Source organism: Malurus melanocephalus, unplaced genomic scaffold (genome assembly GCF_030028575.1).
Source record: "Malurus melanocephalus ecotype Western Australia unplaced genomic scaffold, MMel_1.1 scaffold_311, whole genome shotgun sequence".
NCBI lineage: Eukaryota > Metazoa > Chordata > Aves > Passeriformes > Maluridae > Malurus > Malurus melanocephalus.
Window position 1 is genome coordinate 13,872 of NW_026623543.1, and position 65,908 is coordinate 79,779.

Here is a 65,908-nt window from a genome sequence, read left to right on the forward strand (position 1 = left end):
GATCCAGTTGACCAAATACAACTGCTTCAATGAGACATGTATTTTCCTTGCAAAAGTAGTTTAATTTTCTGCTAGAGGTATTATATGGAAATACATAAAAGTGAGTTTTTTTCCTGTCTGTATTAGAATGTAAACATTGAAAGAACATGCATATTCACTTGGATTTTTTTAAGAAAGGTATTTTTATAAGTGGTTGACTTTGTTTTGACTTTGCAAAAGAAGTTGGTCTCCCCACTGCTGTTTTTGCCTGTTTAGCAGACACCTGCATAGCAATTACCTGATCTGTGACCCTTGGGGCTTTTCACTGTTAATACAGCTGATATTGTTGAGAAACATTGTTACTATGTAGTGATTTTTCATTCCTGCAGAAGTTAAATCTTTTAACTGGAAAGAGGTTAGAGTTACAGTACAGCCCTCTTTCAAGAAGAACAGTATAAAAACAACATGGTATACAAGCATCGAAATCGTTGGTGGCAACTGATGATGCATATGCCAGGAAATAATGGTTACATTTTGGGATCTAGTAGTTCTTACCACTTCTTGACATAATTACAGAGATTTAGTAACAAGTATTATTTAAGTCATACATTAAAAATAGAGATATATGAGAGTATTTGATTCTGAATTATTGATTAAAGGTAACAGGTTCCAGATATCTAGGATCATGATTTTGGCAAAAGTTAAGCAGCAGTGAAGTACTTCAAAGCATTTATATTAGTATTGGGTTAGTTTTGTTATTGTCTCCTGCATAATTTGGTATTCTGTAATAGTGAAGGTAAGAAAGCACTTTTTATTTCATACACCTGCTACCAAATGGATGACTGATTCTTCAGTATATCCTGATGTCTTTTTCTCAAATATATGGAAAATATGAATTAAGTGCCTCCAACAGGAGGTATATTTGCAGTTTTATGCTTGTGGTAACTCCTGTCATTGCTCAAAGTATTGAATTTGTTATATTAGTGGAAATATTTATGGTCAAAAGGTGCAATACTGAGCTGTATTGATCAATTTTATTTGTGAAGTGTAGCTTGTCAATAACTTCCTAGGCATATAGTTTAATACGATTAAATAATGTAGTACTTTTGTGACCTATTGTTGGAATTGATCCTTTGATGTAATGAAGAATGCTACATTCTTGACTCCTGAGACAGTAATACATTAAATGAGAAAACATAGAGGGGTTTGAATGTATAAAGTACTGGGTTTTTTCTCCCCCTTGCTTCTTTCCCTACCAAAAGCTGACCTTATGAATGCTTAGAAGGAGGTGTAGTTTTGTTTTTATTAACTTTAAGAAGCTGCCTCAGAGAGCAGGAGTCATGATTCTGGCGAAGTGTAGAAACATTACAGGTCACTGAATTTGTGCGTTCTAGAAAAAGTGGCTTAATAAGAGGAGGTCATGGGAGTCAGTGGTTCCATCCCTGTTTATCTTGTCATCCATTTTGTTCTTTCAGGTATGTATTAAACGTGTCCGGAGTCTTTGTGGCAAATTGAACACCTGCAGGCTATTTGTATTAATGGGTATTAGGATGAAAAGACTTAGGGGTATCCAGAGATTGCAGATAGTCACAAAGGTTTTTACTTACACCTAATATAAATGTTTCTATTAATTGTATGAGTGCATGTGATATCCTAGTGGCTGCTGGGTTGGTTTTGGGTTGTTTTGCATCAGCTTTGCTATGTTATTTACAGGATTTTTTTCTTTGTCTGTTGGCAGGTATTTAATTAGTCAAGGAGCACATGTAGGAGCTGTAAATAGTGAAGGAGACACACCATTAGATATTGCTGAAGAAGAGGCAATGGAAGAGCTGCTTCAGAATGAAGTAAATAGACAAGGTAAATTTGAACACAGAAGGGTGGCTGTGTTTATTGAACACTAAATGTATTTTTGAAAACTTAGGCTAAATTGGCACTCAATTTATTTTCTAAGTAGAGTTGTCAATATAGAATGCACAGTGCTTAAGTTTCCATCTCTTAAGACAGATTTGCGCAATCTAACAGTAAGCTAGTAATTGTTTCAGGCTTTGCCCAGTTTTGATTTATATGCTTAAACCTATTTAATGCCCAAAGCTAGTGGTTTAAAGAAACTGGAAGACATGATCTGCAGGGAAAGAAGAGATACCTACTGATACACAGAAGTAAACAGTGGATTTGTAAAAGCTTTGATTCAAATAATTGGTAGTGTTAACAGAAATTTGATTAGCAGCTTTTACAGTTAACACACAATGAACATGATATTAGACAGTTGTGTGCATTTTTTGTCTTTATTACCATCTGTCTATTTTAATTACTTCTGTATTCTAATAGTACTGTCAGTCTTTCCCCAAGAGTTGTTTTCTGGAATGTGCCTCAGCCTAGATTTTTTTAAGGTTGTTTTTGAAATGTTTGTCTTTACTGATGTGCGATGCTAATTGACTGCAATAACTCTTTGCAATTCTTGGGGAATTGACCCCTCCAAAATTTCTCTTTTGTATGTTACTGGCTTTTTAAAAGTAAGTTATTTGTTATATCGGATTTTGCATACATTTTTACAATGCAGATGTTCAACATTACACACTAATTCTTTTGCAAGTTTAATTTACTGATTTTGAACAGCACAATTGTAAAATTGACTTCACCAACCTAAACTAAATACCACAAATTTCAGGTAGATTTACATATTTTTCACAGTTGAAGCTTACTATCAACTGTCTGTGGTCCTGTCTTGTTCCCATACTGTAGCTATTGGCTTCTAAAGGCATAATTTAGGTTGATTTAAAATAGTAAATTTCGCTTACTCTGGACAACTTACTTTCCAAGGATTCCTGTTGCATTTTTATGCCAGTTGGTTTCCTTGCTTGTTTCACGGAAGCAGGAAAGAAGAAATGCATTATCCCTCTTTCAAAATTTGTGTATGAAGACTAAGAACTAAGGTCTTTTACATGCAGAGATGAAATCAAAGGAAGTATTTTATGATTGTAGATGAGAATGGTATAGAAAGGGCATGAATGTGGATGTGAACTTGTGGTATATATCTTACTAAATCACACGATAGTTGTCTCAGCAGTAAGGTTTTAATTATGCACTTTTGATGGCCTCCTTAGCTCGAATATAGATATTATATAAAATTGTGTGTTCATGTTACATAAAAAAAAAGATTATTTAGTCATTATCAAGATCACTTAGAAAGCACCTAATTGTGTGTATGTTGTGGCTAGAGAAGTGAAGCTCTAAAATTGGAACTTAATTGTTTCTCTTAATGAGGATTTAACAGTGAGGCATTGTGACAGCTTTGTCTTTGACTATACACACACCTGAAAACAATTACCCCTCCAGCAGTGATATGATACGCTCCTTCATATCAAAAAAAGCAGTGCCACAGTTTTGGTAATTCAAGTTAACAGTGGGGTCTGTGGAATGAACAGTCCTGGCTCAATGTTATGGGTAATGGAAGACCAGACTATTTATTTTGAAAATAAATAAACCTGGGTGAGAAAATATCCTATCTCTGTGTAGGCAAAATATGCAGTGAAAATTACGTAGGCATTTTCCATAACACTTTTGCCTTGCAACCCTTTCTTGTGTTTATTCCTGCATTCATTGTAGTTTCTTTTTTGTGTTGCAGTGTTAATGCTGTAAATATGGCTTCCTACATATTGGCAGTCAGACTTATTTGGTGGCAGAAGATTGCCTGGAAAGATCAGTCAGGTTCATTGGGATTTCAGATTTAAGTGATGACATTTGATGTTCATTTCTGCTAGAAATCTGAGGAGAATCACTTGTTAAATCTCCTTTTTACCACTTTCGCTGGCCTTATGTCTTTGTAGGTAAAGTCCAAGCAGAGCCTTAGTTGTGCTACTCATTGTTCTACTGATCCTCTGTTTGTACTTATGCCCAATTTTTTGCATTTTAAGGACATGTCTTATTACAGGACAGAGTGTGTGAGGCTCTGGAGGCACTAAATTCACAAAAATAAATAATAGAAATACAGTTCAGTTTTGTGTGACATTACAGGCTTAATAAAAGGAAGGATCTGCAGTGTTTGCTCATCCTATTTTAACGTTCAGACTCCAAGGTCTGATCTGACTAGAGGGTAGATGGTCAGTGATCTAAAATAATCTTCTTGTTATACAAATTCTATTGTCAGGAGTGTTAGCCATTAAAGAAGAGGTTTTCTAGTATTATTATCCAGTGTCTCTTTTTCTTTAGTCATTCTGATCCCCATATGCAACAACTGTAAATTGCACCAAGGATCAGGTGCCTTTACATGTGTCCTTTATGTGTCCTGCTGAGCAAATAGCATGACTTGATATGATGGACTGTGCAGGAATTGTGAACTAAGGGAATTGCTATCCTGTAACTAAAGCCATACCATTCTGATAGTTAAGAAAATACTTTCTGTCCTAATCTTCGAAGGGGAATTATTGGCTTATTTATTTTTTTAAACCTAAAACTAGCTTAGTTTTGTAATTTGTGATAAGGTAAATTACATGCTCAAGTGAGGTATAAGGATTTTTTGACAGTTACGAACACTTCACAGATAGCAAAACCAGGTGTTTTATGGAAATTATTCCAAACTAATGCTGAACAAGTATTCTGTTTGCACTCCATATAGTTAACCTATTTTCTGTGTTATAAGAAAATCCTTCTTCTAGGATTTTTTTGCTTGTTTCTGCATATGACTAATATCTTTAGTATTGATCAATCCCGTGTGTATATAGGTGCCACTGCAATCCTCAAAATCATTTAGCTTTATCATAAATACTTAGTTTCTCAGTGTGATCCACTATCTTTCACTTCTTTGGTGTTTCAACATAGAGTTGTGGAAGTTGTCTTTTACCAGTAAGGTTTTCATTTGCACTGTGAAAACCAGCAGACTGGAAAGAGATGTGGCTTTAGTCCTGGCCAGTTTTAAATGTCTCTCCTCAGGGCTCGAGTGGGGTTAAGTATAATGGTTTTAAGTGATTTTTCTTTTAGCTGATCATCAGATGTCCTCTTAAAATTATTTTTAACTGCTTAAGCAGTTATTTTAAATTATAGGAAACGTTTTCAGGAGGTGAATTAGTGGGGAGAGGTGATGTGAGGTGAATCCGGAGTTCATGATACAGTGTGGTAGCTGTTTATTCAGTAACTATCAGAGTGATCACTCCTTCTGTTCCAAGGAGAAACACATGGTTCTCATTCTTAATTATAGGTAATGTAACAAGACTCTCCCAGATGTATTGCTTAACTCAGATTTGTTTATGTGGATAAAATGCGAACTATTACATTTGTATATAAACATTCACTTCATGAAGTTAAAAGTGGGTTGATCTTCCCTGCAGTATCTATAAAACATGCCTTTATATGGCTGAGTTGTCCCGAAACAATGATTCAGCAGTTAAATTTATGCTGAATTTTCATTAAATGCTCACTGAACTGCACACTGTTTTCAAACCTGTTTGGAGCAGTTGAGTAACACTTGTTCATCAAAAAAAAAAGTGGAAGCGTTTAGCAATAAATTATTTATGATTTAAGTTTTAAGGCTGCCAGAGAGGTTAAGCGTACTACTGGTGTGAGCCAGTGCTGTGGCTTAGGCTGAGCTGGGAGGCAGCGCATTGCCATCTATGGGCTGTAATGAGAAAGGATTGGAAACGGATGATGAACTTTTTCTTTTCCCCTAGTGTCTTAGTATACTGAGTCTGGAAAACAAAAGGAAGGAGAAAAGCCCATACAAGGTATAATAAAGGCTGTTTACATTCCATTTTCTGCATTTAATAATGGAAATTTTACTTAGTTTATTTCAGAGCATAGGTTTTTCTTCTATGACACAAAGTTTAATTCCCATTTTCACACCAGTTATAAATGTGGAATGTTTTTGTTAGATTGACAAGATTCTGGTAATTTCTAATGTGTAATATGACCAGAAATGTACTGTCTTGTAAAACAATGTATTGATACAGCCATTACTCCTCTACAACCATTATATCTTGTTTGGGTTTCAGAAATGCAATAGTTTGTGATATTGATGGAGGCCTATATTGAGTATTAGTAACTTTATCTGCAAAAGCATTGCTATTTTGACATAATAATCTGGGTCATTTGGCCTACGTGGAAAGAATGCTTCTGTGTGACCCATTAGAAGCTCACAAGATCAGGTTTTCTCTGTCCTTCCTAATACAAAAGTGCCTTAAAACAACCAGCCACGTTCATGAACAGTTTTACATTGATAGGAATTTTTTCAGATTCTTTAGGTGGAAAAGGTTGCTCATGCTGATAAGGATTCACAGTTGGACTTTGGGCATGCCAAAAGGGAATGGGCATAAATGTGACTAAGGGATGATGAAATATGTGCTATTTATTTGCATAGCAGTGTTTTGCAGGTAACACTGACCTGTAAATGACTGTACTCTAGAGTATTGTCCCAGGATTTGTTGATCACTGCTGTGTCTATTTGAAAGGCAGGCAGATGCTCAGGCCCACCAAGTTACAGTTTGCAGTAATTCATATACCAATATGTAGGAGCTTCCCAAGGAATTTCTGATTATCAGTGCGTTATTGATTCAGAGTTCCTGGTCTTCACTCTTCATATTTGTCATGCTTAGAAAGTTTTTCAGCTTTTTCCTCTGCTGAGTCCTTCAGCAGCCTTGTAGGTCTTCCTGTATTGTGCAACTCAGCCTCCAGATTATAGCTGTTCATAAGTTTCTTATAAAATGTAATTCTATTCATTTTTACCTAAATTATCAAAATTAAAATGGTTTTGCTGGTCAATTAATTGAATGAGTTTAGGAGTTTGGTCAACTACTCTGAACACTGAATGTTTACCCTGCTTCAATTATTTGATGGTTCTTAGTGTTTTATGTTTTGATTGTCCTTAGCATAAAGTTTTACACTATATATCTCCCAAGTCCCTGCATACTAGTGTGTAAGATTAGAGAAATCATACATATGATATGAAAAACATTTCGTTGAAGGCTGGGCCATTGATTTTGTGTTAGAGGTCAACCTAGACACAATTTGTCCTCTTGATACCACAGTTTCTAAATTGCATTTCTTTACAAGTTGTCACCATTCAACCATCATAGAGTTATGTTCATATATAGTTCTTTTCAAGACCTTTTTCCTGCTACGTTGTTAAGTTTGCTCGATGTAGTTGTAATTACAAAAATGTTTGCAAATACATGTTTGCATTGCCCTTCAGGGTCTGAAATTTATTTCCGTCCCTTTAACCTGATGCATATAGTTGTTATGATGCTAGACTGTGTTGCTTCCTTTCTATCAGTGTATAATATTTTTTGTGAGACATACTGTAGAAGGTTTTCAGTATTTTTGGTAGCTTCTTAGAGAGCTATGATGTGCCGTATCCAAAGTGTTGGCTATTTGTGTATATGGTTTGTGATTCACAGTGATAGGAGACAAACCAAGAATGCTTTAGGAAGTATAAAAGATGTAGCTCCATCCATCAGCATTGTCATCAATCATTTCCATAAAGATCTGTTTGTAAAACAACTTTAGCTGTTTCTTACTTTGTACAGATACACCAACACAGACTTGTTTTATGGTGCTTAGAAAATTACAATGGAAATTTTCTCTTTTTTTTTACCAGGTCACTTCAGTGGTTATTCCTGTGATGGTAGACATTCTTAAAAGAATAAGTTTGAAGGATTTTAGTAGATTGAGTTTTATTATTATTTATTTATAATCCTTCCTTTYCCCAAGTCCTACTTTTGTTAGAAAATGCATTATGGATGCAAACTGTCTTACAATATTGGATGTTTCCATAACCTTGGAATTCATCTTCTGAAAGATCTAACACTGAACGTTATTCAGATTGCTTAGTTTCTATTTTATCAAATAAATGTGGTGTGAGATATGTTACATGATAGAAGTATTTGAACTAAAGTATTTCGTGTCTTCTCTTTCCCCCCCCCCCACCTATCTGAATTAGGGGTTGATATAGAATCAGCTCGAAAAGAAGAAGAACGAATAATGCTAAGGGATGCAAGACAGTGGCTCAACAGCGGCCATATAAATGATGTCAGGCATGCAAAATCTGGTGGTACAGCACTTCATGTAGCTGCTGCTAAGGGCTATACAGAAGTCTTAAAGTAAGTGTGGTTTAACTTTTTCCTATTGTATTGCGTTGATGAAATTCTGCTTGGAATTGGGCATTTCTAACTTCTCGGAAGTGTATCTTGAAAATCCCAGTCTCGAAAAAGATCTATTCTCAAAGCTTGGTTTTGTTTTCCAGCACTCATAAATCATGATGTTGTTAGCTTTCAGTTATAAGTCGTTCAAAATATACGGTATGCATGTTGAACCAGAATACTTACTTAAGAGGATAAAGTTGATAAAACACTTGCCTTGATTCTAAACCCATCTATGTAAACAAGCTTAAGACCAAGCTTAATTTTGATAATGTTGRAAATCATGACTTTTGAAATCTTCACTGGAAAGGTTTAGGCTTCTGGGGTTCCCTAATTCCTAGCTTTTCATTAATAAAATATCAGAATATATCGTAACAGATTTAATTTCTTTTTCATCAAAGCTCTACTTTTATTATAGTAAAACATAATTACTAATACATTGCTTCTACATGATTGTAAATTTGTTTGACTGCTTTAGCAGTGCTAGGAGCACTTACATACTGCAACATGAGTGAAAATAAACACACATCCTGGCTGTGAGTATTGGTGCCTTTAAGTTCTGCAGAGCAATTTATTGAATGGGAGTTGTGTTTCAAAAAACCCTGATGCTTCAACATGATGAAGGCAAATTATTCTGTTAAGAGTTGAGTTATTTTTGTTTTAGAGTAGCAAGTKTCTGTAGGGGAGTTTTATATGTAACTGTTTGGGTACCTTTTTAGCTCCCTCAGTTGTTGCTGTTTTGGAAGTTCAGTCTCTATACTTTTCCTAGGAGAGCAAAACATATGTACAGGCGATYCTTGTGGTTCCTTCAAATTATCAAAATGTGTGCTCTGTACTGGATGCAAGACTGCGAGACTTTGCAGCTGAGCATGTGTGAAAGTTGACTCACKGGAGGATATTACTATATTAGCTCTGGAGAGACTGAGAGAAGTTTTAAAAATATTTGTTTGTTGTTATGTGTTTTTTAACAATCATGGACAGTGATTCAGAGAACCCTTAGCCCTTTCCATAAAAATGTTTGTTAGGTTAGGTGTGCTTTGTCACTTTGATGCTCACCTGAGATCCGTGCTGAGTGTGTTTGAATGCAGGCAAAACAGCACGCCCCCTCTTTGAAGACCTGCACCCTCTCACAGAAGAGCTGAAGCATGTAAACAGTAGATTTTTGCAAAAAGTTAATGACAAGAGATGAAAGTTTCAAGCAGCTAATTTTAGAATGGAAGGAGGTTGTAATAGTTTACTAATTAGAGCACTGTACCAACAATTTTTTACATTTTACAACTCTTTTCCTTAAAAGGACTTTTGTCTATTACTGAATGTACAGGGAAGAATATGTAACTGTATAGAAGCAATGGTCTTTGAAGAGGAATAGAGAAGAAAATGGAAAAAGCTCTTTTTCTTGAATTTTCCTTAACACATATATAGCTACTGAACAATGAAAAGGCAGGTGTTTCTGTGACAAATGAAATTAATCAATTGTCAATAGCCCAACTAAAATACCTAGGAGAAAGTTTATCATAGAACAATTTTGTGATTTTTACATTTATTTATCCCTGTCAGCACTGTCTAGACCTATTTCTTTTAATTTCTTCAGGCTTTTAATACAGGCTCGCTACGATGTAAATATTAAAGATTATGATGGGTGGACACCGCTTCATGCTGCTGCTCACTGGGGTAAAGAAGAAGCATGTCGCATTTTAGTGGAAAACCTATGTGATATGGAGGCTGTCAACAAAGTGGTAGGATTTTTATGTAATCCTTGTCAAGATACAAAGTTCTGGTCTCTAAAGTGACTTTAGAAGCCAGGGTAAGAAAAGTGATGATAAACTGCTGTTTACTGTATGTGGAGCTTTATATAATGCATGTTTTATCAAAACAGCATGGTTGTGTTCAGAACTAAATTTGATTGTTTAAATTAATTTCTAGGCTGACTTTATGCTTATATTACATGATCCATGCAATCTTTGACACAGAAATTCACAATAGAAAGAATTCGTTGACATTTCAGAGGTACAGAATTAGTGACTTGATGGATTGCATTCAGGCTTTCTTTTGATCTGTGATGATGACAGTGATGCCTTTGGGTAGTATTTTAACTCATAAAACCAGCTTGTGTTGATACACTAAAGAGTTGTTACTATATTACCTGATTTGGGTCTGGTGGAAGAAACTTGTAGGCATCTCTGGACCCCCTGGACATAACCTGAGTTCTTCCCAAGTTCTGGTTCTTTGACTTTTATGCAATGGCCTGTGTAACTTGGTGGCTTTGCAAGATCTTGCTTCAAAAAGACACAAACATTCATGAGTCACATGGCCATTGAAAGGATCCAAACCTTTTCATTCAGCTGTGTAAGTGCTGAGCTCTCATGTAAGTGCTGAGCTCTCATTCTTCTCTTTGCAGTGTGTTTTACAGATAAATTGAAAGCAGAACAGAATCTATGTCTTAGACTTTTTAGTGTATTACATCCATGTTTTCATAACCCCAGTAGAGAGCACTTTCATATAAGTATCTTCTCATGCAGTGGACAAGAATAAGGGAAAAGGAGGCATGGATAGATGTCAGCTGGTTTTTTTTTGTATCTGAGCTTGTTTCTGCAAGCTAAAAAAGATTTGTCTGTTCTTAAGTAAGCTAGTAAGCATTTTTGCTATGTGCTTAGCATCTCAGGGAACTCAGACATTATGGTTAGGCACTTGACTTCAGGTACCAACTGTTGCAAGTTTGAGTTTAAGATGAAACCTTCCAACTACAACAGTTTTTTGGAAATTAACTTCTTGTGGTCAAGTAGGTCTTAGCTACCACGTAATAGCTACTTAAAAATTGAAGGCCACATTAAAAACTGTAGTCATAATGCAAATATAAACTTGTGATAATAGTTCAAATGGCACAAGACCTCGAGCTATTTAGGCTAATGCTGGCTGAAAGGTGCACATTCTTCTGCTGTATGATCAGAAGCTTTATGGATGTGAAAATTAGTAGTTTTAAGTTTCAACCTTTCTAACAAGTTAAGAATCTTCACAGTGTTATTAGGAATAAGTTTGTCTTTAGTTAACATTTTTAGAAACTTAAGTAACAAACAGGAGCACCTTTCATTATATTTATAAGCTCCTGTGGCCTCTTTTAAATGACAAGTCTGTTTTTACTACTAGTTATTTTACAGAAGTGCTTACTAGACTGATCTTATCATGATCCTCCCAACAGCTCAGTAAGTCCACCCAGCATGTTGATGTGGCTGCATTTATGCCAGTCAATCTAGAACTTTGCCTAGATTCCAGCCTTCAAGTATATGTCCCATGGAAAACATTCCTAAATAGAAATAAGAATGAGGGGTTGAAGCAGATCTTTTGTAAAATGGAATGTAAATTGTAAAATACAGGTTTGCTGTAAAATAGGAAAGCATGACTACTTAAATTTAGTCTAAATTGCTTAAATAATTGAAACTTAAAAAATCAAGCTGTATGTGATAGTCCGAGATGGGCAGGGTACTGAACTGCTGAGGATCYATCAATTCAACTGCCATTGTGAACAGTTGTTCGTAACTAATACTGGGAGGGTGATATTCATCAGTCTACTTTTCATTCAGAGTCGGGTTTTTTTCCCTTCAAACAAAATTTTGCTGTTGTCATGTCTTTGTCACCTAAGAATGTGCTTATTCATCAGTTATAAATGTTTTTGTTTCAATTACTGCCCCCCCCAAAAAGTAATATTGCTATTGCAAAATTATTTTCAAATACTGACAGACTAACAGTTTGCAATAGAGCTTGATTTATATTTTCCAATTTCTCTCTCTAAATATACTCCTTAATGTGCATCATCATGTGATGAGAAGACATTGTAGTCCGTTACATTTAAATTCTGTTGTACAATCATGGTGTTTTACTTCTCCTTCTCCAGGGTCAGACAGCATTTGATGTGGCAGATGAAGATATTCTAGGATATTTAGAAGAGTTGCAAAAGAAGCAGAATCTGGTAGGCCTTGTGCTTACAAGTATATATATAAATATGTGTGTGTGTATATATATACGTTATAGTTTACTATACATATGATTATGGTATCAAACTCAGGGCGGCATACAGATTAAAACTGAAGTTTTAAATTCGGAGTTTCAATTCAGGTGATGCCACAGTCATCTGAGAAGGTCTTTTGTGCCCTTACTTGGTCAGCCATTTGATCCAATAACCAAAAATCCTTGGAAGAAAAAAGGTGATTTACTGCTTGCCTTGTCCTTGAGCAATTTATGATCTGAAGTATCAACAATTAGCATCTTACTTGGAATAACAGTTTCTGAGATTTTTGGAGCTTTGAATTTTTATACTTTGAAAGTTTTTATACATTGTAGTGTTTGTAGTATTTGGAGATTTCCCTCCGTTTATAATTTTGTCACAGGGATACCATTCTAGCAATTGACCTATATCATTCTATGTTTTGAAGCTTCACAGTGAAAAACGTGAAAAAAAATCTCCCCTGATTGAATCCACAGCCAACATGGATAATAATCAGACACAGAAAACATTCAAGAAGTAAGTAAAATAGGAAAAATCATTGACTATTAAAAAAAATGACTTTACAAGCTGTCACAGAGTTCTACTTAACAGGCTTTAGTAGAATTTTCAGTACTTAGTAAATACTTCTCTTTTCAAACTCAGTAAGGAGACATTGATTATGGAGCAAGAAAAGAATGCGTCTAGTATAGAGTCTCTGGAGCATGAGAAAGCAGATGAAGAAGAAGAAGGAAAGAAGGATGAATCCAGTTGTTCTAGTGAAGAGGAAGAGGATGATGATTCAGAATCTGAAGCAGAGACAGGTATGTTATTTGGAGCATTTCCTTTCATTAAATACTTACTTTATAAATTTACTTATTTAATATCAGATGATATTAAAGTAGTTAAGTATGTTGCAGTTCACTTATTCATCTGTATTTCACAAAGTTTCCAGCTGTTTTAAAGCAAGTTTATATATGCCTAAAGTCAAATCAAAGGCGATGTGTCAAATGGATGTCTTTACTGGTGGCTACTTAGGTTAAAGCTGTTAACCTGCTTACTTGATTGGCTACTTAAGAATTTATGCTTTTAATTAAATAGATAGAGTAATACAAGCTTGAAGTAGGATGTCAGAAACATTGAAAAAGTTAGAATATCAAATTAAAGATGAAAGCTTTGTAGCAGTATTTGCTTGTGAAAATGGTATAGAGATTGGATCAGCAGAAGTGCAAACATTCTCATTTGTTCTTATCATCCTGAAGTAATTACCAATTAATCAGGCTCATGTATTGATAAAGTAGTAGTGCATTTATTTTCAGAGTGTACTGAGATAAACTTTTAAAGCTGTTAATGTTAATTGTTACTACATATATAACTTCAGTTGAAGAAAAATGTTCTTTAAAATGTTTTACATYGTATGCAAAGTTGTATTCACATTACTCTCTATTTCTATCTTGAGAAATGGAATTAATGGGTTGGTTGTTTTTTCAACAATTATCAGAGTAGCAAGTACTGTTACAAGAACAGCATAGGATCTTTTTGTTTCAAACCAAAAAACAAGTGTTTGGCAATATGTGTTTAAAGATGTATGTTCAGTCCTGATAAAGAATATTAGAATTGCAATGCAGCAATACAAGACATAGACATGGATGTCATTAGAAATAGCTTGTTAATATTTTACACTTCAAATKTTAAAAATAAGTAACCCTTTTTGGTGAGCTGTCAGTTTTCATTTTAATGAATTCTTATTTCGTCACCTGAAAAGATAAGACTTAAGAAGGTATTTTAGAGGCAGCCAATCTATCATAAGCATTTAATGCAGGTCGAAGTAAAAGTAACTTGTGAAACCAAACTTTCTATTATGGCTTAATTTTTTTTTTTTTTGTATTTGAAATAATCCAGCATTTCAGTATTACGTTGAAAAAAAATGTCTGTCAGACATTGTAATTATTTTTTTTCCTTTGTGTACTTGAATCCATTATTTACTGAACTTGGCTAAACTCAAACTGCTTATAATAGATAACATGTAGTAATTTCTCTGTCACTGAGCTGACTGTAATGTCTGTTAAACTTTATGACTCTGGTAACTGTGTTCTCTTCATTGCCAGTAGTTACTGCCAGGAAAAWTTGACTGTGACACAAGAACTAATTTATGTAAACTTTGAGGGTTTTAATATCAACAAGGCTTTATCATACTTTATTTGGCAAGATAGACTTTAAGCTTTTCCCTGTGGAGCTACATCTCTTAAGTTCCAAGACTGTACTTTCCCTTTTTTACCATTATTCAGCTTAAGGTAGTGAAAGATTTTTCTAGTGAAAAATTGTATTGTTATAAGGGGCATTCTGGCTGAAATATTTTAATAATTTTCAATATTCTGAAGTACTGGAAACTGGGGATTTTAATCCCTTGAGACGTTTAAAATGTTTTCCTAGAACTTATATTTTGTTTCATTGGTTACATGAGAATGTAGTTTAAAAATAAATGCACTGCTGTCTGTAAGACCAAGAAGGGAAATGTGAATATGAAAGTAGCATATTGCAAAGGACAGGGAAACAGGATGAAAAATCAAATGTTCAGCAATTCAGGTTTTGTAACTTAATTTGTTTGACATACTTTAATTTTTTTTAATTAGTATTAGCTCAGTCATGCATACAATTATGTTCTTACTTCTATAATAATTTTTAATACAGAATAATTTTTAGTTTGTGAAATAATAATTTTTAGTTGTGAAAAATTCATTTTTCTCCTTCCATGCTTTCACTTCTGATAACTTTTTCTGTATATTTTAAAGTCGTATTACTTATTCACAAATTCCTATCAGATCTGCCTGTTCATCGTCTCAAATCATACTGTCAGTCTACTTTGCCTTGTTCAGCCTTTTATCACCTCGAACTTTTACACCGTTTTTTTCACTTGTGTCTAAAAAGAACTTTCAATTAAGTGCCATTGGTCATATAAGCTGTTTGTTTATATTTGGATTTGTTTACTGCATAACTGTTGTTCAAAATATCTATTCAGCTGTGTCCATGACTAAAACAAGTGTGCAACAGCAATGCAATTTGTTACGCAGTTTCTAATTGTAGGTTAGTACTTCATTGAATTTAAATATTAGTTGTTAGAACACTGCAGGGAAACACTGAATACTTTCTAGATTATTGCTCCTATGCTGTGTGGGTCTTGTAAAGATGTGTTTATAGTGGGACCAAAACCAGTGGGAACTGAAGCCCATGTTGCTTCATAYTTACTGTACAGATAGGAGGCAAGATCCCATCCCAAAGAATTTGCAGTTTCAATAGGAGAAATAGAAGTGAGGTGTAACATTATGAAGCTCAAGCAAAGGCATCAACAGCAAATGTTATCACAATCATGACATTTTCTGTATGTTTGTGTAAGAAGCATTAAGGTTCATAAACCATCGTCGACAGAGGAAGAAATTTGGACAAAGCATAAGAAGGTAGGTAGGTAGACAATGAAACTTAGGTAAAAAAAATAAGGGACAAAGAAGGCATGAAGCAAATGGAAAAATCAATGTTCTGGAAGGCAAGAATGAGCCTCAGCTCATTCTGGTGACCAGAATTCCTTACAGCGTTCTCACTACAGTTTATTATTTCTTCGAACGAAACATACATAAGTATCAGAGAATAAAAGTTTCACTTTGAATTGGCACCTACCTTCTGTAGTGTGAATTAACTATTACAGAATCAGAGAATCRGGGAATAGTCAGGGTAGGAAGGCAATTCTGGAAATCGTCGAGTCCAACTTCCCCTACCAAGGCAGAGTCACCTTGAGCAGGTTACACAGGGCAGCATCCAGGTGGGTTTTGAATGTCTCCAGACAGAGAGACTACACAACTTCCCTGGACAACTTCTCCCACTGCTCTGCCACTTTAGTGTTCTTCCTCATGTTGAGGTGGAACTTCTTGTATTTTAGTTTATGGCCATTACTCCTCATCCTGCCATTGGACACCATGAAAAAGAGTCTGGCACCATCCTTGACACCTTTGAAATACTTATAGGCATTAATGAGATCAGATTAAATGCTAACATAGCTCCTACTGTTAGTTTTCATGGTCATTAGTCAGCTACTAAGATACAGGTTGCCTGGGGAGGCTGTGTAATCTGTCTCCAGAGGTTTCCAAGACGCTACTCATCAAAGCATTGAGCAACCTGGCCTGTAAACAACACTGACCCTCCTCTGAGCAGAAGGTTGAATTAGGTGATGTCTTCAGGTCACTTTGAACCTGAATGATTCTATAGTTCTGTCTCTGCATCTCTGAGTGGTAACACCTTCGCTGAGTGGTATCTCTACAAAACAATCGTTACGTGCACAGCCTTTTGAAGAAAAAAGGTGGACCTTGCTAAGATATAGATTGGGAGTGAGGGAGAAAACACTCAGGAATAAATAATACAATGCTGTTATAAATAATACAATGCTGTTCATAAAGTTAACTGTCAAATTTGTTGAATAGAAATCCAGCTCTGTGTTGTAAAGGTGATGAAATTGTGAATGAAAAATGAAGATTAAAAGCTTGTAAATATTTTGCAGATAAGACCAGAATCTTGGCAGCTAATAATGCAAATACCACAAGTACACAATCAGCATCAGTAGCTGCGACGGTGCCTTCAGTAGCTTGTGGCCAAGGGGCACCTATATCACCTGTTAAGAAGGTAAGGTAAAATACCCATCTCGTGATTTTCTGTTTCTTTTTTTCTGTGTAAGCACATATTTTTTGGTTCTAGTGTAAGTAGTAGATTTGGTTAACCAATGAATTGATGAAAATATGCACAGATTTTAAAAATGCTTCCTGTTCTATCCCACAAACTGGTCACTTTTTAAAAAATTTGAATGGTTTTAATTCTGAGCAGGGATCTAAAGTACAGAACTAGGAAATAACTGAATGTAAGATCATTCTAAAAAAAAAGAAAAAATCTGTTGCACAGTCAATGGAGTTCTTATTTTTTTCTGAAGCTAAACTTCATCTTTTGAAAGTCTTTTCTATGCCAGACTCCACCAGAATTTCTAGAAGCTACAGTTCTAGGGTCTCTGCCTGTGTTTCTGATGCACTTAATCCAAGGGAAGCAGGTGTGATGAAGTGAGTTTCAGGAGTTCCTTGAAGCATTCAGCTGGTGCTTTGGAASAGAAGTTGAAAATGGTACCTGAAATAAGTAGAAAGTTCTGTAGGTCTCATCCCTGTTTCAATATGATTAGAAGCTCATGAAAGAGCTAAATAATAGGGACAGATGATATATGCAATGCACAGCTCAAAAATACACCTAGCAAAGCCATGTTGCATGCTGGAAGCTTTTTACAGCTTGTAACTTTACAAGAAAAGTTAATTTGGATGAACTTTCGTTTTATTTTGTAAAGGAACTATAGGTATGCCTKGGGAAAAAATACTGTAGATAATAATACATAATTAGAAGGCAATGTACAAGTCAAACTTTTAGAACATTAGAGCAAACTGGATAGAAAGCCAGTGTGTCTTTTGTCATTGATTACAACTTTTCTATACAACTCATAATCAAAGTGTAACCCTCTACTGAGGCTTCTGAAAAGCATATTCAGGAGAAATAGTGGCCATAATTTACTGAAGCCATGGTAGAGAGAAAAGACATACTGCTAGGAGAGAGTAGTATGTGGTGTATTTTCTCCTGGGAGCTTACTGGTTTATCCTTTCATATTCACAGTACAATCTAGTAGTGATTTATCTTATAAAGTATGTTTTAATCTAAAAAGATTTTTTATGTAATATCATTTAATTATATGGGGGGATATTTTTATATGAGAGGAAATAAGCTTGGTGTTAAGGTACATTATAACCTTTTACAAATCATCAGTATTCTTTTAACTTTATTATGCAGTAATTAATGGTTTGTATTTTGGTCTCTTAGGTAAAAGGTGCGGGCTAAAAGTGTACTCTAGTTATCTTCCTAATATTGTGTGAAAAGCTCAGGGTTTTCTGTAGCTACAAAATAAAGGCACATTATATCAAAACTGATTAACTTGTAGCATAGTAGGTACATGTGATCTAAGAGAGCAGTTACATCTTCTATCAATGAAAAAAAAAGGGTTTAAACTGTTTTTGCCAATGAAGTTAAAGCAGCACTCTGTGCTGTGATCTTGCATCTGTGCTTGCACCTGCCTTTTTGGGTCTGCACCATCTGTTCTACTGTAGCTGCATTTATTCTACATCATAGATGGCCAAACCATATGTACCCACAAAGGGGTGCAGATCCAGTGCAGTAAGCTAGAAGTCAGGTTTTCTTCAGTCTACATGGCATTCAGTAGTGCTGTTCTCTGACTGCAGTTACTGAAGGTAAGCCTAGTTTGGGAGGATAGCTGTGCTAGTGTTGGATGTGATTAAGGGTTATAAATGATATATGGTAAGAAGATAAGAGGTATGTTAATGTGAATCCTTCAGTATTYTCAACAGTGTGAGAATTTAGGCCATGGACCTTCTAAGGTCACAGGCTTTGTTGTTCTCTTCTATGCAAGCTGTAATTCTGTCTCTGAATAAGCTAAATGTGCTGTGTTACTTTTAGTTGGAATCTGTCACTAAGGTTTTACATGTCTTACTGCTTTTTGGTATTTTGTGCTGTAATGAGCTACGTAATATAACCCTAGAAACAAACTATAAGGTGTTAAAACAACCTTTTGTTTCTATTTTCCTTTCTTTCAATCTGTATCTTTGTCTTGTCTTAATTGGCTTTAGTATGATTTCATTCCTCCTATCATGCCTGTCGTGGAGTCAGTAGATCCTGCATCATGGAGGCAGGGCTTGCGCAAAACTGGCATTGTTCTTGTGCCCAATAAGGGTGAAAAATCTATGGTGAGGTTCTTGTGTGCACAGGTTTATGTACAGGTTGCAAAATAACATTTAGTCAAAATGTTAATACTAGATTTGCATGTTTCTAAGTTCACAGCGTGTATTACAAAGTGTTTTTGTAAGCTAACTTTTAGAGGAGTAGTATTCCCTGACCAGTCTTATGTTTCTTATCTCATTGACTAATTTAAGAGAAAAGCGCATAGGTTGCCTTACTACAACTTCCCTATGAATTCAGCACTTACAGTTATTAAAAACGGCTGTGTTCTCAGATCTCTGCAAGGAGCATGAAATACCACAGGTAATGTAAATTAATAATGTAAATATATTTTCATATGTTCTGTAGTTTCCAACATCTACAACCAAGGTTTCTCCCAAAGATGAAGAGAGGAAAGATGAATCTCCTGCTTCATGGAGGTTGGGTCTTAGAAAAACTGGTAGTTATGGTGCACTTGCAGAGATTACTGCTTCCAAAGAAGCTCAGAAAGAAAAGGACTCTGCAGGTGTTATGCGTTCTGCATCAAGTCCTAGACTTTCCTCTTCACTGGACAACAAGGAAAAGGTAATAATTTTCAGGGTCAAACAACATTTTGAGGAATTTATATATCTTTCTTTCTATAGATGTTAATGATGCATTTTAGAAGTAAGATTGTAGTACACATCTGTTCTTTATAAGATTTCAAAAAGTTACGTTACGGAGCTTCTTTGTAGTATCTCTCAAAGTGCAATATGCACCTTCAGAACTTTCAAAGGTAGTAGTAGTTTTTACAGTTTGGGGATATCAGAGGTTTCATAGCTTTTGCATTACTTGAGAATGATGATAAAAGAATCTTGTAAATAATAGAAGTCTCTTTTGTATTCATTTTCATTTTGTAATGATTTTTTATTTATAAAAATTGGTTCTGTAATTAAATATGGATACAATTGAACCAAGTGAACCAAGTGTTCAAGTAGCAGAACAAAATAGAACTTATGGTCCTATTTCAAATACAGGTGTGTATATGATTTAAATGTTAAGAATAATAATGTACTGTACTATATAAAAATACTGAACCAGTTGCTTTCAGGAATCACTGCTGGAATTGTACTGCAGCAAAGCACAAAAAAGAGAAATGAGAAATCAAGTTATTAGCATCACTAGAATGGAAACATTAACGGTTTCCTTTTCCTGCTTTAGTCTTTTATGATATTTAACTAAAGCTTAAAACTCATTTGTGTAATTGGGTCACAATAAATACAGCAGGAGTTGTCATAATGATGGTTTTCCAGACAGGGTAATCAGTAATAATACCACTTAATAAAAAATGCATGTTTTTCAGGAGAAAGATGGAAAAGGAACTCGACTTGCATATGTTGCACCTACAATACCAAGACGGCTGGCCAGTACCTCTGACATCGATGAAAAAGAAAACAGGTGATTCTGAAGTTGTATTTTATTTTTAAATATAAAATTTTAATAAGATTTTACAGTGGCAGGCAAACATATATTTTAAAACAGTGCTGATTTATACCTTTATTCAGCTGTGTAGATTATGCTAATCCATAGGTAATCCAATTCCTGAAGGTTTTAGATCTTGTAAATTATAATGACCCCTTCTAGAGTCTGGAAATATATATATATATAGTGTTGTCTTCTTGGCAAAGAAAAAAAATAGAATCCAAAATATGAAGTCCTAAACTTAAGTAAGCTGCTGAAGGGTGCTAAAAATATTTTACTACTTGCTCTTGAGTCACCAACTGCTACTATTGTGCTTTATTATTACTTTTGATTATGATAAAGGATGTGTTTCTTACAGACTTCACTTAAAACATTCACTTAAAAAACTTATTGTCGTAGCAATACAGAAATCATAGATTAGATAATTCCTCTACTTTTTTTTTGTTTACATGTTGACCTTTCATTATCTTTTGGAGATGTGTACTTTCTTTGCTGCTATTGTTTCTGTAGTTTTCAGAATAAAAGAAACAAGTTGTTAGGTGCATAGGCTTGCTAAGTGTTAGGGTTTGGGGTATTTTCATGGTGTATTTACACAGTCAGTACCTTCCTGTTTTTCACCTCTCCTTTATTGGGGTTCTRCTGGGATGTTGTTTGCAGTTACTGCAGTTACTTCATAGTACAAAACTCAGAAGTCTCCATAATGCCTTATTTTTGGTTGGATCATATTTAGATAGCTGAATGTTGGATGACTTGAACTGAAAAGGCTTCCATTGCTCAAAATGTGCTGTTGTAATCCTTCTCTGTAAAATTGATAATATCTTTGTGCCTGTGTTGCTGTTCTTGAGAACTGTTTTGTTTCAATACAAACACAAGATAAATATTATCTTTTCTTATGCTTGCAGAAAGTTGCTTAAGTTTAGTCTCTGGGTGACAAATTCTGTTTCAAAACAGGGATATTTCAGATCTCATGTTCCCCTAAAGTTCAGTATAATTTGTTAGCATTTCTCATTTTACTTGGCCAGATGTTTTTTAATCTGTATTTCTGTAATGGGGCAAATTGGAGTTTCTGTTGGTGCTATCATTCTCTGAACTACTATATTCTTCAAGGTGAATTTGTCAGTTTTTGGTTTGTTCGTAGAGAGATTATTATTGTTTTCGTTTTTATTCGTTTGAGATCTTCTAAAAAAACCTCTTGTTCTTGAAAAATGTCTTAGGAGATAGCTTAGGATTGGAATAAATATTTCATTCACTTTTATTCCTTAGGAACTATTATTGCTTGTAGCAAAGGAATTGAGTTTTTCTTCAGTGTTTACGTTTATTTGTGTCCTTGATGTGCCATACTTGACTTATTCACAGATGCAGTTCCAAAAGTGGTTGTCAGCAGTAGTATAGTTTTTCTCATATGCATTGGGTTAACTGCAGTCACCAGTCTTGTTAGTCTTAGTGCTCATCAGTCCAGCAGATCTTTTTGACAACTTTCTGTATGCCTTGGTGTCCCAGAGATTGAGCCTGCTTTTAGGCATCAATACTTCACCTACTGTATGATGTGGCAGACAACTCAGCCTACCTAAAGCCATAAGAGATTTTTGACATTTATTCTGACCTTGTTTACATCTGCCCTACAGGTACCTTAATAAGTTATTAACTTCTCTGCCTTTGTCAAGGTCTTTGTCCTTGTTGCTTAGCTTAATGCTGAATTCTCGTTCTACCTAACACCTGCTTGTCTTGTGAATTGGTGATGTAATGAAATCCTAGCTAACATCCTCRTGTGAGTGATGGAAATAACTTCAAGATGAGTCCCAGCTGGGACTTCTAAATTAACAATTATTAGACACTTAGCCTCACTTGAGTAGCCAGTACTGCAACAAGAGTTCTATAGTGCCTTGTGAAGTGACACCCTGAATAATTACGAAAAGTTTGTCATGCACCAGGACCTTTCCATGGYAGATGATATCTCAGAATTTGTGTTTCTCTTTGCTGATAAGACATAACATTAACTGCAGAAGTGCTAACATAATTTTTCATTGAAAAATAAGTACATTCTGRTGGTCAAAAGTGTCTGAACATAAAATACATATTTTCAAAGTTTTGTTTTGCCTTGTGCACCTGGTTGCCTTACATATATAGTTTTGTGAAAGACATGTTTTATTCTTCCTTCTGTCTGAACTTCAAATCTTGAGCTGACATTTTTATTAGACATTCAGTTTTTGTGTGTCAGTTTTTGGGATAGTTTTTCTAATTAGATTTTTGCGAGGTTATTCCTTGCTGCTATAAACTGCAACAACAGTCTGGAAATTCCTTATGACTGAAGTCATGTCAGCTAGTGATACATGTCAGGCCCCTCAGGAATGGCTGCTGCAAGCCTGTTTACACTAGTCTACAGTATGATGGGTTCTGAAGGCTTGTCAGCTTTTGAACGTCTTATAACATCAATGAATGAAAAATTCCATTAAATCAGCTATGAAAAAACCCAAGTGGATTTCCCTTATTGCATTGGATAACCTCAGGAACAAATACAAAAATGTCTTGTTCCTTTTTTGAGAAAAACAAAGCCAGCAGTGATCACAGATAAGAGCTGACGATTGATTTCATGTTGATTAAATCCTCTTTAGAAGTTTGCTTTGATGCTGTATTCTTCTATTTCTAATGGTGTTAGTATTAATGTAATATCTTTCTACAGAGGCCTGAAAGTGATTGGCCATAGAAGCAATTTTATTCGTGTTCAGTTGTGTTTATTTCAAGTGTGTTATCCAGGATTTTAATTCAAAGTTCCTGTTCAGCTCACATCAAGAACAGCCTTCTTTAATGTGAGTTTGCTAAACTAAAATCTCTTTTGCAGGGATTCGTCTGCTAGTTCAATACGTGGTGGCAGCTCCTACACCAGGAGAAAATGGGAGGAAGATGTTAAGAAAAACAGTTTGAATGAAGGTCCTGCATCATTAAATACAAGTTATCAAAGAAGGTGTGGGATTTTCTCTTATTTTTTTTTTGTCAAAATAAGCTTAAAAGCTAACAAGTAATTAATCATTTTGTAAGGACAGTTTAAAATGGAATGGTGACATATTGAAATGTTCATAATGTTTGCAAGCTATGTATTGCGATGGTTTTGCTGGTTTTAAATGTGCAGTTGTATACAGCAGTTGTGCTAATTTTAAACGACATGATTAAAGTTAGATGCTTCCTTTTTCTATGGTTTATTTCAGTTTGGGGTTCATTTGACTCATCCTAGATGAGTTCAGTAGACAAAGATAATCATTTTAAATGTTGAAATAGAAGTAATTCTTCTTGTTATCTGAAAAGGGGAAAAACACTGTCTCTGTTGAATTCTGGTTATTGTGTGACAGTCTCGGAGGTATTTGGGCTGCTGTCCTTAACTGCGAATTATAGCCATACCTATATTATCAGGAGTATCAGGATTATAGAATACATAAAAGTCATTTGAATGCACAGTAAATTATGAAAATATGAGAATAGCTCTCAGGTGGAGAGCTGGCTAGCTCAAGTTAGGAGCTGGCTCCTAACTTTCACAATTTTCTCAGGAGGAATAATATGCTGCACATATGTACATGATTAACTTTTCTGTACTGTGTAGTTTCAGTATAGTTATTTAAGTCAAATTCTTCATTTTAATTAGTGGGGCTATAAATAGCTAAAATGAATAGAGAGTCAAAGGGAAGAGTCAAGTAACTGAGCTGCATATTGGTATGTATGAGCTGCATATTGCTGCTGATATACGTGATATATACTTAGCAATTTTTTGTCTTGACATTGATAGTATCAATAACCAGGCTGTGTCATACAAGATAATACGTATCTATTTCTTGTTAACCTCATGTCTTAGAAAAAAGAAGCCTTCTCAATTTTCCTACCATTAAGTTTAGGAAAGATGTTGAACAAATTTGTTGTTCTGGATGGAAGTTATCAACCAACAGTTGGTATATGAGAACAGTCTTTCCATGTTAGTGTTTTTTTCAGTATTTACACTCTTGTCTTCCGACTAAATGTACTCATTGCTTTTAAATTGCAAGTCATGCTTTAATAGTGTATTTCCTTGTACAGTTATTTTTTATTTGTGATTCTAGAGTCGATAGTAATACAAAAAAATACCAATTGCAGAATGACAAAGAAAGCCTTTCTTAAGTCATTAGCAGTTAGTAATATGATGCTTTCTCTCTCCGGGCTGCGGATTATGAGGTTTAGTCATGGGCAAACAGCCCACCTGCTACACACAGAAGCAGTGGACAAAAACCACTGTGTCTGCTTTATGGCTTGATGAGCAAGGGAAAAACTTGAGTGGGAGGTTATTCTTCCTGGGAATGATGGAAGATTTTTCTTTAAATGAGGCAGTATATTTAATTGGTTTCAAATTATAAGAGGAGTGATGATATTGATGGCATTTTCTTTCCTGACAAGCTGTGCAGTAAGGTTCTGCATTTTCTGAGGTATTCAGTGTGGGTGAAACAGCTTAAAAATGAGACATTGGGGGCCCTATATGAATACGTTAGTAGATGTGATCAAGACAGCCTTACTTTAACAAGTGAGATTCCATTCTTTATCCACTTTGGTGAAGAAATGATCGAGACTAAGGGACACATCTACTGCCCTCCAAAGTCGTAAATTGAAAGTCTAGTCAAGGAAACAGTGAGGAAAATGCTTCTTTTACACCAGAAKTTTCCAAGACTCAACTGAAGCACAAAATACATGTGCACCAATTTAATGGATCATTCACAGCTTGGTGATATTTTAATGAGTAAATCTAAGTAATAAATGCAGCCATTGTATGTGTCTCTCCTTCAGTGGTTCCTTTGGTAGAAGACAAGATGAATTGATAAGTTCTAATGTTCCAAGTACTGCATCAACAGTTACCTCTTCTGCTGGTCTTCAGAAAACGCTGCCTGCCAGCACAAACACTACTACAAAGAGTACAACAGGTTCTACTTCAGCAGGTGTACAAAGCAGGTAATGGCATCAGGATACTTCTTCCTGTTTTTATTTGTCAGGTCTACTGTGTGCTTATGTATGTGCATGCGTTCTTGTTTAGTAGATCCTGGGGCTCTGGATTTTTTCACTTTCCTGTTAAATTTGTTTTGATTTTATGCAATTTGGCTCAAAAATTGTGATTGGCTTTCCACTGTACTGTGAAAGCCATGTTGGTGTAAAAGAATAAATTGAATGTTAGAAGGGTGTGAAGAATTAAAGTTCAAATATTGTGAACTGCTAATTCTTAATTTATTCAATTAAATAGCTCAAGCTGAGCTTTCATAGTAGAGACATTTCTCAGTTTACTTTTTTAAAAAAAAATCCATCCCTCAATTTACATGTTATTAGTTGTTTAGTAAAGTGCTTTCATTGTTTAGCTGTTTCCTTTTCTCTTTTTTTGTGTTGCTGCTTGTTATGCTGTAGTACCTCAAATCGTTTGTGGGCTGAGGATAGTGCTGAGAAAGAAAAGGACAGTGTTCCTACAGCAGTGACCGTTCCTGTTGCACCATCGGTTGTAAATGCTACAGCCACTACCACAGCCATGACTACAGCTACTTCTGGCACTGTGTCCTCAACATCAGAGGTCAGGGAGAGACGGAGGTGTGTAAAGGTCCTAAGAGTGATGTTGCTCTTACACAAAAGTTGTGATTTTTTTTCTTATTTTAAGGAATGTGTTGGTTACCACAGATTTGAACAGTACAGTATGTAAAAGCACTGTTGTTTTCTTGCTATATATTCAAACAACTGGTATCTCAGTTTAATTAAGAGCTTAGTACTAGTAGAGACCATTCATGAAATTTAAACTTTCATATTGCATGTTTTTGACTGGCCTTGGGTTATTATATGGTATATCGTGTTTTCAGATTTATATTTCTCTTAATAGATAGAATTAGTCCTCTTGAAAATACCTTTAATGGAACTCTGTAAAAACATTGAATTAAAAATAATAAAAAGAGTAATTAATTAATTACTGCAAGTACATTGCTGCTGATTGAGGTAGTGTGCCACTGGCAGTATGCTAATAAGTAACAGTGTAGTATTTTTTCAATCATTTTATATGCCTGGCATTGTTAAGAAGTGAGTATTGAACCCGACACATTCTGTTTATTTCATTGCATGATTTAGGGCCTCTTTTGCTTGCAACATAGTCATACAATTTTTTATGCAATGCTTTAAGAGATATTCAGTATGAAGAATAAGTAAGAAGCTGATGTAAACCTTATTTTAAGACTATGGTGGGTTTTTCTGTTTACAGTTATATGAAGGATTGCGATTAAGATTGGTGCATAGTTGTTTCCATAAAGAGTTGTTTCCTGCTATTTATGAAAGCAAAATAAGATTTCAAAAGATTGTTAATTCCTGTTAGCTTTCCCTCGTTCTTCTTTTTCTTGATATTTATAAATGTTATAAATGTTTATCCTTCAAATCTTCTGCTGAAAAGTTCAGAATTCTATGTTGCTCCTGTACTAGTTTTGAAATGTACTTTCTGTATCAGTGCCAGCTATCTGTATCTCTGTTTGTTCACGGAGGTAATGAAGCTGTTACTTATAACAGAAGAAAACTGCATTCTTTTGGTTCACTTAAGGCACTTAAAGATTTATTATAGCTCGAGGCCTAATTAGGGTAGATTATTTTCTGTAGTCTTCCTTTCTACCCAAAATTGAGATGAAATAACTTCTATGACATGTGGTTTATGTTTTTATTATTCTCCACCATGATTCAGGAAGTGTCCACACACTAGTGCTGACAATCCATTTCAATAACAACTGTAGTCAGAACCTGCACTTTCCACAGTGGAATTTGAACTGAATGCCACAAATGAAAAGCAAAACCAAAAACTTGCTTCTTTTTTCACAAATAGTTAAAAATAATTCAGATTTTAAAATTCAAATGCTATTCAACTTATATCAGCCAGAAAGGCAGGGAAAATTGATTAAGAATTATGCTATCTCGTTTGCTCTCACTAGTGTGTGTATAGGAATGTGCATATACTACATATGTTTTAGATACCTGCGGCTATAATTCCTGAGATTCCTGAAATTCCTTGGTTTTCTCTGACTGGGCTGATTGTGTAGCATATTTCTGCAGTTGCATTCTTGATGGCATATTAGGACATCTGAACCTTAGAAATCAAAATTGGAATAATTGCTGCGTGTATTTGAGAGTGTAGTGCTCTAAATGTGGGCATAAGCATATCTATCTGTATATTTGCAGGTAGATATATCTATGTGTGTGTATCTACATATGTTTCGATGCACATGGAAAATGGATGTTTATGAAATATTACATGCTATGTATTTTCTTAAATAATGGAAGTATGTTTGGAAGAGTATTGCAAAAATATTTGAAAAGTAAAGTTATTGTAAAGTACTTTATTGATGAAAGATGTAATGGTGCATCATTTTGGAATAGCTGAAGAAGCTATATTCTTTATTTGATTTTTAGGATTGATTCAGAGAGACAGGGAAGGAAATGGCAAACTTGAGTCTCTAAGCTAAGTCTTTGTATCAATAATACAGCATAGTTAGCTATGTGGTGCACACAAGGGATGCTAGGGAAGGGCACTTTCTACTCTTGACTGTAGCTGCGGCCTGCGTATGAAAAGTTGAGAATATTCCTTTTCTCTCAGTGTGATTTAAAGTATTTCAGATTTATTGGAAGGTGGGTACAATAGTTGCTAATAAGCAAGTTATGTGAAACAGTTTGTAGCAATTTTCAAGCCATAAAGAAACGTGCTCTGAGGTCAAGCCTTCCTAGGTAGGTATTGTTTCAGGTCAAGTCAGCTAAAGCACCCTAATGGGCAGCCTTTTCCTCATGTGGTTAGAGCCTAGAGTTCTTGGGAAATGGAAAGTCAATCAAAAATGCTATTTGCACGAGAACAAGATAAGGAAATCGAATTAACATAGCGTGGGTTTTTTAAGATATGCCGTAAGATGGGAGTTGTTTCAAACATTTTTAAGTGTAGCAGCTAATTGTAAGTATTTTAATTGGGGTAGAATACAGTTTGTAATCCATAGGTCTGTGTAAATGAAGTTTTTTAACTCTAAAGATTGTTTCAGAATGGTTTTTAGTATGTGCTATGGCTAACAAATATATTATTAGGTGAACAAAGAACTAGTCTTTTCATACATGAGTTATTTAGGTGTTAATAGATGGTGGCATAATCACAAGCCAGTTATTGAATCATAAGCCAGTGATTCTCAACTATTCTTAATTAATGATATATAAAAAGAGACAGTCAAAAATATTCTTTCAAAGGCACTTGGATTACTTTAGGCATGGATGATACATGTGAAAATATGGTAACCACCTCTTCAGGGATTCTTAATTTCTGATGAAATGGATGATATAATTAGGTCTTCTGCATTAGCAATATGTTTAGGTTTTCCCAAAAGCTTACAAGTTATGTTAAAAGTTAATACACACACATATTTGATACGTAAATGTCTAACTGGCTCAATCTCTGAGGTCTTCTACCCCTATGTTAGTAGACCTGTGAAATACCAAAAAAGCTGAAGTTATATTTATAGAAAACGGTAAAAAGAAATCTAAGTTAAGTGAGAAAACTCTGTATTTTAATGGAGTTCTGAGGCTGCTGTCTTGATGAATAAGGAGATGAGTATGATATGGGTGAAATTTTCTAAAATGCAATCTGCCTTATATAGTTTAATATCTTCTTCTGACTGCTTTGGTTTTCAGTCTGGTGGGGGGGAGGAGGGTATTTGACTATTTAATGCATTTGTACAAAAATTATCATGTATTAATTTTGTTTGTAATTAACTCTTTAGATCATACCTCACTCCAGTACGGGATGAAGAGTCAGAGTCCCAAAGAAAAGCTAGATCCAGGCAAGCAAGACAGTCTAGAAGATCCACACAGGTACAGTATCACTAAAGCTTCTACATATTTGGAAACATACCCATAACATATTTCTTGAGAAACAGGCATAGCATACTACATTTGCATCCATTTCTAATTCTTCTTTCCTGTGCATGGGCTATTGTAGATAATATGCTTGAGCTATTTTATTGGGTAGCTAATAAGATTCAGGACATAGGAAAGAAAACCATTTTCAATCTGGTTTCCATGAAGGAAAAATACAAAGAGTTTTTTATTACACGCTAGTTATCTGGTATCTGAACTGCATGCGTCCTTGCAGTACTTCTCTCTCTTAGTTTACAGAATGATATCTTTGGAGGTTTTTCCAAGTTTCTAGCAGTATCTACCAGCACAATTCTAGCACCGGGAAGGATGTGGTTGTAGCAAAATGGAGTATCACTAATGGTACTTGAACACTCCTTGGGCAGTGGAGCAACTGCCAACCACTATCTGCTGACAAACTGTTAGCCAATAATCCCTGAATAAAACAACACAAAGAAATACTCTAGCCCCTGTCCTTACCTGTTTCTAGGTTGGGTCCATAGCTACATTGTTTACTGATGTTACTTTCAAATCTTTACAGTTTTAAACCCCTCAAATATTTCCAGTTATCTTTCCCAGAGAGATCTGTGCTGCTTGATACAGCATCATCATATGGGAGTTATTTTAACTTCTTTATATTAATTTAGAGCCCTGAATCATGGTCAAACTACAGGCCAGCTATTGCCGAATCTTTGCAGTGAAGAAGCTACCAGGAATTTCTGGATTAAACTTTATCAGCAATAAAAGCTGAATTAAATAACTGATAGGATACAAAGTAGCTTTGACGAATAGATTGCAAAGTATTTTGAGCAATGTCTCAGTAGGTGCATCATAATAGAGAAAAGCTGTCTTGAAAAAGTTGTTTGCTCTCTGAGCTTATCGCAAAACTAGTTTTTAGCCTCAAAATAACAAGAGACTTTTTAGTGTTGATGACGTAAAAATCCAGTTGCAAGGAATTAATTTGTGAGGTATCAACATTTCTGAATATATGAGTATTATATTTTTAGGGTTCTTTCAGAAATATTTAGTATGCATACTATCATATTGGAAGCCTCTAGTGGATTTTTAAATTATTTCTGCAGGATCTTCTATGCAATCTGTATCTACTAGTTCAGCTAAAAATTGTCTTGCTGGAGAGTCTGTTGTGGGTTGCATTATAGGAAATACTTGCCACATATCAGAGGGATATTTGGTTCCAAGATTCAAGAGGAAAGCTTATAGGTAGAATATATAGGTAAAATTTATTTCTGAATAGATAGATATCATTTTCTTAAGTTGATTATTTTCTTTATTTATGTAATGTGATCATCTACATCATTGCTAATGTTATATTAAAATGGTGTTTGCTGACGGCTGTTTTCACAGGGCGTCACACTGACAGATCTTCAAGAAGCTGAAAAAACTATAGGAAGAAGTCGTCCCACACGAACCAGAGAACAGGAGAATGAWGAAAAAGAAAAGGAGGAGAAAGAAAAGCAAGACAAAGAAAAACAAGAAGAAAAGAAAGAATCTGAAACTAAAGATGATGACTATAGACAAAGATATTCCCGAACTGTTGAAGAGGTATTTTCATGATGAGTGTATTTAGATAGAGAAATTATATGAGTCTTTACTCCACCTATGTTATTTTACTTTTGGTAGTACTATAAGAACTATTTATATAGTAAAATGTTTTCATATCCCATGGTTTGTGTTTGTTAATCTTCATAAATTAATTCTGACATTTTTCTATTTAATAGCCATATCATCGCTATAGATCAACTTCAACTTCATCATCCACCTCGTCACTCTCCACCTCCACTAGCTCTCTATCAACTTCAAGTCAGMTAAACAGACCAAACAGCCTTATAGGTATAACTTCTGCCTATTCTCGAAGTGGAACAAAGGAAAGTGAGAGAGGTAGGAGTACTATTTGTGAAGGGTTTTTCTGTTGTTTTAGTTGTCAAAGGGCAGCTTACATTCCTAGAGCTATTTCAGAATGGGGTGAGATACATACGACCTCTGGGGATGTACCCTGCTTCTACCTTCTGTAATAAATTTCAAGATTTGCATGTAGAGATGAAAAAAGATCTTCTGTATTTGGTGGTGTTTTGTAGCCATTTAGTGTTTTTCCATTGTTGAATCATAGAAATGTCAAATATACTGCCATAAATATCCACATAATGCTTTGATTTCTGCTTTAACACCACACTATGAAAAAATACCATTTTTTAACGTCTAAACATTTGCAGGTATTAAGAGGGAATTTTACTTGATTAAATAATTGCTAAATAACCAGCGTTTTTTTCAGTCCTTCCACACTGAAGGACTGGAATGATGCTTTATATTAAGGACCTGTCAGGATTATGTGAGCATTAGGAAAAGGAAAGGAATGTTTCCCATTGTACTTCATTTGTAACCAGACTTCTGGATCCTTTAACTGGTTTATGTAATCTTAAATTGAGGATTAGATGCATGAATCAGAGATCATGAAAAGGGTCTTCTCTGCTGTCACCGAGATTTTGCCGTCATTTCAAATATGAATCATGTGCTACAATGCTAAGAGATACTGTGCCTGATTCTTAGCCTGTCAAAGGAGGAGCCTTTTAACATACAGCGTGATCTCCTGTTCTTGGATTTGCCACAGTTGACTTGAGAGAAATAATTTAATTCAGGTTATTGAGCAGTAACTTTAGTAAGGTTACTGTTTGAAATTGATAATTTTGTTCTACAGAAGGACAGATAAAATGATCCACTGATGAAGTCTTTATGTACTATATAGCAGTATTGCCATGTTCCCTAGAATGGTGTTTTCTGAGGAATTTATCGGGGCTAGGCCTCAGGGATATGCTTTGTGATTTTTTTTTCCCTTTATCCTAACATGAACTGACATTTGGATTAAGATGCTTTAATAATGCATGCTTACTCCAGGAAACTCGTTCTAGATTGTTCTATAGAAAAGATTTTCATTGGTAAATATTGGCTACTGCAGGCTCTTTTTTTTTTATAAATTATGATTGTGGAGGAACAATACTCTACCATTTGAAATCTCAGAGGTAAAATCCTAGTTTACTTAATTAGGAAAGGTATATGTTCACCACGAATGTTTGTATTTTTCTTCTTTCCAGTTTAATTTTTGCTTCACACTAAAATGTTTGTTTACCTTTGAAGACTAGTGGTGGTAGTTATTAGTGATTCTTGTATCTGAACTCAATTCTGTGGTTTCTTTGTTTAGTAAAAGAACATTAGGTTGAATAGACTGTGTGTCAATACGTAAAGAACTTTGGGCACATTTGTTTAAATTTTTTTTTTGCACAAATTACTTGTAAACATATAGGGGAGCAAGCACCATCCTGAGTTACATTTATTTTGAATTGCAGTTGTATTTTTTTTAAAGAAAAAGGACATTTGTAAAATAGTAATAATTTAACCTAGGAGGTCCCATTTTAGTCTTCCTTAGAGAAGAAATGGAGAGGACTGTGACGAAAAGAAGTGCTCTAAGGAGAACTTTGAAAAGTTGGTTTTTTTAATACTGAATCCTTGATGCATGCAAAAAAAGCTTATTTGATGAAGACTAGTGAAGAATTATCTTGTCTTATTTTGTACTTTTACACATTTGCTGACAAAGATGTTTCAATTATTGCATGACAGTTTTGAAAACTGAATTGTAAGTCCAACTTGCATTGTATTATTGTTACATGAAGACATTTTGTTTAGGTGACGGAGATGAAATTAGTATTTCCAGTATTTTAGAGCTTTGTGTTTTGGAGAGTCCAAAATTACAGCAAACCCTTTATGTGGTAAGAATCTCTTCAGCAAATTCATTTCGGGTAAAAAGAATTTATTGTGAGCATTTTAAAGACTTAGACAGTATTTCGGAAAATTTTCAGAAAATTAGATTGTGTCATAATTCAGTGAATGAGAAAATTGTTATTAACAGAAGGGAGCAAAAAAGAAGAGGAAAAGGAAGAAGATAAGTCACAGCCTAAGTCTATAAGGGAAAGACGGAGACCAAGAGAAAAACGACGATCTACAGGAGTTTCTTACTGGACTCAAGATGTAAGTTAACTTCACTTGTAGCAAAATGGAGTGTATATTGTGTACTCTTAAAGTAGAGAATTGTTTAGAGTACTATATATTATACAATATATAACTAATCATTCTAGAAAAAATGCTTTTCAAATGAAATATTCTTTGGTTTTGTTTTGATGCTTTCAGAAGCAAAGTTAAAGTTAAGACTTTTTTCAGTTGATACTCCTAACAAGAATTTTAAAACACTGTAGTAACTGTAACTTAATAAGAATTAATCATAAGCTAAGGAAAAAGAATTAATTATTGAATAAATGTTATCTATTGTATGCATACCAAAGCTGTAAAAATGAGACTTGTTATTTGGTACATTGCAAGTAACTATGTACTTAGCAACTTAAAAACTGCTGTGAGATTAGAAAGGTTATAACTGATGTTTCAGACTATTCCTGGTTTTTAGTCATGGTTTCAATATGTAATATAAAAGCAAAGATTTTCATGTGTCAAATGGAAAGTTGTTTCATCTCCTTCTGGTACTGAAAACCTGTTGGGAATTTTCTTCATATATCCTGTATATTCTCTGTGGAATATTCTCTTATATTTTCATATTAGAAGTGTAGAATGCATTAAAATCTTACTAAGCTTTCAACAGTTTAATTGTTTTTCCTCTCTCACCTGTTCTACCAGAGCGATGAAAATGATCAGGATCACCAATCCGATTCAGAAGAAGGAACAAATAAGAAAGAAACTCAGGTAATTTGAGAGAGGTGAATTCAACTGCAATAAAAATTTTACAACCAAAATATATCGCTTGAAAGCCAAGAGTGGCCATAACTAACCATTTTATCTTCCACTCTGATTGTGTAGAATTAGCATCCAGAAAATGTAGATGAAATTTTTGACACACAGGTCAAGGACATGATGCAGCAGGTTACTGTAGCAAGCATTCAGTTTCAACCCAGCAAAAATCTTTATTTCTTCAACATTGTTCTTTTCAGATAAATTATTTCCAATTACTTACGCACACTAATTAAGACTTTTGAAAATTAAACCCAGTGCTGTCATTATTATAATTAATAAATAATATTACATGTTAATTTAATGAAGCACAAAAGGTTGAAGAGCACAATGTATGTCATTCCTGCATTGAGCAAAATGGTTTTCTGAAATTCCAAATCAGTGTTACTGGTCTTGTTAAAAAGTCAGTTGAAAACAGTATAATGGGCTTGATTTGATGGGAAAAGTTCCTAAAAACAGAATGGTGTGTGACAGTCGGATGAAGAGGTGTTAAAAGGTAATTAGTAACATAAGCTGTGCTGTAAGAATAATGTATTTCTTTTAACCTAAACCCTGGATTAACACTACTGAATCAGGTTCATTACTGAGGAATGAAACTCAAGTGATACTTATTTCTTTTGTGAAAAAGCTTCCATTACATATTTCTTAAATATTTTAGTCAAGAGATTCATTCTGTGCCTGATTTGGGGCTGATTTGCTGTGTTTTTTATTTCCATGTCACATTAACACAAATGTATAGTCCTGTTTTCTTTCCTCCCAGTAATACATATCATTATCCTTAGATCTGTAATTACTTCATATTCTGTTCTGTAGAAATTAATTTTGGTACAACATGCTGCATGGTGCTTCTGATAGAATTAATAAAACTACAGTGAAATAGTGGTAAATCAGTCCCAAAGTTATGAATGTAATTAAAACGGTGAATATGTTGGGCTGGAATGGTGGAGAAGCATGGAATTGACTGACTCAGAGTTCATAGACAGGTGCACTTTTTGTTGAGTGCCCAGGCCCAGAGAGTGGTGGTGAATGAAGTTGAATGCACCTGGCAGCTGGTCATTAGTGAGATCCTCCAGGATTCAGTGTTGGAGCCAGTCCTGTGTAATACTCTCATGAATTTTCTGGCTGAGGGGATCTAGGACACCCTCAGTAAATTTGCAGATAACATCAAGTTGGATGGGAGTGTGGATCTACTGGAGGGTAGGAAGGCTTTGCAAAGAGATCTGGACAGGCTGGATCCATGGGTCAAAGCCAAATGGATGAGGTTCAGTAAGGTCAAGTGTCAGGTCACAACAATCTAGTGCAGTACTACAGGCTTGGGGAAGAGTGGCTGGAAGCTGTCCAAGGGATAAAGTACCTGGGAATACTGGTCAGCAGTGGCTGAACACGAGCCAGCTGTGCCCAGCTGGGCAATGGCAAGGGCAATGGCACCCTGGTTTGTATCAGCAATAGTGTGGTAGCAGGAGCAGGGCAGGGATCATTTCCCTGTGCTTGGTGCTGGTGAGGCCACGCCTCAAATCCTGTGTCCAGTTTGGGGTCCCTCACTACAAGAAAGACATTGAAGTGCTGGAACATGTCCAGAGAAGGGCAACAAAGCTGGGGAAGGGTCCAGAGCACAAGTCTGATGGGGAGTGGCTGAAGGAGCAGGGGATGTTTAGCCTGGAGAAAAAGAGGCTCAGKAGGGACCTCTCTCCATCTACTTGAAAGAAGGTTGTAGCCAGATGGGGGTCGGCCTGTTCTCTGAGGCTGCCAGCAACAGGACAAAAGGAAATGGTCTCAAGCCAAGCCAAGGAGATTCAGGTTGGACATCAGGAAGAATTTTCTCACTGAAAAGGTTAGATAAGCATTGGAACAGGCTTMCCAGGGATGTGGTGGAATTACCATCACTGGAAATGTTCAAGAAACAACGGGACATGGCTCTGAGTGCTATGGTTTAGTTGTCATGGTGGTTGGACTCGGTGATCCTGGAAGTCCTTTCCAACCCAAATGATTTTATGGTGAGGCACCAGAACAGGCTGCCCAGAGAAGTTGTGGATATGTTTTTTGAGTGCATGCTACAAAGGAAATAAGAGGATCTTAGGCAAAATTGATTTCTAGCCTGAAAACATTAAGGAATCAGAAAAACTATTGTCCTATTCATATCAGCAATTTTTCAAAGAACCATCTTGTAAGATTTGAGTTTGTGCTTTCTTGTTCTTCAAATCTGTCTTTTGACACCTTAGCTGATCATTTGTCCATAAAGGAAAGCAATTAAAGAGAGGTCAGACTTTGCTAAGCAGTTTGACAGTTGTAGGTTGTTCTCTAATTTTTTGGGGGGCTTTTTAATATTAAGAGCAGAGAATTTCTTGAATTAGCACAAAAATGCCTTGTTACTTAAAGGAAATGGATGTTTTTGCTAGAAGAATAGTCTTAGAACTAAGCTGAAGGATAGCCACTTAAAAATTCTATTGGTGGATGAAGTGTGTCTGTAAAGCTGATTTTTCAGTATGATGCATTGAAAAAAGAAACTTAGTAATTTGAATGAATACTACAGCTGTGGTTAGCTTATAACTAATGAACTAACTATGGCATATTCTACAAAATCTCTTAATGCTCAACATTATTCATGGTCTTGACGGAAAACAGCAATATTTTATTAGGAGTGATTAGGCTTATAGCATGTAAGCTATATGCTTTACGTGCTCTTCAAGGTGTCAAAGGGGAAATAGAGTGTATTGTGGAGAATGTGGCTGTTTTCCTCTGAACATTGAAAACATACAGTTTCCTTCTATAAAAGGAAACCAAACAGGCCACATCACCCCCCTTCCCACCCTTGCCAGAAAACAATCTTCAGCCACTGCTAGGTGAAATAATATTGGAGAATGCCCAGGTAATGGTACACCAGTAGAGTTCCTTGACTGAAATGTCTTCACTTAAGATTGGAATAATTGGTAGACATGATGAATCTGTGTTGACCACTCAGAGGGGAAGAAGGCTTGTGTGAACTGATGTAACGCTTACAAGGTGCTCCTTCACTCTTAAGTCATCACTTTTAATGAAGTTTTGTTTGTCAAATAAAGAGAGTTTCATTTTTTTCATTTTTTACTTTCATTCATTCATTCATTCCAGGTCAATCCACAGGGACAAAATTTACTCTGTCATTTAGATTAAGTCTAATAAGTACTTCCTTATGTTGTTGTGTAGTAACTTGTTTCCAGTCAAGCTGTTTAGAAACAGTGATCGTGTATCTTAATTTATTATTTTGAGCTGAAGTCATTWATTATGTTCCAAACATTATACCTAGTGTTAGAGAAGTGGGAGAAGGAGCAGTGACTTTGGAAAACACTGTTCTGATGCCTTTGATAACAGGGAAGCAAACCCAGAATGCACTAACTGCTGAAATTACTCTAGTGTTTAGGGCACTCTAGATTTTTTGAGTGTAATGTTAACATCCTTGTGAATAATATTTTGGCAAGCATATTCAAGCACGTATTTCTTTTCTTTTCTGAATACAACAAAATTGAAGCTTGACAAGGTTCAGGTAATACATACTGGTGGATAGCATACGCATTTGACATAACTCTTTAGTTGTATTTGTTCATAGATGGCTGTATTTTTTATTTAGATTATTGACTGATCCATTCTTTTTCTCTTTTTTTACCTCTCCCCACCTCAGAGTGAGAGCCTTTCAAGGTATGTGCAGTTTAAACAAGTTAATGTAGAATTGTTATACTTTCTGCCTGCATGTTGTCATTTGAAGCTGTTTATGTACAAATTCAGCTTGACTCTGGTAGTTGGGTTGGTAGCTTTAAAAGGCAGTAGTGATACTTATGTTTTGTATGAAGTATGATTGTAAAGTGCAGTACTGCCATGTGTGGGTGGAATATGCCATTCTGGGCAATATATTGAACTCTATATTTGTAGTGCACTGAAGGCAGGCTGGCCATTTTGCAGAACATGGTGGATACAGTACTATTTTCTACAGATTTTTCACCATGTTTTCTTTCACCTTTATAAAGAAAAGAGGTTTTTGTTGCCCCTCTTTTAGAATATCCTATTGAAAATTTTCTACATAACCTCAAGAAAAATTCTACAGCCTCTGAAAATTGTATTTCCTTAAGATTTGTTAAAAAGTAAATGCTGAAGTATTGCAATTTTTTTAAAGGATTTAATTTCTTTTTGGGCCGTTTAATTATTGAATTTTATTATGTTCTGATTGGTGAAAATCCGTTAAATAAAACTGCTATAGCACATGATTAGTGAAGAGTAAACTGTGAAAATACTCTTAGCTGTATTAATACTGGTTGTAATTTAGTTATTAGGATAAAGACTACTGAAGATTTGTTTCGTCAACTGCTTCTGTTCAAATACTTGAATTCATAACAAATAGTTTTGCAATGTTGTTTTCTATAACAAAGCTTTGAGAATTCATCTAGGCCATTCATCTAGTGTTTTTTTAAAACACTTCAATTAAACTAATAATGTTTTCCAAAAAACTTACGTTCCTTAATAAATTAAGAGGGATTAAACTATCAAAAGTAGTAAAAAGTATTTTAAGACATGTAAATATTTGCTTGCATTAAGTAAATTTAATTACATTTAAAATATTTCTCTGCATGCATTGCTCAGCAGACTGAGCAATTTGTAAAAATTTTCACCCAGAATCTTGAAGTATGCAGAATGTGAAAATGAAATCTGCACCAAATTAAAAGACTAACTGAAATACATAATTGCATTTGGTTTTCAGTTGGGTTAGCAACAAAGAAAAGCTGTTTGATACAGTCAGTGGTCTCAGTTTGGCTGCAAAGGCAAGGAAAAATCAGAACTTTTCTTTTACAGATATGATACAGGATCACTCAGCACGTCTGCAGGTGATCGTTACGATTCAGCACAGGGGAGATCGGGGTCACAGAGTTACCTTGAAGATCGAAAACCATACAGTAGACTAGAAAAAGAAGATAGCCCAGATTTTAAGAAGGTATCTGATCCAATAAATTCAGTGCAAAAATAGAACTTCATTACTTTTTTTCTTATACTGTGTGAAAATACTCTCACACTGCATCAGAAATACTGCTTAACTTAACTCAGCTGAATGGAGAAGCACAGCAACTGCTACAGATTATGAAACAGCTTCTGGCTTTTGTATTTTTCAACACAAGGGAGAAATTCAGAGAAGCCATGATACTTTTCTTATTATAAATACTCTCATATTATTTTTGATTGTATCATCAAAACTGATGTATGCATATGTGAAGCCTTATCTTTTATGTTTGCCAGCTTACATACATATAAGGTAATGATATGTTTAGATCTTGATTTAAAATAGAGTGGGAGTTTGTTGAGAAGTTTAGTGTGGTGGTGTAATCTGTGAAGTCTGAAGAAAAAAAGATGGCAAGTATGTTTTTAATATGTGTAAGGTAAGTTGTGTGCTTCCTATGCAGAGCTGCTTGTTTCTAGAAATATTTAGTAATAGTTCCTTTCAGTGCTTGCTACTTCTAAAAATCTTCTTTGTTCATGTACTTCTTAACTTTACAATCATAGTTCAATCATACTTTGAAAGTTTATTTTTTGACTAATCTCAATATTATCTGGTATTTTTAACGAGTATTTTCTCTTAGCTTTATGAACAGATTCTAGCTGAAAATGAAAAACTGAAAGCGCAGTTACATGACACCAACATGGAACTAACAGATCTTAAGCTACAGTTGGAGAAGACCACTCAGGTTTGTATAAAACAAAAAAAAACCATGCACTTAGCCTACTATGTAGATAGTAAACCAGAAGCACCCTGTGCTGTAGGCTGCTCTTTATTAGGCATCAGATGGGAATGGAGAAGAGTACTTCTTTGTTTCTGAAGAGGAAAGAGTGTAAGATTCTGGTCATCAGCTGTGAATGAAATATGTGAGAATGCTTCCTTGCTTACTTAGGTAGTAGTGGTTCTTGCTAGCATGTATCTGCATGCAACTTCTTTGCTGGTTAGGGATTAACACTTTCTACACTGTTATGTTTATATTCATACTGACAATCAGGATTCATGGATTAATTCATAAACCTGCATGCTTTTACACAGAAATGCTGTATTACTCCTGTTAGCTAAAGGCAATGTAGTGATTAAATAACAGGGATGGTTACAGAGGAAGTGAATGATAAATCCAGTCCAATCTTTCTTTCATTGTTACTTCCCTGAACACACTTTAAAATGTTTTTTATGACGTRCTTCAGACTGAATACCAGAATGTCGAATTGTTTTTTCTCAGTTCTGTGTTGTTAAAAACACATGTTAATGTCTTCATCACTTTTGTATTTCAGAGACAAGAAAGATTTGCTGACAGATCACTCTTGGAAATGGAGAAAAGGGTGAGTTTCTGCCAAAGCACTTCTAAATACTCTAATTCAAGCTTTGTTTTAGTTTGTTTTGCAGCCCCGGGTTTGTATATATTTTAATAGGAACAGAAGCCTTTCTTTTAACTTGCATTTTTTAGAGGATTTGGGGGTTTGAGGTTTCAAAGTGCGGTGAATGTGAGATGGAATTACTCTAATGAATTGCCTTTAGTTTGCCTGTTCGTTCATCATAACCAGTTTCTAAACTCTGCTGCCCTCCAGGGATCTGCCACTTGGTCCATCTCATCCAAAATAATGTTGGCATTCCAGAGAGTTAAACAGATTAATTGTGGCTCATCTTTTAACATATTTCCAAGATTCAGAGAAGCTCATTTCCTCAGAGCTTTCCAGAGGCACTAGTTGTTGTTGGTAATGACATAGCCATTTCTGCCTCACAGACATGAGACCTTAAACCTGCTAATGATATAAAATTATCTGCCTCTTTCCTTGTACTGCAACATTTTCCAGTGGGAATATGATACTGGGGCAGGGGAAGAAAGTGGAAGAGTGAGTAAGCAGTGTGGTTAAGAGGGGCATCAGAGACAACCCTAAATTGAATGGGAAAGAAGTCATGTAACCAATTCATATGTGAGGTTGGCTATAGGAATTATTTCAGAAGCTGGACACATAATAATTGTAGGCTGTAGTTTCATGCTAATTTAAAATCAACCCTGTATAGTCTAGTTTCACAGCAATGTAAAGCAAACACCACTGGTTTTGAGGTGGTCTTGGCTTCCTTCCTGATTAACCACATGTTCTTCTCCCTTCATCCTGGAGTGTCACATTAGAGACAAACAGGAAAAAAAAAGTTAATCTTTGACAGTAATAAGTGATGGGGTAAACATTTATTTATCCTTGGTAAATTTCATATTCATTAGCCTTTTGTATTTATTTTCCAGTATTTTAGGTTTAGAGAACAAGTTTTAGTTCTACGAAACTGTCCAGTATAAAAACTAACACATAGTAGATTTCATAGGAGCACATGAAGATGGGGAAATATTCTCAGGCACTTCCTGTAGTTTCATTATCTTTATCTTAATAGTCTCTCCAGTTAATTTGTCTCTCCAGTGCTGCCATTTAGCACCTATTTCTCTTTTTAATTTTTTGGCATCCTGCTGTGAGCAGTGATTTCATGAGTAAAAAGGTTTCGTCAGCAGATTTAATTGGTTTCTTGCTTGTTAGCATGGCCACACAAGTGGGCATTTAATAATTTAATAGATGCAGCTGCATCCATTACTGTGTAGGTTCATAGCTAATGCAGAGTATTGCATGGTTATATGTGATTTCAGTTTTAAATTACTGCTTTGCTTCTCCCAAAACAGGCCATTGCATTAAAACAATTAGCTTTATTAGAAATTCTTGCACCCTTTTTTTTAAAGACATTCAGGCCACAGTGAAATGTCTTTCAGAAATGTTATTTTTCCTAAATGTAGTAAAGCTAGTGGGTAAAAAAAAAAAAAAAAAAAACAAAAAACTTAGTCATGTATTTTTGTAACTCAGATGCTGTATGGCTGGAAAAGGATTTACTCAGAATTTATACATCTAAATCTTCTTTATAGTTAGGCACCTCTTTTCAGACAGGAGTTTAAATGAGGAATATATTTATGATTGTATTTTCTGTGTTGTTTTAATCTGAAGTTTCTTTTACTTTGCAAGTGACTGAAATAGGATTCTCAGCTGCTAGTCATCAATAGCTGATCTCTAGAAATAAGCTTATCAAATTCTGCATTTAAAAATAATTTCAAAGACTTCTTTAATGTCTAATGCAGCACTATAAATGCAAGAATTAAAATAAATTACAGACCTTTTCTAAGTATACTTCTCCAAGAATATTACTTCACTAAAATAAAATAACAAAACTAAAGATGTTTATATAAATTGCATGGAGAAAAAGGGAGGGGAAGAGTAAAGTAGTGAGGAAAAATTGTGATAAATAAAAGGCCAACAGAGAAAAGCCTGAAGGCATCTTTGATTTGCAACATTTTCAAGCTGAAACCTACCTTATCAGTGAAGAAAATGAGAATATGTATTAAGCCTAGATTTGCACAGTAGTAAAATTCAGAAAATACTGGCTTTGAATTTTATTTGAATTCAGCCTTCAGAACTGGGTTTCTATGACGTGATTTGGTGATGCATTGTCAATACTGTTATTTTAAAAACTGTTTACCAGAAAAGGGTTATTTCCATGGGGATGGGGGTACGTAAAGAGCAAGGTCCCTAGAAATACTTGGGCAAAAATAAGGGTTTTTTTCACAACCTGTCACTCTGCCAAATAAGCTGAAAGCCCTTTGCAAAATTTTGTATGACGTGGTAATAAAATTTAAAACCAAAACTTAAACTTCCAGGGTTCAGTATGGATTAGAATTCAGAAAACTGTAGGTACCTTTAGCAAATTTTCCCAAAACTTAGAATTCTTCAGCTGGGAATTTGCATTGTGGAGAAGTGTATTTCTCTGTATTATTGAATATACAAATATATTTAGGCATATACATCTGGTTTTGCTTCTTAAAAATGGTATAACTCTGGGGGGAGGTCAGTTTTTCATCGTGTGCATCCATATACCTCAGTCTCACTACACAATCCTGTGGCTCCTAGTTGCTTTGATAAATACAATGAGCTATTGTATTTTATAAGATGAGAGATTAGCATGTTTTTTTTGTCTTTTTTTTGTGAGTTACAAATGTTCTTTGGCGTACCTTACAGAGTTGTGGAAATTTTAGACTGCATAGATTTCAGATACTTTCTTTGAGTTCGGGAACTAATCAAATAATACTGGCAAATCTCTCTGAAAGTGCAGTGTGTTATTTTATTGGCAATCCCTCAAGATAGCTCCTAAAAGAGTAGGCAGTTCAAGTAAAAGAGGAGCATAACTTCATTAGACCACTTTGATTCTTTTGTATAATGTGAAGTATAAAAAGTTAATTAAAAATTCTACTGAAATGGTTTTTATTGCTAGCAGAGAGCTCAACATGCTAGTTAAGCAAATGCTTCAAAAGGATTAAGAATTTCTAGACACCTGAAATTTTGAGATTTATTTGTCGTTCATCTTTTGATAATGGTAAGAATTGTTGAATATTGCTTCAAATAAGAACACACATTATTCTATAAAACTAGTAGGTAACAGATAAAATTCTAAGTAATGTAAGACAGTGTGGGATTTTTGTTAGTTACTTATCTGTAACTCCCTGTTACCAGTTAACTCGCTGGTACTTAATGCCCATTACGATCATAAGATAAGTCTTAACTTGAAGGAGTTAAATACATTAGGTAGTAACAACTGCAGTAATATATTACTTTGATAAAAATTAAAGTTGTTTGCTATTATGGGAAAATGTTGGGGGATAACTGCATTGTGATTAAACTAAATTCAAATGATTTATATCTGAAAGGTGACCGGCAAGAGTCAGTATCTACTGAGTGGTATGATCTAACCAAAGTTTTACACACCTCAGTCAATGCTGCTTGCTGTTTGCATAACACTGTTGTATGCAGATGCATATTTCCACTTCGCAATAATCTGTTGCTTTTGCCTCTCACACTCTGGAAAAATCTGAATGTAGAGTACTGATAACTGCAGCTGCTTTTAAATGAGAAACACTGCATTGTCTGACACAGGAAAGCAAGCAATCAAGCTATAAACCCCGAAGTCTATTGCATTAGCTGCTGATCTATCAGATATGTTGAAAAATAGGTCTAAATAAAATAATGTTGTTCTGTGTCTGCACTGCAGACTGCACTGTAGTATAGAAAACCTTAAGCTAACTTTCCATAAGCTGGCTTGGTTATATAATCAATGCAATGAAGTTCTATACAAAGGACAATTTCTCCTGCTTCTCAGGTAAAAAGGGAAATAAAAGGAAAATTAAACTACACAAGAAATGCAGAAAATATTCTGAGAAACATTTTCTCAAGAAGCAGCTGATCTTATGTAGCTAGATTTCTTTGGTACTTTGCTAAGTCCTCTAATATCAATTGGTTGTATCAACACCAGGTTGCAGTTTGGAGTGTAGACAGATCCCACTGAGCTGAGACAGATGTTTCAGCTACCTTTGTTTGTCCGTGAAAGCTTATGCTTTTATGCTTGTATCTTTTAATATTCTTGTTTGTTTCTGATAATTTTCTGCATTTTTTGGATAGTAATGTTTTAAAAAAAAAAACTAGCTCATGAAAAATAAACCCAAACAAGTGGTACTTAAAATCTTTCTAAATTAATGAAAAAGAATGGGTATGTTTTTTAGGACCTGATATGAATTTTTATATTTCTTCCTCGTATATTAAAATTCCATGTTGACCAAATTTCTATATATCACTGGCATCACGAGTTTCCTGTTCACACTATGCTTTTGGTTGTATGATCTTTGAAACTTGAAATATTTCACTGTTACCACAGTATTTACAAGCTGTAATTTTTTAAAAACTGTGTGTTGGTCAGCGTTAACACACATCTTCTGATTTAGGAAAGAAGAGCACTCGAAAGAAGGATATCTGAAATGGAAGAGGAACTGAAAGTAAGTAAATTACTACACTAATAATAGTATTAATAAAGTGTATTATTTTGTCAGTGAGATCTTGTCTGGCAGTATTACTTGTCTCTATAACTTCTTTAGAAAATAACTAAATTACAGCTGCATGTCAAATTTGCTCCTGTCACACAGCTTATAGCGAAGCTGCTGTGCTGACATAAGCAGTTGTATGTGTAGGATTGAGAAGAAGGTGCTGAGTCCTAGGCTTCTATAACATATGGCTAACAAGAAACATTCAGAGATAGTTGGAGTGAAACATACCTTGATCTAATCAAGATGGAGCTGGAAATCTACAATTTTGTTGTGATACTCGTAAATTTTATTAATTTACTACTCATATTACTAAAATCCATTATTATTTAATAATGGTAGCATCTGATTCTATAGATATTTAAGCATTAAATGTTGTTTCAATCTGTATCTCATGTTATTTATTAATTAGATGGCATCCTACAATATCAAAAGAAAACCCTGTTTGTTTAGTGTGAATAATAACCAGGTTTTAGTTAACAAAATGCAGTAGATAGATTCTAGATGTTGAGAAGTAAGTAACATTTACTGTATTGATTTCTGGGTTTTTTTACTATGTATAAAGTGAATTCCAGAAGCAAAATACTTATAAAAAAATTCATTTCTATTTTGTTAGATTTTTTTTACCAGTCCTGCTTATCATTGTTAAAGTCTGTGATATGATTAAGAAGGGTGAGAAATGGGGTGGGTTTGTTTTCTGTTATGTCCTTCGATATAAATGTTGGACATGGTCAATCACACTGATAGAATTTACCTGGAATGTGAAAGTACTGTTATTTTTGATGTTTGGTGTTTGTCACTGATTAATAAAAAGTTTCCTTTTGAGCTCCCTCTGGTGCTTGGAAATGGCATTAACTTCCAAATGTTTTTCATTAAAATCCATGTACAAATTTCTGTTGAAGTAATTGAAGCTGACAGGCAGATGTAGACAGAAGGCAACTGTGATGCCTCTAGCTCCCTTGGATTCAGACCAAGATTGTTTGCTGCAAGGGAGTGCACAAGGTCTGTGGTTCCTTGTGGGTCTTCAAAAGTGAAATAGAGAAAAGACAAACTATGGTAGAGGAAAATAATTGTCTGCCTAAGAGTGGAAGACAACATGTGAGCTTCTAGGGAAAGTTTGGCTTCTGATAAAAATAGAGAATGCAAATACATTGGKTTTTTTTCAAAAGTTTGCTTTCAGTTAGCAATAAGTGAATGCTTTGAATTAAAGATTAAATACTCTTCTTTCCCATCATTTGTTGTGCAGTCACTAAAAAGTATATGTTAAATGTGTCATTATTTACAGAGTTTTGAATAGGAGATTTAGTTTGTGCAATTAGGATGTTAAGTGAAGAATTCCAGGAATAGCTCTCATTATTAATGTATCCTGAACTGTTTTGGAAAGCTGTGACTAATTACTACTGGTACTTAGATTTCTTTTCAAGAATGTGCCACTTGTTTGACACTTTCCTTTCACAGCAACTTATTTACTTTAAAAAAGACTGTCTCTTCTAAGTTTTCTTTCAGTTCTACTCATCTAATATACATGTGGTTTTTTTTTTCTTTTCTTCACTCCTATTTCTTTGATTCCTGCAGAACCTGCAACCAATAAAAAAGATTCAATCTTTGAAACACATAAATGAGCGACTGATGACTGAGAATAGGGCCTTGACCCGAGTGCTTGCCAAGTTGTCAGGGTCCTGTAGGCAACTACGCTCTGTGGACTTGTAATGTCTTCCTTCTCCTTTGTTTAGCCAGGCAGGTGTTGACATTCAGTTTGTGCTTGGGCAGAATTTTACTATTAACACTTGTGTGTCAGAAACTGACTCAGTGCTGCTCGGTTCTGGAGGTGCGGCTAAAGCATGTGTCTGACATACCAGCTATAGGTGTCGCAGATGTGTTGGTATGGTGTGCTATTGTCCCTGCTAGCACTGAAGCTTTTCCTTGAAGATAAATTGGCAAGGATCCAGGGGATCTTTGACATGTTAAAACCTTGGCAACAACTGAAAGGATTTGAGTTTGCATGAGGATACACTAAAGGCAGTCTATCGTTTTGATGTTTGTGTAAATGCTCAAATAGATTTGCCACTAGTTTTCTAAAAAATTGAAATAAAAATTTGAGCTTTTTTTACTGCAGTTTGGTTTAAGTGCGTAGAATTGATAAAAGTCTATTATTGACAAAAGAGTGGTTGAGAACTGGTTTCAGTACTGTGCATTCCTCAACAGTTGCATTAGCAACCATTTTTCTTATATTTGTGTGTTTCAGTGTTTAGAAGGACCAAATATTGTTTTTTCAGAAATGTATTGGAATTTCAAGTTGATTGCTGTTTTCATGCATTAGCTTCCCATTTGAGCCTTGCCAATACTTATTTTTAACTAGACAGCTTAAAACATCCAGTGCATAGTTAAGAATATTGATTTCTATTGCTACATATATAGGCATTCCAGTGTGGATGAGGTTCCTACAATGCATGGACTGTAAAATCAGACACAAGAAAATCTCTTTAGTGTGTTAGATTGGTTCAGACCCCTTCTAATAAAGGTATGAACTGCTTTGAGTTTCATTTTGGAAAAAAAAATCTAGTCTGTTGTTCTTAGTGTTATTGCAGGGCTGTTTCAGAAACCCATGGGTGTTTCAATGCTTACATGAGGAACAAAATGTGGTTTAATTCTACACCAAATCTATATGCCTTTCTTCCTCTTAAATATAACAAGTGTCTGGGCTGGAGGCTACAGTGAGCTCTTAACATGTGTAGTTGGAGAATATGAACCAAAAGAGAAGAAGTGGGAACACAGCAGGGAGCCTTGATAGAATGGTAGTTTAACTGTTGTAGCAGTGTGCCTGAGTTATCTAACAAGTACCTTAACAGTTCATGAGCTTTTTGTAATCTTTGCTCATCAAGTTGTTTTTTATGTAAAAATGGTGAAATCCTCCAGCAAACAGAGACATCATTATTACTGTACAGATCTAATACAGCTCCACATACATCAGATGATTATTGAATCATTATTTGCTCAATGATAGCTTTGCAAAGTTACTAGCTAGTCATGATWCACATAAACAAAATAGTGTATTTTTAATCTTATGCTAGAATCTCTTCATAGGAAGACGCTTTGCTATTTTAGTGAGAAGCTAATTGGAATTCAAAGTACAGTATATAACTGTAATTTTACTGAATTTACTGCAAAGGGATTTTTTTCCTGCCTCTTGACATTTAAGGTGTGTGGTGTCACCTCTCAATCAGTTTGAGTACCAAAGAAATACACTGCTTCAAAAGAATTGTTTAAAGTATGTGGGAATTAGTATAGATGAGAAGCACAAGTATTTCAGGTTACTTGTACTTACCCTTCCTGATCAATCTCCTGGTGTTCACAGAATTGTAGAATCATTTAAGTTGGATAAGACCTCCAAGATCTTGAAATCCAACTATTACCCTGGCACAACCAGCCCTAAACCGTGTCCCTGAGTGCCACATCTACATATTTTTTAAATACTTACAGGGATAGGGACTCCACCACTTCCCTGGGCAGTCTTTCTTGACAGCAATTTTGGTGATGAAATTTTTCCTCCTGACCAATATGATGAAATTTTTCCTCCTGACTCCTAGGACAACTCAATGCCATTTTATCTTGTCATATAAACCTTTTGTCTCCTACCAGTCTTCCCCTATTCTCTAGCAGACTCACAACAAAGGAGAAGGTATTCTACCTATTAATTGAATCAGGATTAAAATCTATCTACAGAGATTTGTAGATATATAATGGTACTGGATTATGCTAAAGCTCTAATTTTGAACAGTGGATTTTGTTAAAGTAGAAAATACACACTAGAAAATATACTTCTCTGTGGGTCTGTCTGTATGTAATTAACCATTATGGGCTGCACCTCCCTCCCTACTCCATAAGTTGAAAGAGGACTGTGACATTCCTGGATTTACTTTGAGGTTTCATTGGAATTTGTGCATACTACTTGTCGAGGTACCTATTTAACCAGTACAAAACCAGACTGCCTTGATTCCCTATGCATGGCCAGGTGAAGGCTGTCGTGGTTTTACCCAGTACCTTTGGTATGAAATCTGTAGCAGAATGGAAAGGAGGAAGGAAAGGTTTTGATTGGTTTGCCTGAACAAGTCACTGTTCCATTGTTTGCAAACACATGCATATTACCTTGGACAACAATTGTTATTTTTTACAACTTAGAAAATTTTAAACGATAATGCTTGAAAATTGAAAAAAAAATCACATGTGTTGCCCAATTTCAGACATTGACATGGTTTTTGAAAGTAATAAGCATTTTACAACTCTCTTCAGAACACAGTTCTCACTTGACTATAATGGAAACTTCCCTGTGACTCTCTAAAGAGCTCATCTTAGGTGGTTTCCCCTAGGCTCCACCATAGAGCAGAGTTGGAATCAAGGATAACAGAATGATTTTTGCCTATTCTTATTGTAGGGACTACCTTATGATATCCTGTCGGCTTCCTTTCACATACTTTGGTATTTGCAGGGAAATAAACTAGAGATGTATAATCTCAGTCATTTTCAGATCACCATCGTGTTTCACTTGAAAGGGTTTGCAGTTCAGTGAAGTGAGTGTGGACAGAAATGCTGGGGATTTCTGTTGAGATAATTAACTCTCCATTAGTCTTCATTTATGTAAGCCTGCATTTTTCAATTTCTCAGTTCTTTCTCTTCCATTATCACGTTCTGAATATAATGAGACCGAAAGTATAATTTTGCTTGAATAAAAAGAAAACAAACCAGTGCCAAAAAATAGGATAACAGCTGTTACATAGGTTGGCAGCTGAACTTAGACTTCGTGAGTATACTTGCACTTGAGGTTACTGAGTAACCACTGCGCAGGAATAGTCATTACCTCCTGTGTAAACCTCCTGCTAGAATCCCTGTGTGTAAATGTAGTCTTTTGTGTGGTAGGTGGTTTGTTACCAGTGTGTGAATGTAGATAGGGAGAACTGCTGAGATTATTTCTGGTTTCTCTGGCAAGCTGAATTCTCCCAGTACCAACCTCTGTGCCCTGACTTGTTCTCCTTTCCTATCTGGTCCTGTGCAACTCTCACCTCATTTGGCTTCTGCCTTGCAGCTTTTGTGCTTGTGTGCCACCCATCTCCTGTGGCAGCCATAACTTGCCATCCCCTAACCTGTACGCTGAGTATGCAGCCTGGTGTTGCTGTGATCTTTTTCAGTGATCTGCTCTTGTGTGAACTGTGCTATTCAGGGACATGATCTCAAATTACAGGATGTGTGCTTCAACTTGAGCTGGGAAGTGGTTGGAGGATTAATGCTATGAGCTAACAACAAGCTGAATCACACTGTATGTGATCAGGATGAAATCATCCCAGAGCACAGTGGTAGAGATGCTTAGCCACAGCATGTTTTTTTTAACTCTGCAAGTGCAGTATAGACAAGCCTCTTTAAATTGCTGGTAGTTAATTTCCCCCTGCCCCCTTCCTCCCCCCTGGAATTTGAACTATTTCATTACTTTTCTCATGCTACTATAAATGCTTTTGTCAGAGGCTGGTCATCTGCACCACTGAGTTTTAGTGCATCTAGTCCAAGCAAATGAAAACTCCTAATCTCTAACCCTTAAATGTATCATGCTAAAAGAGGAGATTTTTCTGAACTGCTGATACGAAGCGTGAAAAGTGCCAAGATACTTCATCTGAATACAGATTTTTACTGCCAATGCTTGTCTACTCTTGCTGCTTTTACTAGGAGTGTAACAACAAATAACAGTCATGTTTTATTTTTCATAGATGCTACCAGACCTGAAGGCAGACAACCAGAGGCTAAAAGATGAAAATGGGGCCTTGATCAGAGTCATAAGCAAACTTTCCAAATAAATGGTTTACTACAGCAGAACGGTATTGCACATCACTAGTAGCTCCAGTGGACCATGGTATGGCAGTCACTGGAAGTGTGGGAAGATCCTTCGGAGACTGTCATTTTCAGATATCCTGCCAAACACCCTCTTACCTGTGTGTTTTTTTGTATCAAGATCATTGTTTCTGTTAAAATGCAGCTGCTGAGAAGATAAAATGACTGAGAAATCTTGTTTACAGCCACAGCATAATAAGGAAAGTATTCAAGGCCAGATACGCCTCAGATATTTAACCAGTAAGCCTTAGTTGTACATAAACACTTTTACATCAATAAAAGCTTTCAGCTCTCACAGACAACAGTTACTCAATGTTTTTGTTGTGCCACAATTCCCGTTTTTTTTTCCTGTACTCAGTTTTTCTTTTAAGATTTAAGTTTGGAATTTTTTTCCCTTCTAATTTTTCATGTACCAGATTTTCTTTTTCTTGTACAGTGTTCTCACAGCTTTACCATTTGCAGAGACCACACACTCTTTTAAATTACATAATTTGTGTAGCTAACTAGAGTTACGTTGTCCAACCACCTGGAACAGAGATGTTCGGTGGAACATTTGCTTTCACTGTTTGTGCAATATGCATTTATTTCCTATACAAAATGCTTTAAAAGTCAGTTGAAACTAGAAATATTTTAAGAGTCCTGTTTTCTGCCTTTATTGGTCACTTTAAAAAAAAAAAGAAAAAAAAAAGAAGTTTGTAGTGAAAGATGTTAGATCCTGTAATCGTCACATTCATTTGAGCAGGTACTGAGTGATGCTGTATATATAAATGTGTACTGGTTTGATTTTTTCAGACCACCACGTGGCATGCTTGAATATATTTCCCTATTGCAAATGTCTGTTAATGCAAATTAGGATATCCAGGATAGTGTGTTTAACAAAGTTCGTTAATTTTTATGGTATAAAGAATTTAGACATTGTACATTGTATGGAGCCCTATCTTTACAAAAGGTCTAAACTATATAAAATACTTTATTATCTTTTTGTCCCATTTTTTTCATTTGATAGTGTTCACCATAATAAAAAATGCATAAATATAACTGCTTCACTACATTTCACATACCTGTATTTATCTGAGTGCTGTCCAAAACTGTTGTGCTAGCCAAAGTAATGTACTAAATCATTTGAAAAGCATAACCCATTACACTCACAATGTTTATATGCACTGTTGTTGCCATGTGAGAAGGCATCCAATTTGATAACACCATCATGTCAGACCATTTTATACATTTCAGTGGCCTTTAAAAACAAAAAAAGTACTTAAGTGAAGATCGTTTTTGTTAGGAACAGCTTTTATATTTTCACTAAACCATTCAAAATATGACATCCTATTGGCACATAGTTTATTGCCTAAAACCACTGAACAGATCAGCCATTAAAACAAATTGTACATTGTAAAGCTTGTAGTAGCTATTGTATTATTGATTATATTGTATACTATATTAAATGTGAATTTGTACCCCTTCATTTAAAAAGGTCATTGTGTTCTGCTGCCTACTCGGGCAGGGGGGGAGGGTTAGCTTTACAGGGGTGGGATATGTTTTGGTAAGGAAGACATGATGTTCTCTCTCTGTTGATTGGTTTTTTGAAGATGTAAGGTTATGCTCTTACTACCAAGCTCAGGATTTTTGATTTTAAAGGTACACGGATAGTTTGAGATATCTTCTTGTAATTGATCTGTATGAGAGGTGGGTCTGAACCACAGGGACTTCCATTGTCTTAYGCTAACATAAAATAAAGAATTGAATGGCTGCAACGTATTGAGTTCTGTTACAAGACAGTTAGGCATATTCTGGATTATATTTGGTAAAGTTTGGGTGCCTGTGAATGATTAAATACGTGTTTCTAATATTTTAGTGTTTTATATTTAGGTTATTTATTCTTTATATCTAAAAAATGAATGGCTACTGTGCTATATTGATTTTATTGGTAGTACTGAGCAGACCTTGTATCTGCATGAAACTAGTTGCAAAACCCACTATTTTGGAAAAAAATGTATTTTGACATATACAAATAAAATGAATACAAAATATTTTAAATGTGTGAAAGTTTTACTGATGAGACATTGAAATTTGTTACGAATTTAAACCATGTTATAAGTTTGCTATTTAAATTCCTTGGTGGGCATTTTTCATTCATTATATTACTTGGATGCAAGGTTCAAATACCTTTCAAAGATTGTAATCAGATTGTGATTATTTGCACATCATTGTACATGCACATCTGTAAATGCAACAGTAAAAATGCCATATTTATGCAATCTGTAACAACTTGGACAAATGTTTATATATTTTACATAAACCTGTCTGTCTGCAGAATCTGAGAACCATTTTTTATGTGATATTAACCTAATCTCACAAAGCAATTGCTAAACTTGTGTCATTGTCTTATTGTTCCTGATTGTGTTGAAGATCCAATACATCCCCAGAAAATCCAGCTACACCAGAGAGAAAGATGGGTTGTGGAAGACTATTTTATTATTTAGGAGATTGCGTGCAAGACGTGTATTATTGCTGGCTGGTGACTCTGACAACACTTCCTTAAATGACTAATGCCTTAAATGGTAATTCAAAACAGCAGCTTAGATTTTCAGGGGACTTGTCACAGTGTGGACAGGGATCTCTGTGTCCAGAATTAACACCAGGTACAGAGGCATGGAAGTAGCTGGTATGGAGAGTGAAGAGGCAAACGGCCTGCCCAGAACCAGTTCCAACCATGAAGGGAGCTATAACCTGGGAGGAGGAGTGAGGGCAGCTGGGCTGGCAGCACAGGCCCTCGAGTGGGAGGAGAGTGCAGAATGCATGGCTGCATAAGGACTGCCTGACCTTGGCTCCGAACAATAGCAGTTACCTAGAGAAAAAAAYGCTGGAGCTGGAATTTCATTTTTTGTCCACCATGTCTCCCTTATAAACGATTTCCTCTGAGCCTTCCTACTTCTACTACATACTGCTTTCAGACTTGTTACTTCCTTACCAGACGTTCAAAAAAGCAGTTATGGTTCATATTGTGCAGGTCAGTGCGTTTGTTTACTCAGCACCAAGTACACAATGTGAATCTAAGAATTCACTGTTTTAGAGATACTGTTCATGCTAAAGTTGGGTTGTGYTCACATGAACAATAACTTGGGCGGTGTTATTACCTGTCCATTATTCCTGGGCACTGTTCCTCTGCTGCCAGTACAAATGAGTTGCCATACAAGGGTCCGCTCATTTCTGTTTTAGGAAGAGTTACTTACATTTGGTTGAGACAAGGAAGAGGCATGCTTTTGGGTTTCTGAAGATACCTGCCTTAAGAGATCTACATTGAGGAAGAAATTAGAATTATTTCACCTTAATCATACACAAATGGACTCCATCTGTCTGAGAAGGCTCCTACCCTTGCTAGCTTGCATAACCATGATGTTTATAGTCAAGAGTGATGCCATAATGCCAAACTATGATGACAGACAGGAAATCTACACCCAAAAAGAGCAAGGGGTGAGAAAAAAGTATGCCCTGATGTCACACTAGCAAAGGCAAGACCATGTCAGAAAATAATTGGTTTGCATGACAGCATCAGAACAAAACCAGCCCCAAGTCAAGGRTTCAAGGACCCATCTCACCCAAACTCCTGAACAGAGAAAAATTGGGTGGAGCCAACAGTTATGAGCAGCCTTGCTGCTGGCTCATAACACTGTTCAGAGGATGTATTCCTTTATTTTTAAAGTAAGAGATTATGAAATAACSGTTGCACTGACTTGTACTTGATCTGGTTATCCTGGAAGTGTCTTGGTTTCCTGCAGCTGGAATTTTACCATTCTTTTATGACCACCTTGAGGTATTGCTCATCTCAGTAGCACATGAACTCCTCAAGAAAGGAACATGCACACTTTTGTCTCTGCCCTGTTGCTTGTGGTCTTGTGGCAGAAGTATAAATGGAGGTGGCCAGATCTGCCACGCTGGAATGTGGTGCAGCTATCGGTCCTGGGAAACTGGCTGGGCCTCCCTAGAAAGCAGAGTGGGCAAGAGCTCTTGGTAGCTGTGCGATATGGCAGGTCTGAACAGCCTCATTTTTAGTTACACTAAAAGTCACTTTTCCCCTCTTATTAGTACCTTCAGCTTCTCTAACTTGACATGGTACAGTGTGGCCAGTAGATAATGTCAACGCTTTAAATGTGCAACAGATGTTAATAATGTTTTATGGATGAAATTTAATTGCCAGTTACTATCCAGAGAACTGTCACAGCAAAGCATGACATAAATTCACTCTATAACATACATTTTTAAAAAACCCAGCAAAACAGCAAACTCCACAGCTATAAAAAGATTACACAGATGGGGGGTGGGGGGCTACTTTGAAAGAGGGTGAAGAAACAATTGTCACTGCCTTGTAGGGAGTTGCTTTCCCACTTGCTTTATATCTTTGAACAGCTCTGTTGCAGCTCTGTTCTGTGAAATTACAGGGTGTTTTTCCCACATGGGAATAGCCAGTCTGTCTGCTGGGGAACAGAAGAAATGCTCTCAAGTTGTTCAGAAGAAGCTCTTACTGTTCATGGTTATGTACACGCTTACATTTAGATATGGTGATTCAGCTTCCTCAAGTTCTTAAATCAAGGCCACTAATAAAATGAGTGAAAAAATGCTGGTAACTGCAGTTACTAGCTTTACATTTGTTTTCGTTGCAGGAGCAGCAGTGGAGCTAGTCAGAGAATTGCAGCCAATAATACTGTGCTCAGCCTCAGTCTAGAAGTAAAATAAGATTAGAACAGTCCTAAAAGTGACTGCAGGTTCCTGCACTGAAGAGAGAATTTTAAAAGCAAAACAAAACCTCCCAAACCCACAATTAATTGCACACTTTAAAGGGAGAGCTGCTGCCACACTGATGAGGTAATCGGCTATTCCTGCTTGTGTCAGCACCTCCCCATTCTGTATCACTGATTAGATAGGAAAAGTATGCAGCCTTTAGAGAAAGGAGGAACTGTTCAGTTCTTTCATCTGAAAACATCACCTGTTGGATGTCTAATGTTTCTCATCTGGCCCAGGGACAATTACAGCAGGGACAAAAGCCGCACATTCCAACTCTTAATTATTTCACCCTTCTTGCTTGGGCTCTACATGTCTGTTTTGCAAACCTATTCAAGCTTAGCAGAAATAGTTAGCCAAGACAGTGCAATTCATCTTCTGGTGTGGTCTTTTCCCTTTGCTTTATTTGCTGGAGAAAAAAGAAAAAAACTCTATCAAGTATGGTGGATGGTAGGAAAGAAGCTATTTATTTATTTGGTACCATCTTCCTGTCCTGCCTTTATTCCTCTACAGAGTCCTTGGAGCAGAGACTGACTGGGCTGAATTGTTCTTTTAGCAAACCAGTGCCTGCTGCACTGCCGGGCACAGCTGGCTGCTGCACCTCCCCTTGCCTCTCATCTCTCCCCAGACAGAAAATAGCCCTGTTGCCCGTGTTTGTGGTTGCTTATATACCCCTGTTTTAATAATGCCTCTAATTCCAGAAGAGAAAGGCCTGATCTGAGGGAATTGCTACATTGCCGCTAAAATGAAATTACTGTTTGCTGCGTGTGGTTCCTTGGGCCTGTACTCCAAGTCTGCCAAAGAAAAGAGCATGATTTTTTTACATCAGCTGGTACAAAATACACATTTACACAAAATTTACACATTACACACATCTTGCCACACAGTCTAGTCACTGCCCAGAAAGAAGAGCTAATGAAAAAGTTTGTTTAAAAATAAAAATCCACATTTACATCAGCTACTGATACTGTGGGCCATTCTTCAGCAGTTACTCAGCTTGCCTATCTTCGGCTGTATGAAAAGCAGCAAATTAGACTAAGTTCGTTCCTCCCACTTAACCCATGGCTATAGGTGATGCATTATGTTGAGTAATTGCCCAGTAATGCATCCTCTGCCCCCTTTGTGCTTTATGAAAATAAGAGAGCTTTCACTACCGACTTTTACGATGCTTCTTTAGTCTCGTGCATAAAAAAGGTGCAACTCTAGAGTATAAGGGAGGAGTGGAAGGGATACTGCTAAGGCGCTATTATTACTTTACCAGTTCCTGCCTAGAAATAATGACACCGAGCTCACTTTGCAGCCCGCGGAGGAGCCCCGAGCGCGGAAGAGCCGCTGGCGGGCGGCGTAGCCGGGAGGTGGCACTAGATGGCCTCGCTTCTCCCGGGCTGCTCCGGGGCTCCTCCGCGGCTCCCGCGAGGCTCCCCTGGGGCTCCTCCCGGGCTCCCTCAGCTTTCCCGCAGGACAGCGGCCGCTGTGGCCGTCAGCTCTGGGCAGCAGCGAGGCACGGCGCCTGACTGAGCCCGCTCCCTGTTGGGCTGGGAGGGCAGCACGGCTTCTTCATCTGTCCCCCAGAGCTTTTCCCTCGACACCCGTACGTAGGAATGACTCAAACGACAGCGACAAGAGGAAACTCTACCTCTGATGTAAACTGAACCCAAGTCTAGTACGACCGATGAAGTGCGGCCGAGAACAGTAGTCTCAAATTCATTGACAAAAGGAACGTACTGGGTTAGYCTGAAGGTGGCAAGGACTGGTTTTAAATACCTTAAACTGAAAACCTGCGAAAGGAGCTCGACACTTTGGGAATCGCCGAATGTGCTTGGCTCGGCTGGTGAGCTGAAGTCCATCCCATCAGGAGACAGAAACTGTAACCTAAGGAGGGCTGGCCGGTGGGTCTGGCCGGACGGCTCCCCTGAATGTGGGCAGGGACCAACTGCACAGTGAGAACCCCTGTACTGTGTGAAGAGACAGACTGGGAACGGGCACCCAGCACCGCAGGACAGCTCTGCCACAGCGAAGAGGGACAGCAAAAAAAGTAATTCTCCATATCAGAAGTTGTCAAGTCAGCGGTTCACAGCAGCAGTTCACTTGGCCGAAATGCCGAAACATTGGTTAATTCCCTCTTGCTCAGCCGCATTTCAGTGTCCTCTGTGTGCTGCTTCACCGTGTGACCACAGCACTCTGTATGCTGAGGTCCTTGTAGTCCTCCCTTCAGTCCCTCCTCTGGTGCAGCACACCGGGGGCAATCATATCCTTCTCATCTCCTCAGCCTTTACTCCTCAGCTCTGTGTGGATTGGGTTCTGTCCCACTGCCAAGCTACCATACATATACAACTATTTTCTGTGCAAGAGAGGGCTTTCATATCTAATTACATTCCCTGTTATCCCCGGTGATAGCCATAAAAGACCTACAAGTAATTTCCCCTGGGACCTTAAACACTGTCTACAATTTCCCTTTGTATGGGGAGTGGCGCTCAGAATTGCTATATGCAGGCACTGAGTGCAAGAATTCCTTCCTATTTCACTAACAAGTCACTACAAGCTTACTGACATGCCACAGCTGCTGCAGAGAGCAGCCTCTCCACCATCTCTTCACCTCAGCTATCTGTCTTCTCAGTTGCTCCTGAGAGCCACTCCGACCATTGGAACTCCCCGTTGGACATTCAATTCCCAGCACTCTCATTCAATCCTTCTCACACTTGCTGCCTATTTCTGGCCCCTCAGACCACCTCCCATCCTTCTGCTTACTTCTTCACTTTCTACTCATTTGCCACTTCTCTCTCCTGCTTCCCTCCCCCTGCAGATCTCATTACTAGTTGCTTCTTCAGAGCTCATTTCTTCACAGTTCTGTCTTCTGTTGAATTCTCTGCTGTCCTTGCTCCACAAGTCCAGCAGCCTCAACACTCCATGTGCTCCCTCAGCCTCTGTTCCTCACCTCCCACTCCCCTTTCCTCGCAATGCCTTATCCTGAGCTTCTTAGATCCTTAATGGTTTCAAAGATCCCACTAATCTTATCCTGACCACTAGACTTCTTTTTTTCCTCCCCCCACTGATAATCTAATCTTTCCTTAGCAGGAATGTCTTACCCAGCCATTGAGTTCCCACTTACTCTTGCTTATCTCTAACACAAGGAGGTGGTTTTACTATAAACTAAGCCCACTCCCAAAAGTCACCTGTTCCTCTCAATCCAATTATTCCCCTCCTCAGCAATCCATACTATTTTTCATAGGCCCCTTTCCTGTTTTATTCCTCCATGCCTCAAAACAGTTTTCAGAGTGAAAAGTCTTACACTTCTTTCTTATTTTCAACCCATCAGGGTGTTTGCAGGCAAACCATAATTCACAATTTTTTAGTTTTATTTCATCTGTTTTTGAGTATCCAGCAATAAAGCAAATCCATAAGGGGATGCTTGTTGGGTCCTAATGCTAGGGAATAAATAAATTGAGCATTGGCTGTGGGTTTGCTGAAGTATGCAGCTTGTCCTGTTTCAAGTAACTTTTAAACTTAAAACTTCTTTTTAAAATGTATTTAAAGCTTCTAGTCTTGAAACAACAAATCCTGTACTAAGAGCAAATCACAAAGTTTGTTTCTATGTCCACACTTGTTTATATAAAATCATTACAATGGCACATAGATTTTGTTCCAGTTGGTCACAGATTTTATCCTAAATGTTTATAGCATAGCCACGTGTCATTGAAACAAATTTTGTAATCTAATATATCAATGCAATTTTAACAATAGGAAGTTTATTTTATTTATATTCTTTAAACTATTCGCTCTCTTTGTAGTCTGTTTGGTTTCATACACACTCACTCTGAACTCTTCCAAGTGCTTCCCCCTCCTCTGCTTACACTCACTGACACGTCACTGCCATTGATTGATTGTTGTTTGTGTTTGCTTTGGACACTTCCACATGATTGCCACTAATAACCAGTACTAAATGCCTGAAATATCTGCCTGATTTCTTTTCCAAGGCAACTTTATTATGGTGTGTCATATGAAGCACAGTAGGCCCTAGAAATATTGTACTGCAGGAGAAAAATAATCTCCAAATGAAGGGATAGCTCAAACAAAGCATTGTAAAAAGCCATCACACTAAATTCTGCATGCATCATCTACCGCATTTCAGCAAAGGCCAAGCTTCTTAGTCAGCTCTCTGAGGAGATCTGTCAGCCTTAACTATGATTTTTTGGGGGCATAGTTTTGTGCTCACTGCACTTTCCTACTGCCTGCAACTCATCACCTGCATGAGGTTAGATCAAAAGAATGAGGTATAACAGTTTAATCAACAGGCACACAGTGACAATCAAGAAGCCTAATTAATTTTTACTGACTTTGTATTGTTTCTTCAAAAAAAATCAAAATCATTCTTATGAGTTAGAGTGCTGTTAATTAAAAATTCAAACCAAACCAAAACCACAACACAGCAGCCCTGAAGGATTATGAACTGTAATCAGTACCAAAAAGACACAGACTGACAGTGAGCCAGTAACCACTGGATTTGGTTTCTAATCATTCATTTGCCTGCTTAGATTTGGAGATACAGAAAGACAGGAAGAGAATTGTCTTTGGCGTAGACTAAAAATCTGTTTAACAATGTTTTAAACTTATGAGTTAGTTGCATATATGTCATAGAAATATCTTGAGTTGGAAGGGACCCCCAGGATCATTGCATCCAACTCCCTGTTTTCACACAACTATCTAGAACTAAACCAGGTGTTAAGAGGGTGCTGTCTTTAAGAAAAATAAATAGCCTCCATAGGTGCTGAAAATAGCACAAAAAGGATCAAAGGTGGTATTAGTTAAGGCTGTAGGTGTAACTTAAAGGTTATCTTATAAGGGTAGATTACACCTATGATATTATTTCTGCCATGCAGATAGGTACTGTCAGCTCTTTATTACCAAGGTGATAGACAGCATGAGGTAACCTGGCAGCCTCTCCACTAATGAAGATGATGGCAGGCCAGCTGCCCATTTAGGGTATTCCTAAGAACTCAGGACTCCAGAGGATAAAGTGGCACAAAGACAGGCCCTAGAAAACACCCAAGGTTGGCTTATATCCTGCAAGACTAGAGAGCTCTCTCTCGTGAAGGCATGGAGAGAGAGCACAGCACCTCTATTTGTTCCCAAAAGGGCAAGTCTGGAGCTTGACTAATAAGGCAAATACAGCCAAATTCAATGCCTCTATGTTACGCTCCCTCGTATTCTTATGGCAAGGAAGCACAGGCATTCTGAAGGAGCATTTTAGTTTGACAGACTCGGTGCTGCTCAACTATCTCTAGGTGATATTGCATCTTGAAAATTTGTCCCAACACAAGTTATTCTATGTTCATCTACACTGAATTCCATCTGCTACTTTATCACTGATATTCAGTTTGGCAATTTGCTACCTTTAATTTTCTCAGTTTGTTGTGTTTCTTTCCAATACTTTAATTTTGATAGATCTACCATAGTGAAGAGCTCTGCTGCAAGGTGCTCCCAAGGCTCCTTCACCTCTAGGAAAAGCTTTTTTAAAAAGCGCTTCTTTCGTACGGAGATCATATCCTGGCCCTACTGATCTGCCATCAGGGGAATTGTTTCTATGCATTTTGCAAACTGGTCCTCAAGCATACTTATAGATTGCCTTACAGCATCCACCTTTTCCTCCCTTCTTTCCCAAGCACAGTGAGGCTTGTCAGCATCAGCCTTTTCTCTACCTGCGCATACCTCACTGTTTAACTTAATTTGGACTCTGTGTCTGTTTTTCTCTATTCCTGAACAAGTTGCTCCAGGGCATACTTGCCTGGTTGAGTGTTCAAATCTGGCCCTCCAGAGTACCTGTTTTGTTGAAAAAAAAAGAGGTACTACAGTAACTCAATAAACTCTTTCAAAACAGTGCAGGCTGAACCTTACCACAAATAGCAAGGAGTAGGAAGACAAGCCAAGTCATTGCTCTATACCCTCATGGTGCAGGACATGAATAGCAGCAGCAGACCTGACAGAGTCAGACTGTGAACTGCAGAAAACATTCTCATCACATTTTTGAAGTCATCTGCCCAGATACCGAATCCATTCCCATCCCCACTGTCATTCTTATCCAACAACTGCCAGCTGGAGACAGATGGCAATCTCTGCATTAATTTTCCATACTATAAGATGAAATAGTTTTTTTAACAAAATCAAGCAAACTTCCATCAGTTTGTTTTTTGCCTTTTGACACTGCATTCTTCCATCAGCCTGATAAATAAACTTCGTTGCAAGAAACAATACCAGTGTGCCTGTCAAACCAAACTAGTTCAAAGAAACGACATAGGGTTTTTTTTTTTTTTTTTTTTTCAAATTATAACAGAGTTCAAGAATGGTAAAACAGATACAGAAACCAGACTAGAGGATGCTCTGTAGGACTGATCTTGAATGCTAATTCCTGCTGATGAATCCAGCTATTTCACACATCTCAGTTTTATTTACATACCGGATTTCAAATCAGACCCTAACACCTGAAAAAAAAAAGGGGTTAAGCATCCAATAGCACAGAAAATAGGATAAAATTGACATTTCAGTAAAAGTGGGATTGTCACATTTGTATAAGTTTGCAGGCACAAATCATAAGAAAGGAATCCAGCTAAACCACTGACTACACTGACTAGAACATAATGAGTAGTAAGAATCTTACAGAGGAAAACCTTGCCAGAAGGTGAGCACTGTGGCACCAACCTGTAGTGGGGGGGGGGGGAAGAATAATTTAATTTTTTTCTGCAAGAAAAGTTGAGGAAATGAAAAATCCCTGATGATAGGCTAAGCCTCGCAGAAGAGTGTGCATAGCTCAGAAGTAGCAGAAAGTAGTATTTAATTGAAAGGGATAGCAGTTCACCTGCCTTTAGACAAAACCACAAAAGCACCCCAAGACCATTAGCAATAAAAGCTAAAAAAAAGAGGAGTCTATGCTTGAGGATTATTTTATTTTTGGGGGAGATTTGATATTGGAAATGTCATGAAGCATTGGTAGGGAATTTACAGGAAGATTAGATAGAAGTTACAGCTAGAGGTTTAACATGCATTTCAAGCAATGGCATTTTTGGATGCATAGTCCAGAAATAAGTAGGTTGATGAGTTAGTTTGGGAACAGTGATGTGGGTCAGGCTTACCCAGCAGGTAAAACTTAAAGCACCAGAGAGGAAAAATCTGAGGGACAGCATCAGAACAAGCTAAATAAATGTAGTTTAATAAAGCATGAGTGATAAAGCAGGTAGAACAAGTATGTCACTAAAAAAGTTTGGATTGGGAGAAGAAAGATGAAGACTGCTGAGTGAATGAACTTAGAAGGGGATCAGATATGGGAAGCATTAGATAGGTGCACTAAGTGGAAGGGTTTCATGGAAATTCAGGTAATAGGCAGAGGCAATGTAAGGTCTGGAGCAGAAGGAATAACATGTGGGTTTGAGAATCAGGCAGGGGAACACAGTTAACAGAGATTTTGGAAAGAGCTGCTGAAGAGGGTGAGGTGGAGGGAATGTGTCCATGCAGAACATACAGGAGTCAGTGTGTATAACAAAAGCTTGCTAAGCTCAGAGCACAATGGTAACAGACATTGGGCAGGAATTTGGATGTTGTCCTTAATTTCCTCAGCCATTAATATGTTATTATGTTCCCTATTTTATTTTCCAGACCTTGAAAATCACCACTTCAGAGAATATTATGGCTCAGATAAATTTGTATTCAGAACCTTAATAAAGCTGGATAATTTGGTTGAATCTCTAGAAGAAATTACAAAAATCTCAAGCAGCTTGCAACCCTTTATAAAGGAGGCAGCTTTGAAGTGCCCAACCCCAAAAGGCACTTAATCTCCTTGAGATTTTAAGAATGAATTATGGTCTTTACTCTAAATTGAAAAATGAAGTATTTTTTTGCATGACAAAGAAGACCAAGATCATGCTACCCCATCCTGGTGGTAATTTTACCTCTAGGGAAGAATCTCATTCCAAAATATATAAAACCCAACATCTTTAAGGTTTAAGAACCCTTGTCATTATGCCAGTTTAAAACATAGCTAATAAAATGAATGAAATTTCTAGGACTTAAGAATATCCTGAAGACTTTTCCTTTGAAAGAAAAGAGAAAAGTGTTGTTCTAAAAATGTATGCAAACTATTAAGCTATTCTCCCTTGTGGCAGAGGAAAACATGCAGCGTGATACTTAAACTATTTGGGACTTTATCCCTGAAAGCTCCCCAGCATAGACAATCTTATTGAGATGCAAACATCTGACAGTCAGCATTTTTGTATTGGGCACTTAAGCCCAACCTCACTCACCACAACATAACTCCTGTTAATTTATAACAGACTGTAAAGCACACAAAGCCTTTTTGGCACTAAAGAAACAACAATCAGAAAAACAAACCTCAGAGGGGAAAAAAAAACAAACAATAGCAGTGGTAGATGCAGTGGAAGCCTGGACATGTCAGCTCCTACACATAAGAAAGGTGGGCACATGGGATGTGAAGCAGGACAGGCACATCTAAGCCTTGCTAGCTACTACAGACTGCCACAGAGAGAGGAATTCAAGGGGCAGCTGGTGTGACCTGGGGTAACAAAGAACTGGGGGTGTTCTAAGAAGTAAAACACATTGTTGTATTTCTTTTTATAACATACTAGAAGTAACAACTTTCTAATTTGACTTCTTTTCTGATATCTGGCCAGCTGTGTCGTTCATGGTAAGTAATAGTGAGGGTGAAATACTGTTATTGTCACAGTTACATGATTTTCTCAAGACAAGCTGCTCATTGAATAAATGGGGAAAAAATACAGTATGGGAAAGACAGACAAGAACTCGTATCAGAAATCCTTTTTCTACATTATGTTTTATAGAAATACAATTGGGTAGTTGTCCACTTTAAAAATGCTACAGATAAGAGTGCAGGTAGAATTCAGGTAAGAGTGCAGTTTTAGGAGAATGCTTAGTTAAAACTTTTGTTAGGACCAACTTTGATAATTTTATGTTGCTGAGTAGCAAAGAGTAGCACTACTACAGAACTGTGTTTTCACCATCTATTTTTTCTGCCTATTTACAGCTTTTCAGCACAACACAGAACAACTAGCAGGTTTTGTTTTGGGACTTTCCCTTGGCTAAGAGGCTAAGAAAGCTAAGAGGCTTCATCTGTAGTGATGAAACTGCACCTGAACTTCCATATATACAATAATTTAAACACCCCTTCAAGACCAACCACCACACAAAACCACCCCTAAATCCAAAGCAGAGCAAAAATCAGGTATAAGTTCAGTGAAAAGTCCAAGTAAATGAATGATCACCAGAAGGGCAGAGAAGGTTGGCAGGGTGAAACTATGCTCACTGCTGTGAAAAAGAACGATCTAATGCACAAGTGGCTACATGGATTAAGTCTGTTATTTACACTGTGCATTGGAGTTCCATTCTGATGGGATATTTTTCATTCCTATAACCTTTATTGAAAGCCGTGGTTTTTCAAAAGTACCATCATCAGTTTACAAGGTGCTACTAAGACAGTGAGTTCGGGCAAACCAAAAAAAACTGAGTTTTCCGCGCGGGTTTACCCATCTTATCATCTACACAAGCTGTTTAACAGATACCGCAGACTCCCATCACATTCCTTGCATGTTCGTTTTTCGTAACATTTAACCCAGTCAGGTTTCCCCACTGAGGGCTGTTATTATTTATAAACGAGACATCTCTCAAGTCTTTGCAGCGTGACTTGGCGGAAACCCCTTGAATTCTGGCTTCTTGTAACATCAGGAAAAGACAGGATCTTTCCTAACCTTCCGCCCGCGGGAGTGAACTTCCACCCGCCAGCAACGGTCTGCCCAGCGGCGGAACAGCCCAGAGGAAGTCATTACACTGCCCGAGCCACTGCCTGCGGGCTCTTTCCCACCGTGCACCGACCCCGCCGCACAGCGCAGCGGGCGCGGCGGCCGCACCACGTTTGGAGGCCAAGCGGCGTTGCAGTCCCAGCGTGGCGTGTCCCTGCTGACCGAGGCTCCGCACGCGGCTCCTCCTGACAGCGGCCGGCGGTGCTGGGGAGCCGCCCCGCCTCAGAGCCGAGCCCGGCACATGCCCCGCGGGAGGCGGCCGCACGTCGGGGCCCTTCAGCCGAGGCTTTGCGGCAGGTGCGGGGCGGGTTTGGCGGAGCCCCCCGCGGAGGGGTGTGACACCAGACCGCCTTCTCCGGCTCCTCCTGGCTGAGCTCCGACAGCCCCGGCCCGCCGTCAGTGAAAGCCACCGGGGAAGCGGAGCGCGGCCCGGGGCTGACGGTGCCCCGTCCCGCTCATCGCCACTGCGCTTCTCCC

At 36.7% G+C, this 65,908-nt stretch overlaps 1 protein-coding gene across 1 annotated transcript; it reads left to right on the forward strand.

The window, feature by feature from the left end:
* The first annotated feature begins 1,661 nt into the window (after positions 1 to 1,661).
* Positions 1,662 to 50,814, forward strand: PPP1R12A (protein phosphatase 1 regulatory subunit 12A). Its single transcript, XM_057377415.1, has 23 exons — positions 1,662 to 1,836; positions 7,907 to 8,066; positions 9,697 to 9,841; positions 11,995 to 12,069; positions 12,533 to 12,621; positions 12,748 to 12,905; positions 16,628 to 16,749; positions 19,252 to 19,467; positions 20,225 to 20,319; positions 23,183 to 23,305; positions 25,141 to 25,302; positions 25,747 to 25,923; positions 29,112 to 29,202; positions 30,610 to 30,807; positions 30,984 to 31,143; positions 33,164 to 33,282; positions 33,940 to 34,000; positions 37,698 to 37,719; positions 38,866 to 39,004; positions 39,645 to 39,749; positions 40,336 to 40,383; positions 44,865 to 44,915; positions 50,714 to 50,814. Exons 1-23 carry the CDS (start codon positions 1,680 to 1,682, stop codon positions 50,798 to 50,800), a joined length of 2,760 nt encoding a protein of 919 aa, XP_057233398.1. The 5' UTR covers positions 1,662 to 1,679; the 3' UTR covers positions 50,801 to 50,814.
* The last annotated feature ends 15,094 nt before the right edge of the window (positions 50,815 to 65,908 follow it).